Source organism: Centroberyx affinis, unplaced genomic scaffold (genome assembly GCF_046629955.1).
Source record: "Centroberyx affinis isolate AG114_WGS23_722 - 3 ecotype Tasmania unplaced genomic scaffold, CSIRO-AGI_Caff_v1 ptg002668l_1, whole genome shotgun sequence".
NCBI lineage: Eukaryota > Metazoa > Chordata > Actinopteri > Beryciformes > Berycidae > Centroberyx > Centroberyx affinis.
In genome coordinates, this window is record NW_027280854.1 from 1 (window position 1) to 72,089 (window position 72,089).

The window sequence follows — 72,089 nt, forward strand, 5'->3', positions numbered from 1 at the left end:
CTGATGATTGTGTCATTGTAATTAATATACAGTGATAAATGACAGTTAAAATTAAATATATTATTTTTGTTTGATATTGACAGCTGTTTGGGGGATTATTTTATGGGGACAAAATCCTTTTTTTTACTGTACTTAAAGTCTTAATAGGTACCCTAATGTCTACTTTATCTACTTTATCACTGTAACGGTTAAACAAATCAAGTGCAAAATATAAATAAATGTATAAATACTACATGATACAAATGTTGTATTATTTGACCAATTTTAAAGCTTTATTACATTTTTTTTTCCTGAAGTCCACCCTGAATCCACCCTTCTGCTGGGATCAGTATAATCCTGATTTTTTGGATCAAAGGTATCCCAATCCTACTAAAAAGTTTTGAACAACACATACTGAAGGTTTGATCCAGATCAAAACCAAGACTGGATTACGTGATCTAATCCGATTTCAGAATCCTTTTTTTCTTTTGAACAACCCATTTTGAAGATTTGATCCAATCCAAAATCCGATCAGATTACTTACAACTGGGCCCTGGTGTCATTGTGAGGTTCCAGTTCCATGGTTCCGGTTACAAGCCACAGAAGAAATATACCTCCATCTTCTCTTCCTCTAACAAATCAAAGACCTCAGCCTAGCAGACCCCGACTCATGTCACCTTGCTCCTCCCACAGCCCTTACGAAGCAATATCCCCCCTTTTCAGCCCCAGTACACACACCAGGGTATGTTGAATGGACTTCAGTCACCATATCAACAAGATCTGCCCATCATCTCACCATCAACTGGACAATGTGTAAAGCAGGGGCCACAGAGCAAACCTCAACCTACTTTTGGGAGTGTGAATGTGGAGTCTCCTCCTCTGGCTGGTGGTGCTGGATACACACCTAGCCACGTCTCCCCCTCCTCTCCTGTCCAACAGCAACCTCAGTGGACACTTCCACCACACTATAGGGGGAAGCTTTACCTGTAACACCTGCATGGCTCGCTGTCATGTTGCAGAGACACACATGGGAGGCTGAGTAGCGTATTCACTGCGATTAAGACACATGAACAAAATCATTTATGAATACACAGGATCTGGTGAACTAGGCCTGGCTGAACAGTACTGCTCAGTAGTTCAGAAATCATTAATAGCAACAGTTAGAGGGTAATGACACAGCTGACAACCAGGACTATCAGAGAAACCACAGCACCTTATCATCCACAAACAATACCCATTCTAATGCTCTATACAAAGCATCTCATGTTAGCCACGCCAACCACAGTGTATGCCCACACTGCTGATCAGAATACACCTCTCATTCTGTCAAACAAGTGGTGTAACCTGACTGAAAACAGACCTCTCAGCAGTTCAGACCACTCTGTAATAAGCTGACCTAGGATTTTACCTCCATCTTCCCCTCCGTTGTCTAAGTTCCCCGTCTTTTCCTCAGGAGCGATGTGAGTCTGTCCCTGATGCAGCTGCCCATCCTTACAAAGAGCCATCACAGGACGGGAGCATCATGCCGCTGGTGGGGAAAATAACAGCACCAAAACTCATTAAAGGCATTAGCCACTGTTTTAAGATGCTGTAAAGACTCAAGGCATTACTATAGAGAGAGTTATAATGAATGGAGACTGTCTCTCTAACCACTGGACCCTCTGTCCTCCTCTGACACCAGGCTTCACCTGATGATCTCTTGTTGAATGAACTCCCTCTTTGTCAGCTGGTTGAAATAATAAAGTTGTATAAAGGCTGGGTAGATGCTCTGAATCCTCTGGACAGTACTATACTTAACAATCAGTAATTTAGCTGACACTCTTATCTAAAGCAGCTTTAAAAACATTCACTCTCTTACATCTCTTGATTGTGTCTTTTTTCTTTTATTCTTTTCATGAATTCCTATACTTTTTTATTAATTATGGTCATGGGCTTTATTCATTTCTATTCCATATGAAGCACTTTGTCAACTCTGTTTTTGGAAGCTGAATCTGACACGTCTGAAGTAGCTCCAAATGAAAATGAAATACTTTTTTGCTCATTTTGTGTTAAAATATTTAAGGATATGTATTTATCCTTCTACTTTAATATTCTTTTCATTGAACATTTTTGTGTATGATGAAGCTGTAAAGATTCAGTGTTGTATTTTATTCTTAGTCTTTGTTTGCTGGCTTCTTTGTTTCTTTTGAGGAGAAATCTTTTCTTAAGCATTTTGGAGGTTTTATTTTCATTTCACCTACACAACCTGGATTGTTTCTCCTTCTGTGGTTTATCATTTTTATATGCACAATAAAGTTCATGTTCATTTTCTCTGTAGTTGGAGAATGCATTGATATTTATGATGACTTTCTGTTAAAATATTCCAAGAAACCTATAGACTTGTTTTAGGCCTAGGTATTTCTGTGGTGCAGCGAAAAAGACTGGAATCCTGTTTGTATCTTTTAATTTTCTGTTTTTGTCTTCAAAGAAAGGGGCCTGACCAGGGAAACTGTTCATATACAGAAACAAGGTAAATGGATAGAACACAGAGTTAAATGTTAAACTCTGTAAGGAACCACAGAAACAGCACCATCCACTGGTCACAAAATCACATGGCAGCATTATCCAGCATTACAAGTAAACTCATGACTAAGTGAAACTGAAAGTAGATTTTGACATTGTTGAACAGAGCGGAGACACCATTACAGGCTGTGAGATCTCTACTGAAAAACACATTTGGAGGATTGTAAGCAGCAAGTTGGAGTGAATGTGATCTGGTGAGTCTTGCTATTGAAAGATCATTCAGATACCGAAGCAAATGGCTGAGAAAACTGCTGTTGTTGAAAGTTTCCTGAATTGCCATGTGTGTTCAGAGACTTTCAGAGATCCTGTGTCTCTGAACTGCCACCACAGCTTCTGTTCCAGCTGCCTGAAACAATTCTGGGAACAAGCTGAAAACAAGAACTGTCCCATTTGTAAAAGAAAATCCTCGAAGGATAATCTAAATGTGAACTTTGCACTGAAGGAACTAGCTGACTCCTATGCTGGGAGACAGAAAGCTGGCTCATCTGAGACGGATAAAGGAGAGGAGGAAGTGCAGGTGGTGTGTAGTAAACATCCAGAAGTGCCTAAATGGTTCTGTAAGGAGGAACAGAAAGCTGTGTGTCCTGTCTGTGAGTTCTCTCTCCACCACGGTCACAAGGTGGTTCCTCTAGAAGAAGCAGTCAGTGACCTGAAGGAGCAGCTGAAATCTGACCTCAAGTCTCTACAGGACAAGAGGAACAAATACAAAGAGGTTGAGGAGAAATACAACAAAGTGGTTCAACACTCCAAGAAGCAGCTGGTGGCCACAGAGAGGCAGATCACAGCAGAGTTCCACAAGCTCCACCAGTTCCTGAAAGAGGAAGAGGAGGCCAGACTGGCGGCTCTGAGGGAGGAAGAGGAGCAGAGGGGGAAGACTGTCGCCAGAGAGATGAAGATCATTCAGGAGAAGATGTCCTCTCTCTCAGACAGTATCTCTGCTGTTGAAGAAGACCTGCAGAAACACAATGTGCCGTTCCTCACCAGTTATAAACCCACTCAGACCAGCTCCAGAGCCCAGTGCTCACTGCCGGATCCACAGCTGGTCTCAGGAGCGCTGGTAGATGTGGCCAAACACCTGGGCAACCTGTCCTTCAGAGTCTGGGAGAAGATGAAGGGGAAGGTCAAGTTCAGTCCTGTCATTCTGGACCCAAACACTGCACACTCCAGTCTCTCTCTGTCTGATGACCTGACCAGTGCGAGACTTGGAGACAGAGAGCAGCAGCTCCCTGAAAACCCAGAGAGACACACTAAGTATGCCACTGTTCTGGGATCTGAAGGCTTCAGCTCAGGGAAACACAGCTGGGAGGTGGAGGTGGGAGATCATCCTAACTGGAATGTGGGTTTGGCAAAAGAGTCAGTTGACAGGAAGGAGGAGTTATGTGCCTCACCAAAATATGGAATCTGGTGTTTACTGCATCGCAGTGGAAAATACACTAATGGACTTGGTGAGACCGTCAGAGTGAAGCAGAGTCTTCAGAGGATCAGAGTCCAGCTGGACTATGACAGGGGGAAGCTGTCCTTCTACAACTCTGAGAACAAGACTCACATCTGCACTCACAGAGACACTTTCACTGAGAAACTCTACCCACATTTTGAAGTTGGAAAGGCTGGTGATGCCAAGACCACTGATATCAAAGTCTGTCAAGCTGAGGCTTCTCTGTGATGTTAAGGGATGTTGGGGAGGTGTGTGTGTGTGTGTGTGTGTGTGTGTGTGTGTTATTAAGAGGGTTGTTGAGCCTGTGGGTAAGATGAACACATTTATTTTAAACCATAATAGCACAAATATAAAAAGTGTCTCAACTTTCTCTGTTCTCCCTTGTTCTAGAACATTTGCTCAGGTGAAATTGTTATTATTTGAGTCTTAAAAATAATCAGTTAAAAATGAACTTTCTGAAAATGTGGGTTTACATTAAGTGCACTCAGCTTTTAACTTTTACAGATATTTTCTTTCAGTAAAATGCCATATTTTACATGCAGGATGGACCAGACATGGCTTGTCAGTGTAATGATTTACTGAATGACTTTATATTTACCACTGTCATGAAGCATTGAGGTTTATCACTGACTGTGAAGCTCTAACTCATCATTGTAACTTGTATGATTGCTTTTCATTGGCCTGCCCTTTACACTCAGAGTCTCACTGGTTCACTGTAACCAACAAGGCCATTCTGGGTCTGCTTCCTTATTATTTCTGCTTTTATATCTTCTTCTTATATCTAGGGTCACAGAAATTATTTTTGCTAAAAACATTCAAAACTAAATAACTGTTTTCACTTGATCAGTTCAAAGTGATTTTTGAAGGATCTTTATGCTGTTTAGCTAAGATTTATTAGAAGTGATGACTTCTGACATGAGTGCTCATACAGCAAATTTTGACATTGCACTTCCAAATTAATGCAGTGCAAGTGTATATTTTCTCATGCAGTTTGCCCTATGTCATTTTTTATTTTTTTTATGTTGTTTTTTGTCATTTTTTTGTAACTGTTATGATTGCCATGATGCTGATTTCTTGGCAAGATTTATCTTGAAAAATCGATTTTGATTCTCAGTCGGACTACGTGGTGAAATAAAGGTTAAATGATGATGATGCTGATAAATGATGAAACCTCATTAAATCATCAGGTGATAGACTGTTCTTTAGATTATATCTTATTAGTCCAGAAAGCAACATTTTGGTTTCTAATTAGACAACAATATGGTATACATCAACTGTACAGAATAATTTGCTTGTTTTCATATTTGGGATTTTTTTTCATCAGTCATCAGTTTCAGTGTGTAATATTCCTGGATCTTCTGGTGAGGTTTTTCCGTTTGTGGGTCTGTTGTTTTACCGGAACCAAGTGATCTGATATGTTTTCTGATTCAGTCTTTCATTGTGTAACAACAAACAACCACCAATAAAGTTAGAAATAAATTATTATTCATTACTTTTGTCTGTTAATATATTTTCATACAATTTACATCAGATTGATGCTGCTTACTATGATGTATGTTTAAAATAGAAGGGATTTATATCAAAGATTGTTGGGCTAAAAAAAAACAGCTGAACTCTATTCCACAAATAAAAAGGTGAGTAAATTGAGTTTAGGTTGTTTTACCCCCCACTACTGTACATTCCTGTCTTTATATCATGAATATTGTGAAAAGGACATCAGGGTTAAAACACATTTATTTTAATTTAGTGCAGAATCCCCCTTACATATATCCTTTAATTTCATGCTGCTACATTTTTAATCAAAAAACATCAACAGGTTATCATGTCAATAAGGCTTTTATTTTGAAAGTTAAACCAAAAGTCTTATTGTTTTTTATTCTAGTTTTCAAGGTTTTACTTTGAAAGCCAAACCCAGAAGTCATTTTAGAAGATTTAAGTAAGTAAGTAATTGTCTGACTTCACACAAGCATGATTTTTTTTTTTTTCAACAATAAATCTTTCTTCACAATGACACTCATTCATTATAACATTGAAAAATTCCAGTACTGTTCAGTGCAGTGACAAAGACAAAATCACAAGTGGACATATAGTAAAATAAAATGGCATTATGACAAATGACACTAGAATAGGAAGGCAGTGTACTTTGTAACATCATGAAGCTAAAGATGTGCTACTTTATTATCATGGATGTTTGTTGTCACTTGACTCAAAGGCGAATAAAAACTGATTCACCTCATCAGCAGTGAAATCTTTTATGGACAGTCTCATGGAAGAAGGGGAAATGGAGACGATGATAAGAACAAGTGTGATACTGAGCAAAGCTCGCTGCTTCCAGTGAGGTCCAAAGGTAATGTGTTAATATTTTGCATTATCCACTGTTTTTTTAAATACTGTAAAGACTCATTGCATTACTACAGTTTACCCAGAGTGAGTTATAATGAAAGCAACAACTGAAGTGAAAAAAAATAAAAACCACACTGAAAACTAAAACAAAAGCAATAACCACAATAAAACCTAAAAAAAAATCTCAACTGAGGTCAAATTTAAATATTAAGCAAATATGCCAGTATTAGCAGGTATCTAAAACATTTCCAGAAATAAAGGCTCATATAGGCCTACTTTATATTCAATTTTCAATTGAACAAATTATTATTGTCAACATCCTGGTCTCAGTGGAGAGTTTTAGTTTCCCATGATGATCTAAATGTTTCAGATGCTTTTCCACTCTGACAAGAAGAATTCTGGAGGAAACACTGAATATTTACATGTTTGGGATTTTTTGACATGAAAATGGTCAAATTTAAAGAACAGTGGGACAAAATATCTGCTTCTGTTTGGAGGACGTCAGGTTGTGTGTGTGTGTGTGTGTGTGTGTGTGTGTGTGTGTGTGTGTGTGTGCTGCCGTGGTATCGGCTTCGTCCGAGACACCAAGTCACCAGGTATCAAACATTACAAACGAGGATTTTTAACCCTTCATGTACCAATGAAGCAGAAATAGCTGAGAGGCAGTGAGGTGTTGTCCAGTTGGTGAGATGAGATGAAACTTTATTGATCCCTGAGGAGGAAAATGGTCATTAAAGCTGCAAAGAATAGTGGGACAAAATATCAGCTGTGAGCTGCTTCTGCAGAGAATAAACCAGTGCGTGTGTGTGTGGTGTGTGTGTGTGTGTGTGTGTGTGGGGGGGGGGGGGTATATAGTGATGTAGTATATACTATGTTTGAGGAAATCTAACATGACAACATATGGGGTCCCTTAACAAAAGTTTAAAATTGTGAATTTGTGAACATGATCAAAGAGCATAACACCAAATCTGAGTGTATGTATGTATTATGGCATATGATGTTGTATATATGTAGTATCTATATGTATGATGCAGTATACTATATGGTATATAGTATATAGCGATGTAGTATATACCCTATATACGCCCTTCGAGATATGCTTGACTTGACCTATTTCAAAGGTAATGTCAATACTTTATTGTGTATGAATTTATTCAAATTTGTTATTATTAGTGTCATTATTGTGGTTGTTGCTGTTGTTGTTATACAAATAATCATCTTTTTGTATAGCATTTTATATTTCAGAAAAGTGCCTTAATCAAATAAACGCAAACATCATGCCCATAAAATATATAAAATCTAGTAAAAAAAAAAAAAAGTAAGTAAAAAAAAAGATAAACCACAAGATAAAATGAGGGTAAAACAACATAATACTAGGATAAAAAAAAAAAATCACATAAAACAAATGGGTTAAAATAAATTTTAAGAAGTGATTTAAAAGGTAATATTTTTAGTATCACTTTACTGTGAAGTGAATTGGACAATTAGAATTAATAATAACTTTAATTTTTATTCATCTTTATTTATCTCACATATTGAAGTAGTACAGTAATGTCTTTTTTTGCCAGAAGGCCCTGGCTTCAAAAGTTTGGCTAGTGTGATCTCTTCTGGACGTTTGCTGAACTACATGACATGAGTGCAATAACATGTTTTTGTAGACATAAAGTCATGTTCTGCCATCTGCTGGATTGGTAAAGGCTCTATCACCTGAATTTAGGCACTTAGGCTGCTGTATAACTCTGTGGAAACAAACTCAATCCAATATCATGTGAACAAAACCAGCTGTTGAATCTAACATTTCTTAACTCAAATGAACATTCGGCTAATAAAAAAACAAGAAACACTCGATCATTTAGTTCTTTTGCTTTGTTTTTTCCCTTTGGCATCCTTTTCCCTTCGCTGGTATTTACAGTAATCCAAGAACTGGACATTGATGCCAGACCTGATAGCGAAGCTGCTCTATTCATCGAACTGTGATAAAAATTTATGTGTCCTTTGTTTGCCCGGCATTAGGAAGTAAACACACCGTGCAACATGGCCCGCTGTGAGAAGAACAGCCGCAGCCATTCCCAGTCTGAAATTGTTTTTCTGCTGAATACTCTGCTGAGCAGCTTTCTATGCAAGTAATTGTTGGGTACCGAGGGGAAAGTCTTACAAAAGCAAGTGACCTTTAGGTGGACCCAGTCTAGTCTTACTGCCCCAGACAGGGTTTTCCCACCCTGTTATCTAAATATAGCAACCTTTCATGTCTTGATCCCAAAGTGGTTTCTGTGCTTATAATTTGGGACTTGCCTCCTGTTGATAAAATGCCGGGATATTAAGGTTCCAGAGGAGGAGGAGGAGATGGTTTCATTTCAGCTGTGATTAGCTGACACCAGAACACTCAAAACCATACTTTGGTCTATTTTGTAGGGTTTGTGCATTTCTCCATTAAATCAGATTAAGTCATTCTAACTTACATGAAGTATTATCATGAGGGATGGGACGATATATTGAAATTCAATATATCACAATACAAAAATGTGATAATACATATTGTGGGGCAGCAAAATGAATGGTGATATTAGCTCCATTTTATTCTGCTGTAGTAATCACAAATGAGATGCTTGACTATCACAATTTCACAAGCTCTCCATCCAAATTATATTATTGTCACTTTGTAATGACATTTTTAAATTGTTGTTTACATTCTAGCAAGCCAATGCCACTACTAGAAATATTTGTGGCTCAGAAATAAACAGAATTCGGCACAGTCATACTTTGTTGTCATTGAACTTTTATTTATCACATCGTATTGTGGTTGTATTGAATCGTAAGCTCCATATTGCGTATTGAATCGTAGCCTCAGATAAGCATATCATCTCATCCCTTATTATCATTGATGAAATTGACTCACATAAAACTTCACATTAATTGAATGAATGAATTTAAAGGTGCGTCCATAATGCCAGTGCATTTCAAATATTTAATTGGCATCTAAATAACAAATTCCAATCAAACTGAAATAATTGAGCAATACTTCATCTGCTTGCATGGATTTTTTTTTTTAATTACAGCCAGACACATGTTTCAGTCTAGCTGACATTAAACCAAACATTTTCGTGTTCGTTCTAAAATTACTTTCCTTGTGTTTATTAGGCTAAAATCCTTTTTCCTAATACCTAAGCGGGTCAACGGACCACAGCTGGTTTGAAATGTCTCTCTGCTATTTTTGTACATTTAATCAAGCTGGAGGAGTTATTCATTCATTCAACAAAGTGAACCATGAAAGGAGCAAACGTCTCTCTCTTTCCAACCAAGAGGAAACAGAAAGTCTCTCAAAGGAGATAGGCATAAACATTCAAAAGATGCTTATACCTATGATTAATTCTAATTAATCAATAATAAGGATTACAGCCATAAGGCATTATGTGTGCATTACAATTCCTTATATGTCCTTATAATGTACTATAAGAAATGCCAGTCATAGAAACTTGTTGCTTGGCTGAGTCCTAAAATTTTCCCCTCTTTCTAGTGTTTTTCCACAAGGCAGAGTCAATTTTATAATCCTGTGTACGTTTCCTCTTAAAAGAATCATTTTCCAATCAGCATTGCGATCTCATATGGAACTCCCTCAATCTTAAACTTAGAAACCGTGAACAAACAGAGGAAACCTGTGCCTCCGAACCCTAAAAGGACCAACTAAAAATATGCTTGATAGTCCAACCTTGTCACTGTGTACAGAATATACACAATACATGTACTGTTTGATTTGCTACGCCCACGTTCTTCAACTCTATAAATAGTCAGCGGGATTATATTACAGCTGTTGGTGTGTCTCTTTCGGGCATTTGTTTCCTGTGACTAATTCGGAAGCTATGATGACCATAAATGCCATAGATGAAGAAGAGGTGAAATGTGTCAGTGCGTAACTGTCCGCGTCACCCCGATACCTTGCAGAGTCCATCGATAGATAGATAGATACAGAGAGAGAGAGAGAGAGAGAGAGAGAGAGAGGGTTAAATTCACAGCTTCCAGGTGGTAATTAAACCTGTGTACATTCAGTTCAGCTCGGATAAACCAGGGCAGAAACATGGCCGCCCACAAAATTTTCTTCTCCCAACAAAAAACACTATACCACATGCAAAAGCTAATGTTATAGCAATGATATGGCAACCTTAGCTATCTAGTTATCATATGCTAGGTGTAGGCGTGCAACTTAACATTTCAGATTTATTAGCCTACCATGCAGGTGTTGGTGTGTTGGTGGAAACTCAAAATACACTTAAGTGTATTTACAATAAAATATAAATTGAAAACATAAAAGGTAATGACTTTTCATTTGTTTGTAATTATGGCATTCATGAGCAGGGTAGCTAACTAGCTTACTAGCTTAGTAAACTTGGTAAACTAGCTTAGTTTGAACTTGGAAGGTCAGCTAGGCTAACTAGCTAACATAGATAATTTGGCTTGATTATTGTATTTTGTTTTCAGTTAGTAGCAGAGCACTAGGCTTCATAATATTAGCCTCCTCTTCTCTTACCTCTTGTCTTTTTCACTGGGCTATAAGTCTAATGTTACTTAGCCAGAAAAACTGCGGTTCTTTGTTTGTATAACTAAAACTCCATCTGCTATATGTTAGCTTCTCAAGTCAGACCAAAATGTGCTGTGTCCAAAATGTGTCCATTAGTCAGCTAACAGTAGATTCAACAATTTGACTTTCAGCTCTTGGTTGGTCATGGAAGCGTCTACATCCATCCTCCATAGTGGTAACTAATGTTGCATAATGTTACTTTACCGCAGTAGGAGTAATGTCAGTGTGTAAACACTATTTTTGAGTTATTTTTTTAACAGATTTAATTCTACATTTTGGCCCCAGCTTCAGGTTTCATACACACTAAAACATAAACACTTGTAATTTACAGTATTCTGTAAATTACTGCACACTGGTAATATATTAGGGTGGGGTAACTTGGAAAAAGAGCCAAAACTTTCTCATTGCTGTCACATTGCCGAACAACATACGAGTATTAAAAATAGAATTGTGTGATGTGTAATTTACATTCTTCTATGAGAAAGTAGGCTACACACAGCTGGACCCCTTACATCCCTTACATGGGACTGTTTTCAGACCAGAGCTTCTCTCCTAGGTGAGGGATGACACTCTATCTGAGAATACGCATTCTTTCCCAATCTTTGCAAGAACAATTAAATGGCAAGCGGGCACGGGCAGGTTATATTTAGTACGGGTGAAAGCATTGTCCTGATGATAGGGCAGCCTACGCTTTCCTCTTGTCAGACAGGAAACAGACAGGAACACAATAAGCTCATCGTTGTGGACACAGAGACTGATTATATTTGAGCATATCACCGTTCCACTGAAACCTTAGATAAGCCATGCGCTCCTAAAAAAAAAAACAGATTGTGCATGACGCATGATTGTGACAACTGAGTGCCCTTCAGAAACCATGGCAATATCCTTCCATGGTAAAGGTTAGAGTGATGCTCCACACCGCTTCCCATTCAAAAACCTTACAGGTTCATAGTATTATCCAATAGAGCGGTCTTGCCTGACAAATCTGTTGACCGTTTCAGTGCAGATGATGGCACAATACACTGCTAATGTTAGCTCCTAAATGGGATATTCAAATATCTATATTGTCATAAGATTAGCAGCTGTAGTGGCAAGTGAAGCGGAACCTGATAAGACTAGATGCAACTGTAATTGCCCCCCAGGAGGATGGAGGGCCATTGCAGCAGCCAAATAATAAGATACAAGAAAGAAAATATAGTTTAAATATTAATATAGCAAATCAGGGTTTTAACACAATCGACAATTCCACTGTTTCAATAGTGGAAATGTATGAACGGTTATGAGGGTGTGCAAGATAACAGCAGTCGAACATGCAGAGATAAAGAAAATGTGTGATGTGCGATGAGAAAATGTACTAAAAGAGATATATATACAGTAATAAGTGAGAAATGACAAAAAAATATGAACATATATGCAAAAAGGGATATGTGAAAACTTATATAGATGATGTGCAAAATGTGGGTCACAGAGGCTATTATGAGAGATTATGAACCTAATCTTTTAGCGTCAGTTCAACAAAAACTTACAGTAAACAAGGTATTACTGGTCTGGTTTCACTACATCACTTGGAAAAAAAAAATCCTGCTCACTTTCTTGGAAGAATAAGCACCTGCATATTACCTTATTGCACAATGGAAGATGTGTGTGTGTGTGTGTGTGTGTGTGTGTTTGTCTGCTGTCCAGAGAGGGGATAAAGCACCATGTTTTATCCCCACTCTGTAGTAGGAGACAATGTGTAGATAGAGGACACATACATGCTGATAGAATGGTAGTCTTAGCAACACTGCAAGCATGTGCGATGGGCTCTCTTTCCACTCGATTCCTCACTTGCACTCAGCTCTTCTCCTTCTGCACCTCAGTCTTTGCCTTCTCTTGGAAGGCGTTCGAAAAGAGATGGGAACCGGACCCTCTAGTGGGCATTTTGGGCTCGACCGCCACTATTCAGCTAGCCTCTGCCTCTGGCAAGTGGGAAATTGTGCTGTTTACCGTTCCTTCATCTGAGATGTGGCTCCGAGAGTGGGGAGATGTCCTTCATGCTGAAAAACTGAAATTTCCAAAGGACAGGAAGATTGAAAAAGCTTGATAGAGCGTGGAGGCCGTAGTTACAAGGGATGACAAACCAATGACACATAATGTAGTCTGGTAATAACTGTGTCTTCTCACCGTTTTTCTTTTCGATTTTATCTATAGATTGTTTTTTTTGCTGTTGGCAAATAGGCTTAGTCATTTGTGTTTGTAACTTGTCATTGAAAAAGAAAATGTCCCACCTAAATGGGTTGAAAATGGAATAAAAACCTGTTAATGAAATGAATTGCTGAATAATGTAATGTCATCACATTATTACATTAGGGGCGGAACATATTTTTTTATTGATGATGTAATAATAATACCAGCTAATAATGACAAACAAATCATAAGAATAAGAAGAATGAAATAACTTGAGTTATTACATTTTTGTTATTATTACATCATCAGTTAGGTTACACTGCTTATGAAGTAATACACACCGATTAATGTAATAATGTCACTATTATAGTCTATTATCTGGAAATTTGTTACATTTACAGGTTTTATTACATCTAGACCCATTTAGGGGACAACTACATTTTGACAAGTTACTAAATTATTAGGGTTATTACATTATCAGTTGCTACCTGCTGATCTTTGATGCCAGGTGATGTCACCTAGAGCAGTGGTTCTCAACGTGGGGTCCGGGGACCACCAGGGGTCCTTGAGGGGGTTCCAGGGGGTCCCCAGCAAATTGATGAATTATTAAACTTCACCATTATTTCATTTACAATGAGTGAACACAATTAGAGAATGTAGAAAAATGACTGTTTTGATCATAGTTTCACTGTTTCACTGTCTACCTACGATACAGATAGTCATGGAATTCTGGACAAAATCATATCTAGCAATAAAAATATTCTCAGATTTGGGGCAGAGAGACAAAATCTCATCAAATAGGAGTCCGTGGCTCTAATGTGGACTAAATTAGGGATCCTTGATATGAATAAAGTTGAGAATCACATCACTGACCTAGAGTACAACAGGTGGTGACGTCACCTGGCACCAAAGATCAGCCAATAGCAGATGGCAAAACTATTAGATGTCAGGCTTTACACAGATTTTGGTTTGGGGTTTACTTACGCTTTAAAGAGGACTTAAAGATGACTTGTGTAACACCAGTCACACAATGACCATGTCAGACCATTAAACCAGGCTGCGCAGGTTTATTACCTGGCAGCTCAAACAGTGGACTGTCTGTAAGGAACGTTTCAGGGTGGACAGTCATTTTTTTTTTTTTTACAAATTTTTCCAAAACTTGTTAAAAAGGTGTAGGAAAAGTACAAAGCGATGGCGTCATCTGAACAAATTTAACATAAAGGTCACTTCAATCACACAGGGTTCGTCTTCCGCTGGCTCAGCACAGTTCGTCTGTCAGTTACCAGCAATTATGACACATCGTCTGTGCATGGACTTACAGACACAAGGCACAAGAGGCTGGAATGTGACTGCGCAGAACAGACAGTCTTATTACTGATGGCGAGACAGACGGGCCAAATATTTACACACCTTTGTTATTGACCTTATGTAGCATTACGGTGGCAGCGTCTGGGAGTAATAGCGTTACAGTAATAGTGTCTCTTCACATTCAGTATATTCAGTTCTGGAAAGGTTCACATCTTAGTGGTAAATAAGGAGCAGAGGAAACTTTGATCTCCAGCTGAAGATCATTCTAACGCAAATATCCACCCATATGTGTAAAAAAAATAATTAATTTATGCTTTTTTCACCTTCACAGACCCAATGTTCACACAACTTATATCAGTTTGATACTACTGATTACAACGTTCATTCATTCATTCATTCATTCATTCTTCGCACTTATGCACTGCTGCACTTCTTTTAAAATGCTGTATTTTACTTGATTTTATGCATTCTATGTACTCTATTTTTATTTTTTAACTTTATTTTTATTATTATTCTTCAGTGGGTTTTATTTTCCACCTTATGTTATGCATTCCTCATTTTTATCTTATTTTTACTGTTATTATCAAGTGGGTTTTATTCTCCATCTTATTTTACATTAATTATGGCATTCTATCCCTGCTTTTATGCTCATTCTATGTCTATTTTCATGTGAAGATGCATTCTATGTATTCTATTCTCATCTTTATCTTATTTTCATTATTATTATCAAGTTTTATGTGAAGCACTTGGTGCATGTAATTTCTTTGTTGTAAAGCACTTTGAGCTGCATTTCTTGTATGAAAGGTGCTATACCAATAAAGTTTATTATTATCATTATTATTGTCCTAATTGTCATAGGCCATGGCTGACACAGTCTTGCAGCACCCAGTTTGTGTTACAGTCCCTTGCTGAGGACATCTGAGGACGTTTTTACATCCTGCAAGCATCACACGTACTGAATTTTCTCCACCAACAACCTGGCAAAGCAAGATAGTTTTCCTCATTTGTGATAATGGAATGCTGTAGACCGCCTCTGCAGATAAGACCCAGTCAGCTCCGGATCGCTCACCTTATGAACAGACTACGGATCAACCAATATGGGTTTTTGAAAGCTGATACCGAAATTTTGGATCGATGGTACTGATAGCGGATATTTTGTGTCCATCTTCAGTATCTTTAAATTTCACCAAATGTCCAAAAATTCTTGTCAGGGTGGAAACGTCTCACTCTCAGAGTCACGGGACACTAAAACTCTCCACTGAAACACAGGATGATACTAATAATAATATATGTAATATATGATGATAATCATACTAGTGCAATAATTACATTTATTCTAGTGCAATAACTACAACTATTCTAGTGCAATAATTACATTCATACTAGTGCAATAATTACATGTATTCTAGTGCAATAATTACTTTCATACTAGTGCAATAATTACATTTATTTATTCTAGTGCAATAAGTACACTTATTCTAGTGCAAAATTATATTGTATTTATTAATTTTACTTATTATTTTAGAACCTGTGTTGTTGGCTATGAATGTTTGTTTGCTGAGGTTGTTTTGTTTTGTTTCTGTTTTGTTTCCCTGTGTCTTTTAAATTGCACTGATCAGGAGTAGCGCTCCTAATTTCGTTGTATTCTGTACAACGATAATAAAGGCTTTCCATTCTATTCTATATCCATCCGTTTTAATAAAAGCCCAATATTGGCCCCATATTTCAGTCTAACCCTAGCCCCCCTCTCATCCTGGGCTTCCCTCCTCGATAAAGCTGAGGACGGAGATGGAAACACATATGCAGAGGAGCCCGGAGCATCACGGAAACTTGATAAAGGACTTCTTCTTTGTGTTAAGGGGAGATTCCTGAGACTATAATTGGTCACCCAAAGATCTGCTGAGCGTCAGAAAATCCAAACAATGGTGTCTAAAGCTGTGGTATTTGTTGCCAGGGTGCGGATTGATAAGAACTGGCCAGTGTCTAACCAGGTCCTGGAATGTTTCTAAGAGGATAAACGTTCTCAAAAGGGCATCAGATCAGAATTCCCCTCATGTACAATGAGGGGAAACTACTATCTAGGTGTGAGGTGGAATTTACCCATTGATCAAGATCATTGGAATGGTTTACCACCCGTGAAATGTTAAAGCTGGAAAAATCCAATCAGAAGGCAAGGACTTAATCGGTGTGGTCCTTCGGCAACTCGGAAAAAGAAGCAGAGCCAAGGGGGAATCCAACCTACCCGGAGGCGGTGTAGATGTTCGAAGATTAGCTGCGTAATTAGGGCATAACACACTAGCTCCATGACATGGTGAAGGCCCGAGGGTGAGACTGAGGTAATGATTGTGGTTAGACGAGTTGAGATGCGGGTCAGGGTGTCCGTGCTGTGCCAAAACATAGGCGTGTTCGCGCTGCTGACGTCTCCAGAACAGGAAGAAATACCGCATATTCAGGTTCTAGATGAAAGATTTGGTGGATTTTGGTATTTTTTTGTCTGAGCTCCCTGCTTTTTTCTTCCCCAGCTCTTTCCCAGCAACTTTCACACTGGAAGCTGCCCAGGACAACAGCCTTCTACTGTCGGTCATTTGATGGGAATCCACAAATTTGAAAAAATGACTGGAATTTTATGGAACACCCCGTAGGAAGGCTCGTCTCTTCCTGCTTCATTCCTCCTCATTGGTGAAGGCTGTTTCTGGGAGGCAGTGGACTTCCATATATGAGGAGTTTTATCTCCTGCTTATCCTTAACTCTCGGACCCAAATCTGAGAATATTTTTATTGTTGGATATGATTTTGTCCAGAATTCCATGACTATGCATTGTAGGTAGAGAGATATCAGTGAAACTATGATGAAAACAGTCATTCTTCTGCATTCTCTAATTGTGTTCAACATTCAACAATTGTGAAGTTCAACAATTCATCATTTTGCTGGGGACCCCCTGGAACCGCCTCAAGGACCCCTGGTGGTCCCCAGACCCCACCTTGAGAACTGCTGCTCTAAGTGACAATACTGCACATTTCCATATTTGGCCTATAATAATTTAGAATAGAGTGATCCAGCGAAGGCGTTTTTTTGTAGGCCAACCTGGAAGTTAGCTCCACTATAACTTCAATGTGGTTTTTGAATGTGGTTTTGGACTGATGCCAAATATAAGCTCTGTGTTTAATGCAAGCTTGTGGTATTGAGATCATTTTGACAAATCAAGTGCATTTGCTGCTTTCATGAATTTTAAAGCATAATTCTAATCCATATTAGTACAAAGCTAATGCTAGCCTAACCTGACTAACCTTTTAATACAGTTAGCCATTTGTTAGCATAAGCAACCCACTTTAGTAGGGCGCAAACCTTCTAAATTCACAAATGGCATCTTTTCTTTCTGGTTGTTTGTTGGTTTGTTTTCTCTTTTTTGTTTTGTTTTGTTTTGTTCTGTTTTGATTATGTCTGATTATTTTGTGACTCTGTTACCTCTTCTGTCCTGTTTTCCAACACCATGTTTTGTATTGTTTTACACTTGTGTTGTTATCACTTAATTGCACAAATTTTCTTTTTCTAAAAATGGCATTTTCAATACGTGTGTACAATACATGTGTGTACATGTCTTGAAAAGAACTTCAAAAGTGAAACATCCTTGTAGACAGCAATGAAAATCAGAACTGTGTTACATTTGGTAATCAAAGTGTAAACAAGGTCAAAGAAAAAAAATCTGTTGATTGTTTTCTGCTTTCTACCATGAATGCTATAAACTGTTGATATTAAATAATAATGGACAGAAAAATAAAATAAAATAAAATAAAAAAAATTCACAAATGGCATCTTTAATCGTTTATTTTATCTCACAGAACGAAACATGAAAACTTCCACAAGCTTGTCTTAACAGATCTTATTTTCAGGATTTTAAACAAAGCCCCATTCAAATCGTAATCAGGGAACCCATGGCTTAAAAATGCTAACTCACTTCCAGGTTTTAGGACTCTGACTGCAGTGTGCAGTATAGATTTTTTTTTTTTTAATTTATTTATTTAGAAATTTGGCTCTCAGTTCAAGAGTAAGCCAGTGATTAATTAACAAAGCTTATTTGTCTCCATTCAGGTCTTGTGTTATGTTTGTGTCAGTTTGTGTAGAGCTCTTGTTTTTGGATTTCCTGTGTCACCTACTATCTGTTCAATTAAACACCCAGTCTTGGGGTTTGATCACAACCTGCCTCGCTGTCCTGCGTTTGGGTCCTCACCACACCTCCCTGTGACAGAATGATCCGACCAAGACTGGACCCAGCGGACAGCACCCAGCTACCACACAGCCTGCCTTCACCTGGTGAGCCCTGCTTGTCTGTTTGACCTGCGCTCTCAACCCTACCCTCTCGTCCCGGCAGTGGAAGAAAACTCCGGGGGGTTTCAGCCCCTTTCCCTGCCAGTTTGTCTGGATCCCCAGTGCTCTCAAGCCTACCCTCTCGTCCCGGCAGTGGAAGAAAGCTCCGGGGGGTTTCAGCCCCTTTCCCTGCCTGCTTCTGTCTTCCCAGCGTTCTCAAACCTACCCCATAACAGTACGAACTAGCCAACATGGACCCAGCAGACAGGTCTCCTCCCTCTGCAACTGGCGTTGAGATGATCTCCCTGTTCACATATTTTGCCCGGCAAGCAGCCTTGTCAGCTAGCCAGCAGCCTAGCTACCAGCCCAAGCCTAGGCCGCAGCAGCAGCCTAGCTACCAGCCCAAGCCCCAGCAGCAGCCGAACTACCAGCCCAAGCCTAGGCCGCAGCAGCAGCCTAGCTACCAGTCCAAGCTCCAGCAGCAGCCGAGCTACCAGCCCAAGTCCCAGTTTGCTAGCCTCCAGCCTGCTAGCCACCGGCCTGCACTCCAGTCGGTTAGGCTCGGGTTTTTGAGCCTAAAACCTGCCTGTCCTGACCCGGCTTTCTCAGAACCCCTGGTTTCTACCACAGATCATCTGGGGAGCCGCCCTGATGCCCAGCGGTCGGCCTTTGAGGGGACTCGCCTTGCCTTCTTCACGGGGACCCGTGGAGGCACCAAGAGGCGGCGAGGTCCCCGTGGCTCCCGACGCCACTGGCTCACTCAGCAGTCCTGCGCCACAGAGTCTCCGCTACCCAGCGCCACTACTGGGGTCCAGTCAGTCCCTGTTCCTGCTGAGCTGCGGCAATCTCCTGTTCCCGTTGGGCCGCAGCAATCTCTTGTTCCTGTTGGGCCGCAGCAGCCTCCTGTTCCTGTGCTGCAAAGGCCTCCTGTTCCAGTGCTGCAAAGGCCTCCTGTTCCAGTGCTGCAAAGGCCTCCTGTTCCTGTGCTGCAAGAGCCTTCTGTTCCTGTGCTGCAAAAGCCTTCTGTTCCTGTGCTATTAAAGCCTTCTGTTCCTGGGCTGCAGCTGTCTCCTGTTCCCATCTTGCAGCAATCCGCTGAGCCAGAGGTGCAGCAAATTTCTGTTCCTGTTCTGCTGCAGTCAGCTCTGGCTGTGTTTCAGCAACCCCCTGGTTTCCTGACTTCACCGGCTCACCTGCCAGGCTCCCAGCTGACACAGCTTGCTCTGCAGCCAGATCCCCAGTCGTCGGCCGCATCTGTCGACGTCCTGCCATTCCCCGTCGGCCGTCTCAGACAGCCGTTGCCGGACTCCGGTCCTGTACGCCAGTCTCCGGCCTCCGATCCTGTACGCCAGTCTCCGGCTTCCGGTCCTGTACTCCAGTCTCCGGCTTCCGGTCCTGCTTTCCTGTCCCCCGGCCTCTGATCCTGTACTCCAGTCTCCGGCCTCCGGTCCCGCACTCCCGCTGCCGGACTCCAGTCCTGTACTCCTGACGCCGGAAGCTGATCTCGCAGCCTGCCCCGACCTGCAGCCGAATCTTCTGGTGTCGGCTGCATTCCCTGACCTCCAGCTGCGTCGCCGACCTCCTGAGCGGTCCCGCCTTCGTCACCAGCCTCCTGAGCGGTCTTTTCCACATCGCCGTCCTCCAGAGCTGCTCCGCCACTCTGGTCGTCCTCCTGCCCGTCCTCCAGAGCTGTTCCGCCACTCTGGTCGTCCTCCTGCCCGTCCTCCAGAGCTGCTGCGCCTACGTGTCCAGCCTCCAGGCCGTCCGCCTGAGGTTTCCTGCTCCATCCTTCTGTTCCCAGGCCACTTGTCCCTTTAGTTTTCTGGGAGGGATGATGTCACCCTGGCACCCGGGTTTATCACCCTCGAAATAGCATTCCTTATTTCTATATTCATATATACTTGTATTTCTTTCAAATCTATTTCCAATGTATTTATATGTTTATCTGTTATAAAAGAGCATTATATCAATATACATGGATTCCTGTGAATTGCTCAAACAAAGAGAAATGAAAGAGATAGCATTCCTTACAGATAGCAGTCGTGACTTGTCATACCTCAGTTAACTGCAAGTATGACAAACATGGAAAATCCCCATCTTATTTTGGTTATACCTCCCTGAGTCTGTTTTTCTTTCACTCTGTGCACCGGGGATGATATGAATCAATACGCAAAACGGTTTGTCAAATGGAAAGGGAATTCCTGTAAAATGATCTTTGACAGTTGACCTTAAGTAGATATTCTGGGAAATGGTGAAAAGGTTAATCACTTCCGCTGGGCAAACAAACAAGGTGCCTTAAGATGAGGTACGAAGAGGGATTTCTTGTAGTTCTGCAGAAGTGTGACCCGTTCCCAGCAAATCAAACAAGCCCGGTAGATTGTGTGCCTGCAGCCTGTTTCAATATGATTAATGGACTGATACAGTAGGGCTACATTACATTCATCCAGTGCTCTCTCTCTCTCTCTCTGGGGGGTGGTGGTGGTTTGGGGGCACATAGAAGATTTATGGCCCACCTAATGGTTGTAATAGGTGAGGAAATACTTAATAAATGACTGAGTTGAGACCCCATGCAGAGAGTAGCGGCGGTCGAAAGGTATTATCACATAACTGCTGAGGAACTGTTGCAAACACAATCTGTGTGTACACCTGTGTGTGTGTGTGTGTGTGGGTATGACTTAAGTCACTTTCAGGGACACACACCAGACTTAAGACCGGTTGATTGGGGACGGCTTGTGCAATTGGGGACAAAAGCTGTGTCCCCAATTGGTAAAAAGCTGATTTTTGGGTCAGTGGTTCAGGTTAGGGTTATGGTTATGGTTAGGGTAAGTCTCCAGGAAATGAATGTAAGTCTATATAAATACCCCAAAAGTGACATAAGTAAGACTGTGTGTGTGTGTGTGTGTGTGTGTCAGTGTTAAACATTTTGGCTGAACTTTTAGACTGCTTTAGTTTCTAAAATGCTTATATGTTCACGTTTCCATCAATTTTAGTAGAAATGTGTTATAATGCTTGCTGTCTACCTGCTCATTTATACAGCAAGGGGATTTATCAATATCACGTAAAAGCTGGATCAGTAATCTACAAGTCTGCAGTCTGATTCAGAAATCTAACCACTGACTACTAGGCAACAACCAAAACGGAATGAAACTGGATACAAAGCAACAGCTTCAGCAAATTGAACGTTTAACAGTTTCTTAAAAGATACTGATTCAAGAAAAAACATTAATTAGAATATGCAAAATCAATTTAGTCTTGTGTTTGGTGTTAAGATTTCATTACTGACAAATGTCTTCAAATGTTCTCAACAAATGCTTCTTCTTAGAATTTCTGTTGATGATTCTAGCTTTGGTCACTCGTGTGTGTGTGTGTGTGTGTGTGTGTGTGTGTGTGTGTGTGTGTGTGTGTGTGTGTGCGTGTGTGTGTGTGCGTGTGTGTGCATGCATTATGGTAAGACGGAGAAAGCTACTTGTTCTCCATGGCACAAATGGGAAACAGCCATTTCCTGCAATGGAGCCTGTAAATGGCAAGACTTGTCTGGAAGGTCTTGAACTGGACACAGTATAATGATCACATGACCTCTGCAATACATAAAAAAATATCCATGCTACATTATATTGTTTTGCATTTCTAACGCAAAAGCACGCTGTCTTGCATTGGGTATAACACACTGAAACAGCTTCTGCTCATTGTTAATCCAGGCCTGCAGATCATGCCCGGGACTTGTAGCTCAGTTCCTGCCCTGCATTCAGAGTGGAGTTTAGTCCTCACAAAACAGGAAGACGGTCTCTCATGCCAGCCCTGCCTTCGTCTGAAGTCCCCTTTGGTCTGGCTGAAGACACGTGGCATGTGAAAACTGCTTGTAAACAGACATCATGGCCTTTGCGTGACTGTGGGCAGATTTTTCCCTGAGAGAATTCCGATGTTCTCTGAAGTTTTCCAAAGCAAGCAATAGCTGTTTCGCAGCCTTTCGTCACTGACTTGATGATAAAGGCTGCGGGGAAACCGCAAATCAATGGGAGCTGTCACAGCTTTCCAAAACTCACATACATTCCACGGTCATGCGTGGACTGGACTGACCCTCAGCTTAGGCCAGTGATGCTCACTACAGTCTGTACTGTGAGCTTCTCTCGCGCATATCATTAGTGTTGTCACTACTAACTGAAATTGCAATATACTGTTGCCAAACATTGAGTTCAAGATTGAATTTCATAAACATCTGCTGTGTTCTACAAGCTGAAATTGCATTTCAATGTCGCCTCCAGAGGGCGTACACATGCAGATTGGAATAGTAAAAAAGAAGAAGAAGAAGAACTAGAATAGAGTGAGCTTCAGTCTGGCTCTTGACAGTGGACTGCAACAGAAAACATGACAACAGCATCAAACCACCATGTCTTGAACTGGATCCCAGTTGACCTAAACTGGTTGACAAAACAGAAATATCCTGAACTATTTCACTGGAATCGTGGTAGTATCAAATGTTATACTTAGTATTGGTATCAATGCAGGTAGCGCAGAATAATGTTATCAGATACATGCTCAGTGCTCCTCCCAGGACACATATAGGACCTGTAGAAATGGAGGAAGTTGGATTATTACCTGTTGAAGATCGAGTTAAACAACTGAAACTTAACCATATGTTTGATATAATTCACAAAAGGGCCCCAGAATATATGAACTGTCAATATGGTTGGAAGCCAACATAAATGCAACACAAGAGCATTTTCTATACTGGGATCTCCTTATGGAACAACCTGCCCCTGCATAGTAAACAAAGCCAAACAAACACACATACATTTCCATACACTGTACATGCATACACTCAGACACTAAATTTTCATTCTTTTGTCTAGGGTTTTTGGTGATGTGTTGATTTGCTAAAGATGGATCCTATTTAGTTGATTAATGCATTAGCTGGATTTCAAGAGATGTTTCTGTTTGTGTGTTTCGGGTTTGTTTCTGATCATCCACTCTCTCTCTCTGAGGTTTACTTCCTGCTTCAGCATTGTCATGGAGGAGCTCCCATGAGAGTGTTGCTGACAAGGCCCTGGTGATTTCAGTCAGCCTTATTGGGGGGAGACCAAGTGGACTGAGGAGAGGGGGGGGGGGGGGGGGGGGGGGGGGGGTTGTAAGGGAGTTAAGTTGTGTGTTTGATTGTTTAGGGGTTAAATGTATAGTTTGGGTAAAATGTAAATGTTTATATGGTGTTTTGGGAAAAATTGTGTAAAGATAAAATGTTAAGTACTTAACATATGTATATATTTTTGCAGCTTTTCTTGTAAATATCACCCCTATTGTATTTGCAGTGGTTAGACTCAGGGCATTTATATACTGGGGGGTATTCAGTTGTCAGTTGGGCTGGTTGGGCTGGTAAAAAAGTGCAGTAAACGAGTTCTGATGAACTTGACCTCTGAGTGGATGCTGTGCTTCTTCCTCCTCATTGTACATCTCAGTAGCCGTTGCTATCCTGCAGTATGGGGGGACTCCACCACCCAAACCTTACAGCTATCCTCTGGGATTTTGTGTCATGATACTCTTTTGAGTTGTTGTGCTTTTATATTCCTAATAAAATCAATTCAATTCAATTCAATCAAAGTCAAAACTCTAGTATGGCTACAACACTAGAAGATATAGTAAGTTCATGCCACCGATATCAGCGGTCACAGTGACAAGCACGTACACGGTGTTCATCACTGTCCATCTGGACACAGTGGACGTGCACATTCCCACTGTCCCCTCGCTCTGCTGTACACTGATCCACCACCATGGCTACCTTTCCTGACGTCTGCAGCCAGTCCTGTGGTACGATAGCAGATGGACATCGTCAGGTGTTTCAATGGCAAATTAAGATACCCATCTGCAGAAGACAGTGGCTGTTTACAGAGTCGGACAGATTGTTTATACTGTGGCGACGCGAGCCGCCGACGCACCGCGAGCCGCTAATCGCCTCATCTGGCGTACGTGTGCCCAGACACAGGACAACCTCTGATGACAATCTAAACTATAATGTGAAGAATGCCATCCAGTACAGGCATGCCATCGAGGTTGCATAAAGGAATAAGGATGTGTTTACAGCAGAAGGAGGAATGTCTGGTAGGTGGTCTGGGTCATTTGGGTGAAGACGAATTGCTGTCTTCATAAGGGCGATTTCCCAATGGGACGATTCACCGGATATACTGTTTAACACTCATAAAACATTGATGTGGAGCGCTTGGAATGATTACACTGCCGCCGGTTGATGAGGCTCACCTTTGAACTTGGTGAGGAAGCATCCAGGAATGCATGCTATTCAAAACAGAAATGCCACTGTTTACTCGCCGCACTCAGTGAGCGCTGGAGTAATGGCCTAAACACTTCCTTCAGCATGGCTGGAGCGTTTTTTTTTAAACCAGAAAAACAACTTCACCTTTACTCCCTGACCCTTGGTCCTTGTTTCCTTCCTGCTGGTAGTGGGTATTTGGTTATGCCTAGACATCACGGTTTGGTATCAGCGGGTCTGGTTGGACCAGTGCTGATAGCCCAGTCTGTCCCCAGTCTGTCCCCAACAGCCAAGCAGCTCCAGTCCCAGCAAACAAAACCAGGAAGAGCAGGAATGTACCAACAACAGACTTTTACTGTAATCACAGTCGGCTTGGACTGGAACCACACAACAGCAAGCAAATGCAGAAAATGAACACATGGTTCACAATTCATTTAAAGGAATAGTTCACCCAAAAATGAAAATTCTGTCATCATCTACTCACCCTCATGCCAGTTGAAACACAGGTGAAGTTTGTCCATATAACACACAGGGAGGCTGCAGCACAACTCCATAGCAGCCTTCTCCAAAACAGCTGAAGTCAGTGGGGACCAGTTCTTCAGAGTTCCAAAAACACTTCCAGTATATTTACACCATCATTTCGTGCAAATCTTAACTACGGCTGATTGATTTGCAACAAATAATGGTGTATAGGTCTTTCTATTCACAGTGTGATTGTTTGGCTGTTTTTGTTTTGGAACTCTAAAGAACAGGTCCCCATTGACTTCAGTTGTTTTGGAGAAGGCTGCTACCAAGTTGTGCTGGCAACCCCCCTGTGTGTTATATGGACTAACAAATTTCACCTGTGTTTCATTTGGCATGAGGGTGAGTAGATGATGACAGAATTTGCATTTTTGGGTGAACTATTCCTTTAATATGCTGTATCTGCTGCAGTAATCAGAGTTGCACAAGCTCTAACCTTGGCTATGTGCACACCAAAATGAATTACAGTGATAAAAACAGTGATAAATGGTCACTTCTAAATGCATTATTGCATTACGGCATGTTTATTATAATGCTATATTGCATTACACGCCCTCAGCCTAACCTTTACATGCAAACACAACAGACAAGAGCACGGGGAGACTTTTACAAACAAAAGCTACAATCACGACCGGGCAATCGTGATTTACCATCAGCTAGAATGTCGAAATAAAAAAATAAAAAAACAATCAGGGTAACAACATGGGCAGCAAGAGGTAAAACAAAGCGGAACAATACAAGCAGTGTTATGACAACCGTGTGATTAAGCAGGCCGCAATCTCGATCGCCATCCATCCCATATCAGTTCCCTGCACGAGGAGGAGACGTGCTCCTGTTTTTCCTTTGTTGTTTTTCCTCTCCTGTGCTAAAGGAATGTGCGAGGAATGTGGGAAAAGCATCCTGTTTTCACTTTGTACACTTAGTCAGCTATTCACACTCTTTAGGGCATGCTTGGGGGGGGGGGGGGGGGGGTCTGTGGATTCTTACTGACGTCAGGGTAAATAACTAGGGACGTGACTTGACGAACTAATAGGGACCCAGGTGCCTCTTACCGTGCGGCCTACTGTCCTTTGTACACCACAATCCCCTCCTTATTCAGTCCTGGACACAACAAATATCGTGCCATTGTTTCAGTCCAGAACAGTTTGTGTACTGTTGTGTTTTTTTTCTTTTTCAGGATATGTCACATGAAGACAGGTGGAAAAACACCACGCAAAGTTGTGCTTGGCTTCAAATGGTGCTATTGCCGTACATATTGTTCTTATCTAGCATTCTTTCTACACCTGAACTGTAACATCCGATGTCCTTTCGATCAGTGGTTCTCAACCTTTTTCATATCAAGGACCCCTAATTTAGTCCACATTAGGGCCACGGACCCCCATTTGATGAGATTTTGTCTCTCAAATCCAAACCTGAGAATATTTTTTATTGTCAGATATGATTTTATATAGAATTCCATGACTATCTGTACTGTAGGTAGAGAGATAACTGTGAAACTATGATAAAAATAGTCATTCTAAAATGACAAAATAATGAAGTTTAACAATTGATCAGTTTGCTGGGGACCCCCAGGAATGCCCTCAAGGACCCCTGGTGGTCCCTGGACCCCACGTTGAGAACCACTGCTTTAGATAATTGGAAGCTAATAGTCGTGGCCTAGCAGTGGTTGAAGCCCAGGATTTGATGCAGAAATCCTCTCTTATAAATGCTATCTGATCTCATGTCCCTCTCTGAGAACAGCCTATCTAGAGCAAACATCAGTTCATGGAGCGACAAGGGAGTCAGACTACCCACCATGAAAAGATAACCGCTGGATGTTACACCATCGGCAAAGAAATCCCATGTTTAGTTTAACCACATACTTCTTTTTACTTTTTCCCTCCGCCTACAAGTAGGTTCACTATGTACCTGCTCAATGGTTAAATTAGGCATGACTTCAAAGCTGAAATACCTGCTCTCAAGGGACATTAAGGTACCTTAGGTAGCGCATAAGGTCAAGCTGAAATTACAGAGGCATGAAACGATTTTGTAAGTTCAACGTCAACCCAATCGAGCACAGCATTATCACAAAATGTCAAAATCATATTAAAACAGCTTTGAAACCTGTTATCAGAAAGATATTTAGGTCCCGCTTTCACAAAATGATGCAGGTAATGGAAGACTACGGACGCCGTCATCTATTCAATGACAACATTTATGCTGGAAATTGGAATGTTTTCATTGAACATCCAGTTCATTTAGTTCAGTGGTTCTCAACATGGGGTCCGGGGACCACCAGGGTTCCAGGGGGTCCCCATCAAATTGATGAATTTGAAACTTCAGCATTATTTCATTTACAAGAAGTTAACACAATTAGAGAATGTAGAAGAATGACTGTTTTGATCATAGTTTCACTGTTATCTCTCTACCTACAATACAGATAGTCATGGAATTCCGGACAAAATCATATCTAACAAAAAAACATAGGCTATTCTCAGATTTAGGTCCAAGAGACAAAATCTCATCAAATGGGGGTCCGTGGCCCTAATGTGGACTAAATTAGGGGTCCTTGATATGGAAAAGGTTGAGAATCACTGATTTAGTTCCCTGAAAAGCGTTGAACAGTTGCCCTAAGTGAAATAAAGAAATCACCAAGCTGAGCGAGAACGTCTTTTCTTGCATGTTTATTTCCTCACCCATAATTCAGTGTAGCATTCACACAAATATAAATACATTCCTGAATAAGTTACAGAAAATAAATTAATCTTTACATGTACAGTAATTGCTCTCAATCGGCATTTAATGGTAAACTTCCTAAGGTTGATCTTAGCTGGTAAACACAATAAGACAACAGCACAAAAACAACAGCCCAGCATTTGCTACACAGATTCATATGTAGCACAATTTACAGCATTCGGATATTGAAGATGAATATTATCTCAGTTACAATGAAGGTTTGTATTTGCATGTGTCCAATAGTTCCTGTTGACTGCAATCACACCAAATTGATGAATTGATTGATAAAGGAAAATTGCTTTTTAAGTATATAATACAAATACAGTGTAATAATTAACCACTGGGAAATTATTATACTGTATTTGTATTAAATACTTCAATCTATTCATCGAGACATTAACGTTTGTTAGGGGAGAAAAACAATTGCTGCATTTTTGGCAAGCTCCATGCCATTGAAACCCTCTGGCTTATATTCAATCAAAACATTAAACAGGAGTGATTCAATAAACACTTCAGCCAACACAATAGGCCGACTGTAGTTGTTGGTTTAGTAGAAAGTATATATGTGTGTGTGTGTGTGTGTGTGTGTGTGTGTGTAGAGGAGTAGAGGATGAACCTTGTAAAAATTTACTCCACTCATTGTTTTTTAGATAAGGCCTAAAGAGATGTCCTTCATTCTATTGAGGCAATGTGTGCCAAGAGAAAATAAGCTGCCATTTTCAAGTATTGCCTGATAATTAAAAAGCTATTTGCTAATTTGCCCCTAAATGTTAGGACAACATATTTCAGCTCTGATACAGAGGAATTTTAAATTGAAAACACATAAGTAAACTAAGAATAGCAAGTAATAATCAGCTCAACAATTATACAATAGGTTCCAGGCTATTTGAGTAAACATGGACAAACATCACCCAAACTAATTATCACACATTCATATATGAGTATGCAGTAAATCATCCTATATTCTTCAATGTTGGTGAACGGTGGATCAAAGAAATATGTAAAGTCTGATTGTCTTCTGTATGGACACAAGTCCAAAGCAGTGTTTTGTCCATAAAATAAAAGAAACAAGTCCAGAGAGTGACAGGTCAGTCACTGATGACACATTGAACTTCCTTTAAAATCAGGTTGACAAGTAGTCCAGACCTGTGTCCATCTTTATTCCACCTTGAGGACCCCTTCTTTGGCAGACTGTTGCAAAGGTCAGGAAAGTTCTAGAAATGACTCTCAGTTCCTCCACCCATCATTCCTCCCATTTACCCCTTTGACCTGCCAGGCTTCAGAAGGAAAGAAGCTCCATTTTTTTTTGCTCCAATGCTTGATCAACTGCCTCTTTCGCCTTTGATCTTTCCATCTCCATCCCCAACGTTGGCAGCAGACTTGACTAGGTCGTCCCTAGGGCCCGCTGCGCGACTACTGACTTCTCTCTGTGGCAACTCATGTTTCAGAACCCTGGTGCTGCCATAAAATGCCGCTGAAGGAGTCTCACCTCAAAAACTTCCGATCCATGGAGGTTTACTGTTGGTGCTTGCTTTCAATGTTTGGGGATCCGGGAATTCCGCTGTTTTACTTGTTATAAGTCACGCTGAATCAGAGCATCAGCTAATATCTTGAAATGCCAAATGTAATGTCGTCCTTCTTCTGCTCCTCTACCTCCTCTTTCTACCCTTCAGCCTGTTGGCGTCTTCCTGGAGAACAAAACTTCTCGCGCGGACGCCGTGTTGGATCTGACCACAGATCTGTAGCAAAACCAAAAGAAAATAGAGAAGAGTCAGTTCAGATGTCTTTTTCGAATGCCCTTCAAACACAGCAGAATAAGGAATAGTAGCTGTTATAAGAGGCTGATCTTTTTTGTTCTTTTACCTTAGAGAGGCCAACAGCTTGTTGCCGTTTGTGTGGGAGAGGCTGCCAGTCTCTATCAACGGGCCCACGACAGCAATTCTCGGATTCTCTGAGCTGTGGATAGACACAACAACGGTTGTTAAAACAAGGACAAAACACCCTCCAACATTTCTGGGAACTTCCTAAACTTCCTACAAGACGGGGGGGTTTTGTCCTGCATAATTATGCTACCTGAGGCAAAAACAGTTCAAGATCGACTAACCAGTTTCCTAGGAATTGCAACCCAACATGTTTTTAGATGTCCTTTTAGCAGGGATTAAGGGTGGGACTACCTGGGATAACATTTAGAGACAGTGACTAATCCTCACCGTCGGTTTCATAACCGCAATAAGTCAGAGACGCAACAAACATTCCCTTTAGCCAAGGGCAGAAAAGAAACTGTCTAAAAATAGCAGCGTGGCTAATAAACCTGTGTGATAACTTTCAAGGCCTCCCAGAAAATGCGGGCCTTTCTACCCTCATACTGCGGTAACATTATCACAGACACAATCATTTCGCCTCCTCTCTGACTCATCTCGCCTTCGCCAGTGCCCCGATGCAGACGCTTCACACATGACCGACCGCCGGAACGACAGACAGCTACTTTGATACCATCTACCACCCAAAAGGAGGATACATGATGGGAAGGGAAAGCCTTCGATCTAGCAAGGAGCTCACCTTTTCTGGCAGAAGCTGGAGCAGGTTTCGTCGGCTCGGTTGGCGCACTCGCAGCGGTCGGTCGAACGGCGGCGGCGGGACAGGGCGCTTCCCAGGCCGTAGGGGAGGATTTTACTGTAAAGGAAAGCGAAACGTCTTAGAATAATCTCGCTTAGTGCATGCGGGCATCTCCGGTGTGGTAGGGTTAGGCCGAGATATTGAAACCTGCAATGAAACCTGCCTCACCCTGCTTTAAGGAGCTGCTAACCCCCCTAAGAGAATTTCATTAGTATTCTAGCTTTCAATGGGGAGTTTTAGTGTCCCATCCTGGTCCAAATGCTGTTTCAGAGGCTTTTCTACCCCTGACAAGAAATATAATAGAAAACACATATTGAATACCAGCATAAAAAATATCAGCAAATCCAAATATCGGTCTAACCTTAATCTATGTACAGGTAAACTCCCAATCCATGAATGTGTTTGTGCTCTCTGTGTGTATGTCAGCCCGCAGCCTCACCTTGGGGTGTTGACCCAGATAATATCCAGGTGGCAGAAGTAGATGCATTCTTTGTCCAGCCAGCTGTTACAGGAGCAGCGTTTGGTCCTGATGCGATGCGGATGTGGCGACTGAGTTGGCAGGTCAGTCGGGCCTGATAAGGGAAGTCCACAGCCTAGAAAAGCACAAAGGATCAGAGATTAAAAAGTGCCAACTAATCCCTCGGCTGGTTAAAAAAGTGCCAACTAATACCATGTCATGACTGTGCAGTTAGTGATTATCGCATGCAAATATAAACAAATCCCATTGGCCGGGCTAACACCCACTGGTGTGGTTCATCAAATGCGATCTTGATTAATAATCGGACAGATATGCTTTAGCCAAGTCAAACAACTGTGCGAGCTGCCTCATCAGATTGTATCAATAATGCGGCGATAACCTGGGCTGCTTATCAGAGGAAAACACTCTCTTTCAGGAGGATTCTGCCACTCTGAGAGGCTGAACCCAGGTTTGCATTGTATTTAAAGCTTTGACTGAGATTAAGTGAGAGGCTGCAGCGTCAAATCATTGCTAGCTCCCAGCATCTTAATTCACTTGCTGCTACAGAAAGTATAAGTGAGCCATCACTTTTAGAGCGAATACTGATGATGGCCACTGCTAGCAGCAGGTGTTTTACTATTTTACAACCAGTGGTGGAAAGTAACTAAGTGCATTTACTCAAGTACTGTACTTAAGTACAATTTAGAGGTACTTGTACTTTACTTGAGTATTTCCATTTCATGCTACTTTATACTTCCACTCCACTACATTTCAGAGGGAAATATTGTACTTTTTACTCCACTACATTTATTTGACAGCTTTAGTTACTAGTTACTTTGCAGATTTAGATTATTAATACAAATTATAAATCAACTAATAAATTATGATATATTTTTATAGGTTAAGCTACCCAGCAGTATATAAAGTCATTAAAATTAGCTCCACCTTTACCAGCTGCAACATTAAAGTGATGAACACATTAATGCATCAATAATTATAGTCCAATAACATGATACATATGATTCTGAAATGGGCCATTCTGCATAATGACTATTTTTACTTTTGCTACTTTAAGTATATTTTGATGCTAATACTTTTGTACTTTTACTTAGGTAAGATTTTGAATGCAGGACCTTTACTTGTAACAAAGTATTTTTACACTGTGGTATTGCTACTTTTACTTAAGTCAAAGATCTGAATACTTCTTCCACCACAGTTTACAACATTGAATTTCACTCCAATCTACCACAGTAATCCTCAAACATACTGTTAATGCAAACACCTAAAAGTCTTGAAAAACAAAAAAAAACAATGCAGATAAAGTAACTCACCCTCTTGCAGAACCACACAGAAGAGGAGAAATAAAGCCAGGATCTTGCTCATGGAGGGAGCCATCATCATCATCGTCGTCGTCATCATCATCTGTGGATGGAGTGTGAAGTTTTGATGTGGTGAAATCCACTCAGAGAGGTGCAGACAGGTCTGTTGAGTCTAGTCTGTAGCTGGAGAGCAGCAGCAGGTGCTTTGTGTTCAACTCCCCTGCCAGGCCCTCTACTTATACCTCCTATGGGTGATGTCATGAAGGCCCCTCCCACTACTGCATACTTCCTCCTTACACAACACACTTGCTCCGGCAGCTGCCCTCCGCGACATTCCAGCGGTGCCCGTCCCTTCCTCTTAGCGCCCCCACCAGGCCAAGGCTGCATGGGGAGGAAAGGAGGAAGAGAGGGGAGAGAGGCTATGCAGAAGTGGCAGTGACTGGGGGTTCCACTGATGTGGGCTTTTGGAGAGCAAAAAATGACAAGTATTCAGTGTTTCTCACCCAAGTTCAAGTTCAAGTTCAAGTTTATTTATATAGCACATTTCATAAGACAGGCGTAGACTCAATGTGCTTCAAAATAAAAAGCAAAAAATAGGCAAAGATCATACAATACCCAGAGTTGTATTATTATCAGGGTGGAAAAGCCTCTGAAACAGCATTCAGACCATCATGGGACACTAAACCTCTCCATTGAAAGCTTGCAATACACAGCTACTTAGTTAATTATTGACACTATGAATATTGATTTCAAATTACTTTATTACAAGATAAAGTAACATATAAGTTTCTGCCAACAAAAAAAAAAATCTATTCACTAGCTGTGGTCAGGGAGGAACCTCCATCATATCAGAGGTGGACGACACTGACTGGCTGATATCTGAAATTTAATAAAAGGTATATTATATTATTAAAGGTATATATGATATATTGGTTTGTTGATGACTAATATTTTTTTTTGGGGTTTCATTACACTATATTGTAATTATGTATGATTGTTATTAAGGGAGACACTCCATAAGCACCTCTGGGGTTTCTTTGGTCTTCCTTGCACATGCTCTTTATGATGTTGGTATGCATTATGGATATTGTGTTTGAATTACTCTTTTGTGCTAAAAAAAAAAAAAAAAAAAAAAAAAAAAAAAAAGATCAACCTAACCCCAGCCTGTGACCGTCCTTGTATGGCAGCAAGTCACTGTCGCACAAAGAGGCGGGAAGTCATGTGAGGCCGTGGAATGCTTTTGATTTTTTTTTGCTTTTGTTTTGTTTTCCAGAGGCGCTTGGCATGTGGATAAACCTGGAGGCAGCGGAGGAAGAGATGAGTAGTGAGCCAGCAGAGATAAAAGAGGGGTTTGCCATGTGCCCCCCCCCCACCCCCCCCCACACACACACACACACGGCCCCCGCAGGAAGCTGAGGTCAGGGCCGCGACCCCCACACGCTCGCACAAAATCATATCTCAACACGTTAAAGGCGGTTTGACCTTTGCATGTGGATCCAAAACACACACACACACACACACACACACACTACCCGTCTCTCCTCATTTGCATATCTCCTACCGGTGTGGTCAAACAGGCATCTCTTTCCAACTGGAAATCTTGACCGGCCCGCCCACACACAGTCAATCAGGATTGGACAGTTGTGTCATGCAAATGCCCGCGGGTATTCCTCCTTCTCATCCGCTGCCTGGATGGATGAGATGATCCTGTGGCCAAATCCACAGTCAGAAAAAGAAACTCCCTGCTGCAGTGCGTGCATCTGATAAACCGCAGGGTGGAATATGTAAAATAATGGATTAGTGTCAGGTCAAAAGTTAGGAAACTTAGACACAACATGAGGCCGTAGGCTAGGAAATGAGCAGATAATTCAACATGGACTGTCATAGTTTTCTATTACTGGCTTCCATAAATATCCATCAGTCACATCAGTCAGGCTCCAACAGACATTACAGTATGTGCATATTGTATAGAAAAGAGACCAATTTCCAATTTTTTTTGTTTTATATACTTCTTATATAATATCTTTTTATATACTACTTCTAAAAGAGACCTATTTCTTAAATTTCTATTTTATATATACTTCTTATAGATTTTTTTTTATTTACTATACTTCTAAAAGAGATCTATTTCCTAAATTTGTATTCTTATATACTTCTTATATAATACTTTTTTATATACTGCTTCTAAAAGAGACCTATTTCTTCAATTTCTATTTTTTTTATATACTTCTTATAGAATATTTTTTTATTCACTATACTTCTAAAAGAGATCTATTTCCTAAATTTGTATTCTTATATACTTCTTATATAATACTTTTTTATATATTGCTTTAAAAGAGACCTATTTCTTAAATTTCTATTTTTTTATATACTTCTTATACAATATTTTTTTTATTTACTATACTTCTAAAAGAGATCTATTTCCTAAATTTGTATTCTTATATACTTCTTATATAATACTTTTTATATACTGCTTCTAAAAGAGACCTACAGTATTTCCTAAATTTTTTATACACTAGCCTACTACGTTTTTGAATACTACTTTTAAAAAAAAAACTATTCCCTAAACTTCTACTTTTCATTTTGTATATACTACTTTTATAATTTTGCATTAGCTTTATGTTTAATGTGACCTACATAAGCACAACACTGAGTCAAATTCCTTAATATGCCAAATTTTTCTGCCAATAAAACAGATTCTAATTTAATTTGTTCCGTGCTGACCAATGGCATTAAAATTGAGGAACCGTCCTCTCAAAATTGTCAATGGAAGCAGTTTCTGTGAAACGCTGTTTCATCATCTGCCAAGGAAAGTCGGGGAATTTGAGTTATGAGGGAATTTTACAAATGGGTCACTTCACAGGAATATACCAATGTATTTTCCAACTCGTTTCACACATTCATTGCTGTAGATCAGTGGTTCTCAACGTGGGGTCCGGGGACCACCAGGGGTCAACCAGGGGTCCTTGAGGGCATTCCAGGGGTCCCCAGCAAATTGATGAATTGTTAAACTTCAGTATTTTGTCATTTTAGAATGACTATTTTGATCATAGTTTCACTGTTATGTCTCTACCTACGGTACAGATAGTCATGGAATTCTGGACAAAATCATATCTGACAATTAAAATATTCTCAGATTTGTGTCCGAGAGACAAAATCTCATCAAATGGGGGTCCGTGGCCCTAATGTGGACTAAATTAAGGGGTCCTTGATATGAAAAAGGTTGAGAACCATTGCTGTAGATGGTGCCTTTCAGACCAAGCGGAGTTGGAAACCAGACTAGAAAAACAACATTAACAAACCAGGAAGGAATAAAACTCTTAAGGTCATGGAAGTTAGTTATGGAAAGTCATGGAAAAAGTCTGCAGGAAAACACAGCATTTTTCAACAAGAGAAGGGAAAAAAAAAACCCTGCCTGGACATTAGCTTGTATGGGGGATAAAGAGCGTTGAGGAAATGCCAAAGAGATGTCACAATGCATGAGAAAAAAAAAAAAAAAATGGCATTTCACCAACCATTTGTTCCAATAGAGAAACAACAAAAAAAAAACTCATCTAGAGCAAATATTTGTCCAATCGGTGCAGACTTAGAGGAATGGGCCCAGTCTAAAGGAACCCCACCCCTCCTCTGCTCACACACACACACAAAAAAAATGTGCCCTTATCCATTTCCACTTCCGGGCCTGACTGGAGGAATGCGGGGACGGTGACAAAAACACAAACAGCGGAGCCGTGCGATGCGGGATTCCTCCGAATTCCTATCGGCTGAACTTTGAAACAATGACACACGACTGGTGCGAGAGCGAGAGCTGAACAGTGAGGGATTAAAACTAGGTGGGGTCTATATATCGGGGAATGATTAAACCTTCGCTGTTCAAAGGCCGTTATGCAGAAACTCAAGACTTCCAAGTTTCAGTCTTTTGTCGTGGAGTTAGACGGATATATGGGGCCGATATCGGTCTTTTATTAAAAATCAGATGTCAGTCAGTTAGTGTCGCCCGCCTCTGATGTGATGGATGTGATTCAGTTTGATTGATTACATATTTATTGTAGAATTGAGCAATACTGCACTGGTTGTCTATGGGAAGAACTTAACCTGAAACCTAATGAGACATTTTGATCAGATTCCACACAAGTATGCATGAATCTTCTTCTTCTTCTTCTTCTTCTTCTTCTTCTTCTTCTTCTTCTTCTTCTTCTTCTTCTTCTTCTTCTTCTTCTTCTTCTAGTTCTTCTTCTTCTTCTTCTTCTCGTGTCCCTTTATCTAAATGCTGTTTCAGAGGCTTTTCCACCATGAGGGGAAAAAACTGACTACAGGTAATTTCTTAGAACTTTTGGGCAGGTCAAGTGAAATTCAGTCAACTTTCAAGACAGTATCGGCCTTCAAAGCCCATATCAGTCAAACCTCACTGTACTAAAAACATCAGCATCTTTTGGCAGCGCAGCGCTTTACCTTCAGACACTTCCAATGAGATCAACAGGCCCTTGCTCATCTTGGCGTGGAGATACAGCGGCTCCTGCGTTAATGACATCAGTGGCACTGTCAGGAATGTGACACCACATCAGAGAAAAATGTCGACCGAGAGCGTCGGGGTCATGAGCGATGTCATCTAGGAAAAGGTGGCTGCAAAACAGGAAGCACACTTGGCATCAGTTTCTGTGTTGGGGGGGGAGGGGGGGGGGTAATGACAATGCATACCACACACACACACACACACACACACCGGACACGCTGTAAAACTCGGATGAGTGTGCAGAAATGAGACAGGATCCTGACATCATTAGAATACGGGTGAAACACGGAGTAGATGGAGGCTTTGATAGCAGCGTCTCATGTGACCCGCACACTTAAAAACTGACTCAAAGTTTCAAATGGACACCCGACATGTTCAAGGTGTCTGCAGGTTTCACAAAGCCAACATTTAAGGCTTTTTAAGGCCTTTTTAATGCTGCCTGGAATTGAATTTAACAGCAATTTAACAACCAAAAAATAAAGAAACAAAGCCTGTTTCTGACTGAATATAGCTAATGAAAGTTCTGGAACTATCAATAGGCAGAATAAGAAAAAGGAAACCAGGGACTTCATCATTTCATTATGATGTCCAACTGTGTTTAGTAAGGCATGATATTGCTCTACGCACCAGCAATCCCTTAAAATAACCTTATATTTACATTAATTCACCCCTTGATTCATGTGAAACCCCCTTAAAACGAATTAAGGGGGTTATTAATGGAGGAGACCCCCTCAAAACCTCCTTAAACACCCCTTCGTTTTTGGCTCCTTACTTTCTAAGGCAGTGATTCTCAACCGTTTTCATATCAAGGACCATTAATTTAGTCCACATTAGAGCCACGGACCCCCATTTAATGAGATTTTGTCTCTCGGACCCAAATCTGGGTATATTTTTTATTGTTCGATATGATTTTGTCCAGAATTCCATCACTATCTGTATTGTAGGTAGAGAGATAACAGAGAAACTATGATCAAAACAGTCATTAATGAAATAATGGTGAAGTTTAACAATTCATTTGCTGGAGACCCCCTGGAACCACCTCAAGGACCCCTGGTGGTCCCCGGACCCCACGTTGAGAACCACTGTTCTAAGGAACTTTTCCATTAATTTCCACTTAATAACCCTGTAAACCTGCACAAAGGCATGAAAAATCCCTTAATTTCTTGTGTCTCCACGAATAAATCCCTTAAAAACCCATGATACTAACCTTACTTTTTTAAAGTTATGTTACTTTTAATGGATAATTAATGTTTATATAATGAGAAACTAAGGACATTTCAGGGATCAAATTAAGGGGTTTGGTTGCTGTATTAACCCTGTCCTGTATTAATCTAAGGGTGGACATGCATGTGGGTCAAACTTAATTAATTAATGAATTAATCAACTGCTGTAATGTAATACAACATAAGGAAATGAAACCAACACTACTGCCGGTCCCATTCACAGCTTTCAGTGAAACTACAGTGTATTTGTCTCATTTTGTTTGCCTTACTTGTTCACTAGATATCACCAAATGTAAAGAATCTGTCAATCCCTCTATCTAATTTTCCATTTTGCATCAAAATGAAACTTAATTACAGAAGTAAATCTGTCATCACAGGGCCTTAACTTTAGACAATCCAAGACACCCTGGTGTTTGATTTCTTTGGAGTTGCCATAGTCACAGACGTTCAGATTCAAGGGCAATGAGCTGGCATTAAAAAAACAAAAAAAATACAGCACAGTTCAAAGCTGATAACCTTATCACCCATCCCTCCAAAAACAATCAGGTCATAAATATTTGGTTGCTATTCCGTTGTAATCTTATTATGCGGTGTATCTCGGGGAGTTTCACTTCGAGGAAGCAGTTGTTGAAAGAGCCCTTGTTATTTTTGGTATGTGGGTCCATAAAAAAAAAAAAAAAAAACTCTCCTGGGATCCTACGCATTTAATTACTTTCATTGCCTCCCTCGGGTCCGACAAGGGTTTTTTTCTTTAGACTGGTGAGAAGTGGATGGATGCAGTCACACAGGACCAAGTGACCCATGTTCTTTCCTTTCTTTTTCCTATATTATTCTTGGTTTCAGACCACTTGCTCAGTGATTTTAAAGCAGTGATATTTCACACTTTCTATGACGTTTGCTTTTTATAATGTATGTCCCTGTATATTGCTGGGAAGTGTGAGTATTGTCTTTGTCATCCATCCTATTTTTCTTTGAGATCTCACCACATGATGTAAGACAAATTGCCCTAATTACATCCACACTCTTAGTCCTATACTCTGTAGGACGGTGGTTCTCAACGTGGGGTCCGGGGACCACCAGGGGTCCTTGAGGGGGTTCCAGGGGGTCCCCAGCAAACTGATGAATTGTTAAACTTCAGCATTATTTCATTTACAAGAAGTTAATACAATTAGAGAATCTAGAAGAAAAGACTTTTTTCACTGTTATCTCTCTACCTACAGTACAGATAGTCATGGGAATCTGGAGAAAATCATATCAAACAATAAAAATATTCTCAGACTTGGGTCTGAGAGACAAAATCTCATCAAATGGGGGTCCGTGTCCCTAATGTGGACTAAATTAGGGGTCCTTGATTTGAAAAAGGTTGAGAATCACTGCTCTAGGATAATAAGCAATAACTATTTTGCATTTCCATGTACAGCATAATCTCCAGTGACAGACAAATATTACTGGAGAGGTTTTCTTTATGTGGATGTGAGGCAGAAAAATGGACAGATACCTTTACCGGGTGACGTCATCCTTTTCAGTAAATCTGCAGTGTGAGCCGGGGGAAAGCATTTGAGTTGCTTTCTTCTGCCACCCAGTGGAGACACGGGACACCTTCAGCGCTGGGAGACAAAGGAAGAGAGGCTGCCTGGACGGGCCCTACCAGCACAGCAGAGGACAGGGACATCGATGAGAAATAACCTAGAATGGGAATTATGAATGGGAACGGGAACTTAAGCAGAAGTGAGTGCTGCCAGGTCAGTAAACTGTCATTTCAGCGTATCCAGCAGGCCCACTCCAGAAACTATTCACTGTGTTTGAGCCACAGGGTGGAGCCCTGTTCATCAACATGGTATCTGTTTGCATTGAATTTGAGCCAAATGTGAGCTTTCTATCTTTTAAACCTACCTGGAATTATGTTTCAGACCAATTCAAAAACCAAAATAAAGAAAAAAAAAAGCCTATTTATGATGGAATATAGGTAATGAAAGATCTGAAACTGCAGAATAAGAAAAAGGACAACAGAAAAATTAACTGTAAAGAGATATATTGTCTAACTAAGGGAGCTAGGGTCTAACGAAAGGAGCTAGGGTCTAACTAAGGGATCTAGGGTCTAACTAAGGGATCTAGGGTCTAAGGGATCTAGGGTCTAACTAAGGGATCTAGGGTATAACTAAGGGATGTAGGGTCTAACTAAGGGATCTAGGGTCTAAGGGATCTAGGGTCTAACTAAGGGATCTAGGGTCTAAGGGATCTAGGGTCTAACTAAGGAATCTAGGGTCTAACTAAGTGATCTAGGGTCTAACTGAGGGATCTAGGGTTTAAGGGATCTAGGGTCTAACTAAGGGATCTAGGGTCTAACTGAGGGATCTAGGGTCTAACTAAGGGACCTAGGGTCTAAGGGATCTAGGGTCTATCTAAGGGTCTAACTATGTTTAGCAATACAGATAGGATGCAGATTGTACTACTAACCCTGTTTTGTATTAGAACAGTGGACATTACATTCATTACGTGGTAAAAAATAAGTAAACTAATAAACTAAATTCAAGATATTTTAATACTTTCAAGGCCATAAATGTAGATCATTTTAAAAGTTTTTCACACGCACCCTAATCAATATAGAGCAAGCAATATGGCTGAGTAAGGGATGTATTAAAAAAAAACACACAGTAACACAGTTTTATTATAAATCTGTAAAAATGAGAAGTTTAATGGCAAACATGAAAATGGCAATTAGAGTGATTGTATCATTTATAAAAGCAACAACACAAAAATACATGTATCTGTTTATGAAAAAAATTGTACCGTAGCTACCATGTATGTGAAACAGGTTTTCCTCGTGATATCAAATCATTTGTCAGTGCACTCCGAACGTCTTGATCAGAAACTTTCTCAAGATATTAGAAAAAGGAGGTGATCCTAACCCTGCTTCTTCAAACGCAAAAAGAGGACAACAACAACAAAACAAAAAATAATAATAATAAAAATAAAATAAAAAAAGAAGTCACAGCCTTTAAGAATGACATTTCAAACCACAATCTTGACAGAAATTGCACTTCAAAATACTGGTCAGGGTGAATAAATATTTGTAGTACCTTTCTATATCAATTTTGGTCATACAGTACATTAACACAGCAATAGTATATTATAGCTGTCAAAGGGGTTAATAGGGAAAAGATGAACTGAATAAAACCTTTATTGTCTATTTTCATTCCAGCTGCTTTTGCTTATAGTACAGAATTGCATAATAGCACATAAATAAATTAACACCAATGACATCAAACAAGAGGGTAAAAAAAGATTTACAAAACATACTGCATATCTAACATAGTGTCTATATATTATTCATGTAATTACATAATAGCGTCATTCAGAAGCGGTGCTGAAGTGCTCTTTCCTTTTGTCCTCAGTCTCCAAACCAGAGTGCCATTGGGTATTTTCTACCTCCAGCCTCTAGTTCTCAGACTGAAGTCTTTTGCACTGTCCCGTAAGGATCTCCCTCCTATCAGAGTTGTGTCTGGGAGGAAGGAGCCTTTTGGCCTTGGGCGGTCTCGGGGTGAACACGCCTCTTTGTAACATGTGCATCCGTCGCCTCCTGGTACAAAGTGCTCGCCTTGGCGTCCGCGGGCGCCGCTCTCGTCTCTTCCCCGGGGCTCGAGCGTCCCGGGCCCGAACCCTCCCCGTCCCCGCGGTCCCGCCGGCCGCTCGGCCCGGTCTCTTTGAGAGTATCCGGCGGGGGCGGCGGCGGCGGCGGGGACCTGCCTACCGGTCGGTCCGGGTCGGCCGGGGGCGGGACCGCGGGGCTGCTCACCAGGCTGTACACGGGGAGGGTGGACCTGGGCTGGATCATGTGAATCCCCCCGATGGGGATCATGAGGCTCGGGGCCCTGGTCGGCTGCTGGGAGTGGAGGGGGAGGTGGCTCAGGACTCTGTGGGCTCCTCGAGGCTGACCGGGATGGGGGGTGAAGTGGGTCGGACCGGCCTCATCCGCACACTAAGATGACATGAGATAAAACGCAGCTTTAATGGTCCCTCTGGGGGAATTAGGTCATTGCACCAGCAAAAGTAATCAGATTCAGCAAATAGAAACAGAATATAAATAGGAACATAGCCAGTGGGGTGGGGTTAAAGAGGCAATAAGCAAGATTTTTACTGTCCCATGCCACAAAATGACCATAACATATCTGCGGGCGGGATTTCAAAACACATATATCAATGTACTAATATCAAAATATATACAATATATAAAAAAATTAGAAAAAATATGAGGATATAAAGAAAAATATGTGAATTTACATCTTATAATAGATGCAAAATGTGCATTGTGTTCACAGTTGCAGGAAGACCATACATATGCCCATGAAGTGTTTGGGCATGTAAAAAACTATTCACCTCATCAAAGCTATTCAATTTACAGATGTAGGTAACATATGTGTGAACACGTGTGAAAAACTATTCTATACACAATGTGCAGACTGGATATGTGCCTTACTGGCTGGCTGGAGGAAGCGGTGGAGGGTTTGCACCGTAACACAGCCACAGGGTGTGAGCGGACATGTTTTTTGTTTTATTAGGGCGAACTGAGATATTCGCCGGCGTTGTTTTTTGTCACCGACATGTGGTTCCAATCTCTGGTGTTTAATGATCGGACCCGGTGCTCGTTTTATCACCGGCCGCCCAGGGAAAACATGCCGTGTCTATTTGGGACCTACCTCTCCCCTGCAATATTTTAAGGCTCCGGGGGCTGCAGGCTCGGTCGGAGCGACAGAAAACAAGAGAGTTGCCTTTCCTTCCTTTTCCAATAAAGGTGTGACTTTAAAATAACCTCATATGTACCAGCCTATCTATATTTGTTCTAAATGTTGACTTACTGGGATTCGACTGCGGCCAACACAAGATTAGCTTTGTGAGCGAAAAGCGGACTTATTTAAAACTCTAGACTAAACCAACAGAGACGGATCAGGTCGCAGGTGAGCGAACGCGGCGGTTTTCGACAAAACCCACAATTTGACCAGCGTTAATTATACACACAACAAAAACACAGAACCGTGACGGATTGGGACCGGAATGCGCGCAAAGGATAATACCCGAGTGGCATTTCGTGGGGGAAAACAAATCAAACAATGGGTAGATGTTTTTGAAGCGAGGGATGAAGTAACTCACCAGCCTCGCCGCGGCAGGTCGGTCCCGTGGGTGGAGACAGGCTCGATACTGAGCCGAGGCGCCCGCCAGGGAGCCCGGGGGCCCCGAGGACCCCGAGGACCCCGAGGACCCCGAGCTGCGGAGCCGGACTCCGGTAGGCGAAAGGCCTCGCGCGGGGGAGATCGGTCTCAGCGGGGAGGCGGAGACATGACAACCGGACGGGGAAAGGGGAGAAGGCGGGGAGCGGCGGCAGGGAGCGGGGGACCCGGGGGACGCCGACGGGCCGCTCGGAGACGAGGAGGCCCCCGAGGGCTCGAGGTGCCGCCGGGCGAAGAGGGCCCTCCTGGCGCTGGCGGAGCCCGCCGCGCACTTCTGGGCGGGGTCCTTGGGGGTGAGCGCGAGGGAGCGGCTGGGTTCGGGCTCCCGGACCTGGCCCCCCGGATGAGCGGGCTTCTCGCGGCGAGAGGAGGAGGAGGGGGCGGTGCGGCGGCCGTCAGCGGGACTGGACTCTTGGTCTCGGTCGTGTTTACCCTCCTCGTCGTCCGCAGCGCCTTCGCTTTCCTCCACATCGGACGACTGGTGGTCTTTTTGTTCATCTGGGTGAACGGAGCAGTCCTCACACACTCCTAGAAGGGGAAAGATCCTCTCTTATACACAATTTTACTGTTTTTTGTTTTTTTTTCACTTTCTCTCCGTCTGTCCCAATCTCCATTACCCCACCACGCACCACCGCTCTAAGCTTAGACCTAGGGACGGGACGATATATGGAAATTCAATATATCGCAATATAAAAATGTGACAATACGTATGGTGGGTCAGAAAAAATGAATCGTGATATTCGCTCCATGTTATTCTGATGTAGTAATCACAAATGAGACACTTGACCATCACAATTTCACAAGCTCTCCATCCAAATTATATTATTTACACTCTGTAATGACGTTTTTAAATTGTTGTTTACATTCTAGCGAGCCAATGCCATCGCTAGAAAGATTTGTGGCTCAGAAATAGGGAATTCTGCTCAGACTTTGTTATGTCTGTGACTGTGATACTTTTATTTATTACATCATATTGTGGTTGTATCGAATCATGAACCCCATATCGCGTATCGTATCGTATCGTGAGATAAGCCTATCGTCCCATCCCTAGTTAGACCAATATATAAGTTCAGTATCAAATATATGGGGCCGATATTGGCCTTTTATTAAAAATCAGATATTGGGCCAGTAAGTTTTGTCCACCGCTGATATGGCAGCGGTTCTTTGCTAACATGAGCTGCTTCAGAGGATCCTGCCAAGAATAAAACTCTGGGGGAAACACTGAATATATGGAATTAAAAAAAAAAAAAATTGGTATAAAAATTTAAAGATATCAAATATTGGCATTAAATATCAGCAATTGGCAACTTAAATCCAAAAATCACTGATATTGGCATTGGCCTTCAAAAACACTATATTGGTCAAACCATACACCGGACACACACACACACACACGCATACAAATACATAAGTAAACAACAAAGCCTGCCTTCATCGGTGTCATCTGGGGAACAACAGGTTTCCTCTCCATGTGCCTTCGACCTCGTGTGCTTGTTGAGGTTTCCTGTAAGACACAAAAACAGAAAGTCGTCCCATCCTCAGTGTGTTACGGTGAACCAACGGCTTTCGACGTGCCAGACGCGGAATTGTCATTAGCCCACCCCTCTACCTTTGGCTTTGAAAGCGAAGTTGCAGTGTTTGCAGACACAAGGCGTGGACTCTCGGTGGAGGCGGGTGTGTTCCGGCAGCCCGCTGGGGTCCTTACGGTGGAGTCCGCAATCCTCGCAGTCGTCCTTCCCTCCGCCTGATCTGTAAAGTGGGAGGGAGAGCGAGAGGTTTTCGGTATCGTCCTCGGAGCGGATGATACCAGAATGATAGCCGCGATCAATATGAGTGTAATTGGACCTGACAGACTGTGCAGTGCAGGCCCCCCCCCCCCCCCCCCCGTAGCACCTGTAAGCCGCTTTTTTTTTTTTTTTTTTTTAGCTTCTTTTATTTATCCAGTGCGAGTACACTATCTGTTTGGCAAACGCCTTTACTACACAGTGAGCTCACACTGTGGCAGCTGGGCCGGGGGGTGGGGGGGGTGGGGGGGCCGGGGTCCGCCCCTCGCCGCACACTGAGGGTCCCTCAGCGAAGGCCCCCCACTTTAGCTTCAACAGAGCAGCTTTCATAAGCCAAAACCAGAGACCCCCCTCGCCGCCTTATAACCCCATCACGGCTCACACTCACCACCCAGTCCAAACAAGGGGGGGGGGGGGGGGAGCCTTGCGATGTGGCCCGAGGTCCGGGGTCTGCCGCGGCCCGGGCCAATAAAAACAGCCCAGAGAGGGAGGGAAACCCAGGCCCAGACCAGCTGCTGCTCCAAATAAGCATGAAAAAACACAAGATAAATGAAAACACATTCCTATGACAAACAATCATTCCGATTATTAATCGGCTGTTTTGTTTGTTTTTTTCTTCTATTTTCACGACAGGCGTCACGGGCTGGATAAACTCGGCGGGTATCATAAACGGTGGCGAAAAACCTTTCATGTGAATGTCGCTTATATGGATACCGGGGGGGGGGGGTGGAGGGGGGGGAAGAAAAACACTTTGCTGTCAGAACAACATATGCAGATACAGTGTACTCCTGGTCAAAAGAAAGCAGCTGCATTCACAGGCTTGAACGCGAGTCAAGATCTGACTCCCCCCCCCCCCCCGGTGCCAACTCCCGATGAAAAAGGGCAGCGTTTCGAACCACCTCGCCTCGCAGCAGCCCCCCTCAAACGGGCCAGAACAGACGGAGACGGCGAGCGCGCGAGGCAGGCGTGAGGATGACTCACTCTTTTTGGGAAGGCTTTGATGAGCGTCAACATGAGTCACAACAGGGATTTGTTCACAGACGCACACTCCCGCACCAAAAACGAAAACACACAGATGGCACCTCTCGGCGCTCTCCCCGACGCCGCGTTGTGCTTTATGTCTGATGGGTATCGAATAAAAGGACAGAGTGCGCCCCGGTTTGACCTTTGCTGCTGGAGTGAGTCTCGCCAAGCTAGCCCCGTGTGGTCGAGTTAAGACCGATAAATCAAAAGCGCTATCTCCGACCCGACTCCGCACCTTACGTCTTATCTTAGCACACTGCGACATCAATCACGGCTATTCTTATGATCTAATCTGGTTTTCCGTCCGCTGACATTTCTCGTGAACGGAACCCACGACTGCCTAATGCGTTAGTAATGTGTTAGTAGGTACACTAGGGTTTGACTGATGTGGGTTTCTGAAGGCCGATACTGATATTTTAGGATTGAAGCTGTCAATGGTGGATATTCCGTATCATTAAATTTGACCATTTTCACGCCAAAATATTCCAAAAAAAAAACTATGTATAGTATTAAGAATTCTGAATTTTATTCTTGGGGGAGTGGAAAAAGCCTCTAAAAACAACATTCAGATGACACTAAAGGGACACTAAACTCTCCATTCGGGACACTCTCCATTCAAACCCATAATAATAATGATAGTAAACAATTTATGCATACTTGTCGAATCCAATCAAAATGTTGCATTAGTATTAATTCATGGAATCCCACAGAAAACCAGTGAAGTATGATCAATTATTCGTAATCAGTCAAATTGCATCATATCCATTGTATCAGAGTTGGACGTTATCAATATTGGCCTGATATACTGATTATAAGTATACTGTCCGAACACTACTCACAGCTTCTATTAGCATATTCTAAGCTATAACACTATCCTTTTAATCCAATCTGATTTTCTACCCACTAGCATTTCTCATGGCAGACCCCTCTAATCAACATCGACATCTACACAAACATAGATTTCCCCACTCATTCCATCAGTCTCGGTGTAAAAGAGAATGAAATGTGCTGCCGCTAGATGTGAATGGCTGCGATGGCTGGTGTAAATGAGTCTCTGCAGGGGTAGAGGAAGCTAGGTAGTTTCCTGGCTTCAACCCCTCAACAGACGGGCTCTGTTGGTGCAGACAGCCAACCCTTGGCCTCTCCCACATGGTGGAAAGACAACAGTTTCCACAACATACCACCGCTCGCAGACGCAAGCCTAGCACACTGTAGGTAATGGGGTACATTCGATTTAACGCTGAGTAAATGCAGCATATAGAGTATGTCTGAACCACAAAACTAATGGAATGAATGAATGTCATATTATGAAGTGTTTTAGTGTCATAATGTCATACTCACCCTCCCTCACAGATCCAAACTTGTGGAGGTTGTTTATATCTGGAGGATGACTGGACCTCCTCCTCCTCCTCCTCCTCCCGCCTTTTTTCCCCCTCCTCCTCCTCCCCCTCCTCCTCCTCCTCTCCTTTATTTGACCTGTCGTCTTTCGCCGACTGCTGTCCCGCCCTTGTTCCCTCACGATCTTTGCGGTGGGACGGGCTGTCGTGGACCTACACTCGAAAGAGACATGGGCAAATTCACCAACTCTGCTCCAACATGCCCAGGGAGACAGAAATTGGGGAATTCTCATTGAACCGTGTGTTCCATAGCATTTCTTCAAGTACATTGCTATTTTTTTTCATCTGCATATCAAATTCATGCTGCTCTGTTGCAGCCCCACTTAGTGATTTAGATTGACAAGACAGGTTTATTTTTTTTTTTTACATAAAAAATGTTGCCTAGTGTAGCTTTAACAACGATGGGTAAATGTCATCAATTTCATATACCATTATATACATTTTCAGGCAACTTATGCAAAGGTCAGTGCTGTAATTACCTCAGTAGAGCATGGTCTTTTGTTGTCCTCTGGCTCCATTGTCTCAGTAGTGCTGACTGACATGGGAGACATGGTGTAGATGGAGGGACTGAGCCTCTGCTTGCAGTGCAGCAGGGATAGAGCTGTCTTGCTGGAGAGGCCAGGAGGGTTGGGGTCATAGCCACTGGTGGACCAGGATGAATACACAGAGGGCTTCTGCTCATCCAGAGTAGAGGGGTTTGGCTTAATGTAGTTCAGGTAGCACCAACTATTACAGGTGCTGGACAGCAGACTGGGGAAAGAAGGTCCAGTATGTCTGATGGGAGAACAGACACTGGGTAGACACGACTGATTCTCCCGTTTGTCTTCCTCGTTGGATGTGTCCACCGATGCCTTGTCCACACACCTCTCCTCCCTCTCCTCTTCTTCCTTCACTCGTTTCTGCTGCTGTTGTGACTCGGGGCTGAGCTCTATACTGTTCGAGGGGGAGAGCATCCGCTTGTTGCCCCCTGAGCCCGACGACCTCAGGCCATCCTCAGACCACCCCTGAAGGTCTGGACTTGTGTCCCTGTGGCTTCTGTATTCAGATGTTGTGATAATTGTATTGTGTGAAACCGCAACCACAGGCTCCTGAGACCTAGGTGGGGTTGTTTGAGACAATGTGGTGTATATGGCACAGGCTGGGGTGAGGGTGTCTGTCTGGAGATGCACGGCTACTGCTGCAGATGTGGGGGGCCTCAGTAGCTCTGGGCTGGAAGTGATATTAGGGAGAGAGTGTTGAATATGAGAGGGAGTCACTCGAACCCCAGAATATTCATCATGTCGTTGTGAGGGGATCTCTAGCTTCAGCCCTGTGGACATGGGGAGGTAGTGAGCCCTGGCTGCCCCTGATGGGCCCTGTGTAGGATAGGGCTGAGAGAGGTGGAGAGAGATGCCCGGGGGCTGCCCTGTAAGGATGTGTGAGGCCTCTTCTTTTAAAGGGTCAACACTTGGACCGTGAGACAGAGGGAGTTCTGTACTGCCTGTTAGCTGAATATTTTGACTGAGTTTCCACTGAGAAAAGATCTCTTTGCATGGGGATCGTGTTGGATTACATAACACGGTGTCACCTGATAAAGGAGAACTAGGGGACCTGGTGCAGTGCACAGCACTTGGGCTTACTTGGGATGATGTGCCAGTCCTGACAGGGTCAGGACTAGGGCTGGGTTTGGTAGACTTCTCCTCCTCCTCCTCCTCTGGATCTCTGACAGCACTGTGTCTCATAAGGAGACATTTTCTCCTCTCTCTCCAGCCAACTGCAGAACGCTCAGGGGACAGACAGCTGTAATCGAAGGATTTGCTGCGGGTCTCTGCCATTAAGATACCCTGCTGTGGGTCATGAGGGGCCTGCTCAGAGGCTGAACGCCTCATCTCTCTGTGCTGATGCACCCCAGGGACAGTCAGCATGTGAGGAGCTCTTGATCTCCTCAATGGTGTTGTTGACGTTGCCATCTCCATGTCTAGTCTATTTGATTCTTCAAAGGATGTGGAACGACTAGATGCATAAGATGCACTACTGTCCTGACTGGGGCTGCGGGGCAGGGATATAGAGTCAAAACTGGACTCCCCTGAGGACTGGGCTGCCTCAGCTAGGCGTAAACGCTTTTTCTTAGGAGGCAGCTTTTCAATTGGTAGCTGGGCCAGAGAGGGGCTTCTCTGTGGCCACTGAAATTCATCAAGTTTCTCTGACGGTTTTGATGTGGAAATTGGCTCTGTCAAGGACTCTGTATTCATGTTTGAATCCTCTGTCACCAGTATTTCTGGAACCTGCACATTGTGCTGGCGGACCAGCTTTCGGGGTGTTGGTTTTGTTGACTGCTGTTGGGGTTGTTTCTGAGGCATTGACTGATATTCCTCATGAGGCGGAGAGTTTTTTGCTGCCTCTGTGCCTTGGTTCTCAGTGCACAACGTCTCCTGTTTTTCAAATGAACTAGTATGTTGAATAACTGAACAGGTTTGCAATGTAGGTCGTCTGGGGCCCTCATAAGCTACACTGCTTTCTTCTCTACACTGTCCTGATGAGAAGGCAGGAGAGGGTGAAGAAGATGCAACAGGAGAGGAGGGGTCATCAAATTCAAAACTCTCCTCTTTCCTTCTCTTGCGCATTGCTGAAGCTCCTGGTCTGACTGGATGGCTAATTAGTTGAGGGCGCTCCATTTGGCTAATTGCTACCTCGCTTGCATTTACGGGATGATGTGATAAACATAGGCTTTGCTTGTGTGTTTTATAACCTTCCCAATCTTTGCATCCAGTGCCACAGGCCTCACACTCATATGGCTGTGGTTGACTTTGTTTGTGGTCAGGCACGGTGGTTATGCTGTCGTGGTAAAATGAGTGAGAACTCTGATGTTCCTCCTTTGGAAGTTCGGCACCAAGTGGAATTTCAATAGCTGGCTGGCGTCTTAGCATCCCATAGCGACGGGATGCCTGCATTTCAGAAGGCTGTCGCTCATCAAATGATTGACTTAGGCGGAATTTACTCGGGTTGCCACTGGAGGCATCAAATGAACTAGCAGCAGATGGCATGGAGTGACTTCTCAACAGAGGGGCAGTGGACGTTTGGCCAGCCAGCGGTTCCACGTTCAGAGACTGGTGATGAAATTTCTCACATGGAACCCCCATGGTGATGGAGCCACTGTTTTTATAGCCTAAATCCCCAGCTTTGGGACTGTGGATAACAGGTTCTTTCATAGAGGAACCCTTTTGAGACTCTGTACTACTCTTTCTAGAGAGGGAGAATCTCCTTGGTTTCACACTGTCAATCTTACTGGTGTCCACCACTGCCTCGTTGATGGTGATGAGCTTGGTGATATGGTCAATGACCTGCTTCTTGGGCACTGTGAATGGGATGCTTTTCTCCTCCTGACCTGAGGGCTGCTGGTTATGTTGACGAGACATCCTCTGCAGTTGTCCAAGACGTCCATATTTGCCGAGGATGATCTCTGCATAGCTTTTGGCACTTGCATTGGGTGGGCTGTCCTGTGACTGCTCAGTGCTTTCAGAGCGAGAGAAATAGCCAGACTCTGTACTGCCTCTACTCCCTAGAATTAATGATGAGGACTTTTCATCAGATGAGTCTAGGGGACCATGTTTGCCTCTACTTAGACGCATGGCCAGTCTCTTTTTTACTGCATAGGAGTCATCCATCCCTCCAGAGCGCTCTTTGGGCCTGTCTGTGTCATGGCTCTTAAGGGAGGCTACACTGCCTTGTCTTTCCATATTGGAAGATGCTGATGATAGCTGTCTGGTTTCATCCTCTGACTCTGTGACTTGCTCCTCTAAAGATCTCGGCTCCCCAAACGCCAGACCAGCCTTCACCCTGTGGGTATGTGATTTGCGGTGTTTGTACAGGTTACTCTTGGTCTTAAAAGAGAAGCCGCATGGGGCACAGGGATAGGGCCGTTCTCCAGTGTGGGAGCGAATATGTTTCTGAAGGACACTGGGCTTTGCACATGCACGGCCACAGTAAGTGCAGACATATTTGCCAGGCCTCTGGGGCTTACGCTCCCGCTTCTGTTTTGGGGTGCCCTCCTGGGTTTCCTGTTTAGACTGGGTGGGACCAGCTGCTGAGGAAGCTGGGCCTCCCGGTGATAAACAGGGAACCCTGGTTGTTTTTGTCGTTGTTGTTGCATCAGCATGTTTACCTTCCAGCGCTGCATCTGAGTCAATGCTCTGTCGCTGGTGCCTGAGACGTTTGCGTTCAGGATGCTGTCTTCGGGACTGTTTGGGTTGCTGTAAGGTGTCATGGGGCTTCTGGGAGCCAGTTTGCTGTTGCTGACGGTGCTGGGAGGGAGACTTGGGCTGAGGGCCTCGTTCAGGAGACTCTGGTTGAGAATGTTCTTGACCTCCGGACTGCTCCCCAGTCGTCAGGCGACTATGCAAGGCCTCCATAAAATGGAAGGACAGCCTCAGGTAGACACGTGGGATGCGTCTGCCTGTGCCAGGCTACAGAGTTCAAGCCAATTCATTAACTGAGTAATGGGTTTAATGTGGGTAAATTGTATCTAATTATATCCACTTTGGATGACTGTCTGGGTTTATAGTTTTCACTTGTGTTATTATAAGTTTATTGCTTGACAGCAGAATGACACCATCAAATAAAGATTGGAGGCATCAAAGAAGGCAATTGTGATATGTCATGCGCTGTGGAGGAAGTCCTCTCCCATCCTGACCCAAAGCATCCCATCATGTAGCGCTCAGCCAGTCCTGCTGCCACACACTTTGATGTTCAGTTGAATACCTGATTCTTCTATCTTCTCAACATGAGGATCTGTGAAGACAAACAGACTAATGAGATTATATAATACATACAATTGAACAAAGAGGCACAGATAACCCTTAAGCCCTGTGCTTGCCAGATATGGATATTTACATTTCATGAGTTATATATGGTATGTGTCATAACACTTTCACTTGGCTGTTGAATATTTTAAAATCAGAATGTTTTACGTAATATTTTTTGTATAGAAATCAGTAAAAAAAAATGATGATTCTGGTAACATTCCCTAAGACAGAGTATTTTGTATCCAACAATTGTGACAGGAACATTCCAATTAAAGGCATAGTTTTGAATTGTCGGGGTCTTCAGTGACTCCTAATCAACCCTCTCATTTCAAAGCCGTGAACCACAATATCTTTCTGTGGGACTGCGCCCACATACAAGTGAAGCAGATTTTTCATCTTCAATGCCCAACTTATGTGTCTTTGTTGCAGCCAGGACAGTCATCAGCTTTTTTCAGCCAAGTCAAGCTTTCCTGCTGCTAGACTGAGCAAAAAAATTAGGCTAGATGATTTTGTAGTCTGCAGATGGAAACACCAGAGCCTCCTGATTTAGGAGGGCGTTATATCATTCAGCGGTGAAAAATGAACTGTGTGTGTGTGGTGTTTCAGTAAACGAATAAGCATCTCTATTCAATCCATATTCCTCTTCGCTTACATTATTGCCTATTGTCACAAAAGCCCCTCTTTCTAATGATGTGACATTAGTGAAATTCCTTGGCTTGAGGTTCTTAGGCTTCCTTTGCATAATTAATTACACTAGGATTAACTAAGGCACTGTGGCAAAATGTGACGTGTGAACCTGGCAGAGCGCCTCAACATGTGCTAATTAATACTGGGAATATTTGACATGTTGTGTCATCTGATATCAGTACATGCTTCTCTCAACATGATGTATAATGTTGCACATGACTACAGCACAACACCGCAGTGTTTAGAGCACATTCAGCACTATCTGAATGATTCTACCTGCTTCATACCTTTATACAGTATGGGTCGTTTCATCTGGTTAACCGCGGTTTTAGATACTTAAAAAGGCAAATGAAGGCACTTTATTTGATAGAAGATGACTGTTAGCTGTTTGTGCATACACAAGGTGACTCGGTGCAGATACAGGAGAAAACTCCCAACGTTTTTCGTGCCAGCATACTGTAGCAGTAAACAAGGCATCCCACGCACTGACCAGCTGGTTTCTGCACCCACGTCCTGGTGGAAGACGGCGAAGCTGCTGGAAAACATCCAAGTTAACTGATAACAGGTTGATAACCGGCTTTAATAGAACTTGTCGGAGTAGTGTACATACCAACCTGCGCCGAATGTGAAATCAACATTACTTTTTGTTAAGAGCAGAAAACAGGCATATACAGGCTTTTTGGCGGTTCGCGGGCCACTATCGAGATATCGTAGGCCTACATCTCTCGCATTGAGGACTAGTACATGGCAAATGTAGGTCAGACAGGTAGTGTAACCAGACCAAGAGCTTTTAGAGGAGAGTCGGACTCAGCCGTCTTACTGAAAATAACACCTTGTTGTGAGAGCCCGGGCTGCGAGACGTTCGGAGAGCGACCACGGCTGGAGTGGAATGAATTTAGACGAAACCCGAAACCCCCCAAAACCACATCTTTAAAAAAAATCTGCTAATTTACACTCGGATGTGTCAGTCGCACCGGTTCCAGAGTTAACTAAAGATTGCACCTCTCGGAGTGCAAATGAACCAATTTTTTTTTTTTTTTCTCTCCACACCTATCCTGTTTTCCCTCATCCTCAGCTCTGTCTTTTGGGCCTCTGCTCGCGTCTTTGGGTGAACTGCTGCGGGGCCTGCTAGAAAATTCCGCGTATTGTAGGTGTAATGTTCTCAGTCTCAAAGCCAGAGAGCTATTTACTATCATAGGGATAACTGATTAGACATTTGGCAAGAACTGGATATCCCCTTATCCCCAACAATCAGTCTAAAATCAATACATATCCCCTTTCCACATGCTCATGACTGCCTTTCCAAAACGCATTAGGAGCACAGTGGTGAAAAAAAAAACAGTTGGAGTGGTGCTCATTAAGCATTTTGAGGCATCATAAGTATAAGCACATTATGAGAGAATGATGATTATGCTGTATGGGGTTGAATACTTTATGGGGCTACTGTATAGTATGACTTGATATTAAATTGAATGTAATTTTCCGATATTTGTTGGACGGTTATTTTGAAAGAAAAGTTTATCTATGCATCTGGTGGGCTTTTCAATGCAACAAGGCACTTCAAGTTAAGTTTTACCAAAAAAAAAAAAAAACCTCTGAAAATATCAGTCTCATATATGAATTAGTGAAATGTTGCACCCATTCACACACACAAAAAAAAAAAAAAAAAAAAAAAAAGAATATTGTATAAATGGCTTTTTAAAAATCTTGTCAATTTCCTCTTCTCACACTAATGGGCACCCAGCGGTGGTTCCTATGGTAACGGCCCTAAACCATGTGGTAGCAGATGGAAGGAGAGCTGGAGGGCTAAATTTATCTTCCCAGCATCCTCACCGACTACAGAGAGAGGGAGAGAGAGATAGAGAGACACAGAGAGAGGGAGAGAGAGAGAGAGAGAGAGAGAGAGAGAGAGAGGGAGGCAGCTAAGGTGCCTCCCTCCCTAGAAGCTCGGGCTTTTTGGAAAGAGAATGGTACACGTCTAAAAAAAAAAAAAAAAAAAAATCAATACTTGGGGAGTCTTGAATTCATACTCCGCGGATATGCATCTCTTCTTTCAGCAGGAACCAGAAGGGGGAAAGGCGTACATGGGGATGACAAAGAACACTGGACCAGCCTAACATGAAAAACCTATTTTAACTGTTTTCCACCTATTAAAACGCTACTTTGTTTATATACCAGCTTTTTTTTTTCCCAGCTAGATACATAACCTAAAAAAGTCAAAATGTTACTGTACTCCAAAAGTGGATTACAACAGCTTGATAATGTAAAAATGTGAAAAAATGTATTTTGTCTCGTAGAAATAGTGTTTTCTCAAATCTAGTTCCAACTGAAAAACTCACAGTGGAAACATCTGGCTGTCACCTCGGTAGGAAAACAGGAATTTCATTAGTAATCTTGTGAAGAAACGCACTAATGTGAACTCACTCCCCCCGTCATCCTATATCACCGTTTTCCCCATCGTGATGTCAGCTGAGCCGTTGAGCGAGGAACCCATCGGGGGTCCAGAGGAGCGCGGCTTCATCAGCGGCCTGATAGAGGCTGCTCCCCGGGGACCGAGGAGAACCCCCTCTGGGCATCAGTGCGCACACAGCCATTCCTATGCGTGTGTGTGTGTGTGTGTGTGTGTGTGTGTGTGTGTGTGTGTTGTGTGTGTGTCTTGGGAACGCTCCCCGGTCCACAGGAGGACATGCCAAGCACAGGAGGCTTGGATGCACAACACAGGGAGCTCATTCACTCCCCGGTTTGAGCAGTAAGCTTCGAATACATACACAGCCCACACGGACCACTATTGCACTAGTCTTCTCTCTCTCTCTCTCTCCCTCTCTCTCTCTCCCTTCATTCACACACATCACACACACACACGCTTGCAACGAGCTGCACTGTCTGCATATGTTTAAAAAAAAAAAAAAAAAACGGCAAAAAATATTCAACTCACTTCTCGGAGCGTGTGTCGCTTGAAACACGATTCCACAATTTCTCTCTCTCTCTTTTTTCTTTTTTCTTTTTTTTTCTTACACTACTCGCAAGCCCTCAATGATGTAGCAGCCCCGGCAATAACAAAGAGCTGAATGGAGAAAATCCCACAAGATCCTCGCAGCCGCGTCACATCACATCGCCAGGCATCGAGAATCGCGGCAGATGACAACATCAATGGCTTTTTTTTTTTTCTTTTCTTTTTTTTTTTTTACCTGGTAGCAGGGTGGTGTCGTCCTCCAGATTGGTGAGTGAATGACTGAGACGGGGGGGGGGGGGGGGAGAGAGAGAGAGAGAGAGAGAGGAGGGAGAGAGCGCCGGTGGAGGTGAAGCGAGCGAGGGAGAGAGAGAGAGAGAGAGAAAGGATGAATGAGAGTGACGGCGAGGAGAGGGGTAATCGAGTCTCCGCTCTACGTGCACTGGGCTGACAAACAGGTAGCTGAGTATATTATGCCTATGAATGAGGAGGAGGAGGAGGGGACTCTCTCTCTCTCTCTCTCTCTCTCACTCTGTCTCTCCACCTCTTTCTTACCCCCCCCCTAGACTCTCTCTTTCAGGTCAAAGTGAAGTAGCAGCTCCTTATTTGGAAGTCGACGTAAGACCGTGTTGCTTTTGGCAGCGGTCTCTCCGGCTGCACAGCTGGCAGAGAGAGAGAGAGAGGGAGAGAGAGTGAGAGGGGGGGGGAAAAAGGTAGAGAGGGCAGGGTGTGCGGTGGGCTTTTTTAATTTGACTGGGAATTGGGTGGTGGGGGGGGTGGGGGGGGGAGGTGTAGGGGAGGGGAGGTTACTTTATATTTTTAAAACACAGTTTCCCCATTCAGTTCTCATTTTTCCAGCATATAAGGGGCGTGAGCGATCGGAGGAAATTCGGAGGGAAAAAAAAAACCCCACCTGGAAAAAAAAAAAAAAAAGTCGAAAACGTATATATATATATATATATATGGCGACCCACGTGGAAAAGTAAAAAAAAAAAAAAAAGAGAGTGAGAGAGGCACAGGGGGTCTGGAGAATGTTCATGTATGTCCTGCCAGGGGGGTCCGGCTGGAAATGAGTCGAGGCAAAACTCTGACATCACTCTCCGCTCTTTTATGCCGTGTTTTTTTTTTTTTTTTTTTCTTCTCCCCCCCCTCACCTCCTCCTCCTCCTCCTCCTCCGCCAAACCGACTTCTTCGAGAGGCCGAGAAAAAAAAGCTTGCGAGACACGTGCGAGTATTGAGGGGAAGACCAGACGGACGGTCCGGGTCTGGCCGGGTGTGAAAGAGGAGGGGGAAAAAGGCTGCGGAGTGGAGTGGGGAGGCGGCCCCAGGATGCCCGCGCAACACAGGGTCCTTGTCAGTAGGGGTCGACCGATATGAGGCCGATACTGGTGTTTTTAGATTGAAGCAGGCCAAAAAAAAAAATGTCAAAAAAAAAAAAAAATACAAGTATTCTGCGTTTCCCCCCAGATTCCTATTCCTGTCAGAGTGAAACAGCATCTAGACCATCATGGGACACTAAAACGAGTTTAAGGTCTCCTCACTGCTTCCTTGTCTCTGTGACTGTCTCTCCGCTGGGTCAGATGTCTTATGTGCTTTAACTCATAGTTGTATTGTTTTTAGAATGTCTTTAACTGTTTTGTTTCCTTTTTTATTGTCTTTTATAACGTTTCATTCTTGGCCAGGTCTCCCTCGCAAAAGAGATTCTGAATCTCAAGTCAGGGCTGAACGATTTTGAAAAAATAGCTAATTACGATTATTTTGACTGATATTGCAATTGCGATATGATTTGCGATATTAGAGGGAATGATCATTTTTACATCGTTATTCTCATTTTCATTGAAAAACGTATTAAAATGATTATGGTGTGATTTTTGCGGGGATCTGTACCAAACAAAGATGTTTTCTTAAGTGTGTAGAATATGATGTGTAGGCCAAGACATCTCTGCAGCACCACAATATTTCATTTAAAATGCTATTTTGACACAAATTTCGCCTTTAACAAATATTGCGCCTCCTGTGATTTGAAAATTGCAGTAGGCCATATTGCGATTTCGATAAAATTTCGATGAATTGTTCAGCCCTAATCTCACGTGGACTTCCTGGTTAAATAAAGAAACACCAACAAAGTCCAAACACATTTCAAAAAGCAGATAAAACACACCAGTCACAGTGATGTTCAAAAATGGCAACGGATTCGGACCATTTGACCATGCCCCCCAAATTCCCCCCAAAAAATTCCAAGTATCCAGTGTTTCCCCCCAGATTTGTATTCTTATCAGGGTTCAAAAGCCTCTGAAACAGCATTTAGACCATCATGGGACACTAAAACTCTCCACTGAAAGCCAGACTAATGAAATTCTTTAAGGTGGGTCAGCAGCTCCTTAAGGCAGTGTGAGGCAGGTTTCGTTACAGGTATTCCAGATAGCAGCGGGCAGGGGTATCGGAGGGGGGTGGGGGGCACTCGCTATGGGTCTTACTTGTCAGCATCCCGGCCCGTGTCGGGGAGGTTTGCCTCTCTGCAGCCTTGGGGCTCGTCTGGATGGCCTTTGTCACGGCACGAGCATCACGCTAACAAAAAAAAAAGAAAGGAAAGTTTTCGCATTGTTCCCATCGTGGAGCGAAAAGCGGATGGCGACAAAAAGATAAGGTCTCATCATACTGTCTTCTCCCCACCCCCCCACCCCGAACCAAACACTCAGCGTATTCATTTGGTACCTCCGGCTATACAATACATTAACATTTACCAGTGGTCGAATGGAAATAAAGTTGGGCTATTTTTAGGGATGTAGAGGAGGGTAAACTCAGTTTCTCCACCCTTTCATTTGCAGAATAGCGTTTGCCCCTCTGGTAAGGCTGACATAAATCTTTATTATTGAGTTACAATTGATAGTATTGACTATAGTAAGTAGTATCAAACTGATTTAAGATATGTGAAGAGAGAATATAAATTAGGGCTGAACGATTTTGAAAAAATATCTAATTGCGATTATTTTGACTGATATTGCAATTATGATATGATTTGCGATATTAGAGGGAATGCTAATTTTTACATCATTATTCTCATTTTCATTGAAAAACGTGTTAAAATGATTATGGTGTGATTTTTGCGGGGATCTGCACCAAACAAAGATGTTTTCTTAAGTCTGTAGAATGTGATGTGTAGGCCAGGACATCTCTGCAGCACCACAATATTTCATTTAAAATGGTATTTTAACAAATATTGCGCCTCCTGCGATTTGAAAATTGCAGTAGGCCGTATTGCGATTTCGATAACATTTTGATTAATTGTTCAGCTCTAATATGAATGCATTAATTCATGCTGTACTGAAAATATCATTGATTTTAGTTTCTATTGGTGATGGTTTGCCTTTTATTTACCACCACATCACTGACTATTCTGTGAACTACTGGCATATTTATGACATAAAAAAAGACATTTACGCAAGGCTGTACATAGAGAGGTCAAGCACTTCGCCACCAACGCTTTACCCTAACACCTTTGTGTTTCCACTTCCCACTGTCCATCTCATCAATCGGTTAATCTCTAATAGTGATCCACATCAAAACAGATGCAGCCAGGCCGCTGCACAGATAACCTTCAACCCAGTAGAGCACGGGACACAAGGGAAAGCTGTGTGTGTATCAGGCTTCTCGATGCCCCATATGTCATAAGTCACTCTGGATGAAAGTGTCAGCTAAATGCCTGACGTGCAAAACGTAAATGGTGAAGACAAACACACTAACAGACAAGTTACACACAGTGTTGAGACTCCACAGCACCAGTGTCGCATCTAGTTTACCAAACTGCCTGCTTCCTTGCCTTTGCTAGTACTGTCATGCCACCACCATCTCCACAGTCCTCTCCTGAGTTTGGGGTGTGTGTGAGTGTGTGGTGGGGGGGGGAAGGAGGGCGATTCTTATGTGTGTCTCCTCCTCTCCAGTGATTCCTATCCCGGCTGTTCTCACTGCCTGACACAGCCCGAAAAAGTTTCTTTCAATTCATCTCAAAGTATCTCCTGGTTAAGTTACAAGTGGAGGGTAGCGTTCGACCAATATGGGTTTTTGAAGGCCGATACCACTATACTGGTACCACTATTTTTGGATTTGAAACTGCCGACTACTGCTATTCAGTATCTTCAATTTGGACCACTTCACGCCATACCCGATGTGACCTAAAAGGCCGATATCGGCAGAGCGAGATATATATATATATATATATATATCGGTCTAACCCTTGGTGGAGCGTCTCAGCAGTCGTCCTCCAGGCTTAGGGCTGGGCCGGCTCTGTCCTGCAGCGCCACAGAGGGAGTTTCTGGGCACGGTGCCACCTGTCAGGAGGAGAGAAAACACAGCCAGTGTCCTCCTCGGCGTCCCGGCGGTCCGGGGCTTCACATATGGCCCTTTAAACAGCACCGGGACAGCAGAATCTGTCACCGCCGCCGCGCGAGGTGCAGGGTGGTCTTTGGGGGGAGGGGGGGGGGGGCTTTTTCTTAATGTGTTTCCATAGGGTGTACCGTACCTGTCTGCGAAAATAACGTGCCTGTCTGGGTGAAGATGTGTACCTGTTTGCATGTGCGGGATGTGCATATTATGTGTGTAAAGCCAGCCCGATCCCAACATATACTCATAACCACAGCCCCCCCCCCCCCCCCCCGCCCTACCCTGACATCCTGACCTTAGACCATGTTGACAGATGCTGTACAGAACAGGCCCGTGGTGAGAGGCACTGGTCTGAAACCTACTATCAAATGCTCCAATAACACGCTAAATACATGTGTGTACAAATGTACCTTTATGCAACAAAGAGGCCTTTTCATGCATTGAAGGTGCAATAATTAAGATTTTTCTTGCCCCATAGCATAAGATGACCATAATATATCTTGAGGGGGGGGGGTTGAGATTTCTGGCTTTCAAAACTAACTACTCTTTCTTTTGGAACACAAACTCCACAAAAAAAATCCACAAAAAAATCCACAAATTGGATTTTCAAGACACTTCCAAAATCTGATCAGATCATATATTGTTCTTGACTTAATGTGTTCCCAAGAATGTGTCTAAACGTATACAGATGCCACTATGAAGACATAACGTCCCGCACACCATGTACCATAGTGGAGGCACATGAGCAAATGACAAAGCACTTTTGTTATTCCGGTATTTCGCATGGTGACACATCACCTCTTCACTAGACGTTTTCTGCTGGATCTCTGCTCCAATGGCTAGCTTACTCCACTCTATTGTGAAAGTGTGACTTTATTATTTATGCCACTCACAGGCCACCGTAAGCTGTGCCAGAAACTTGGTCACCAACCCGAGGTTCATAAAACTCATAGACTACTTTACTGGAAAAGTGTCGGAATAACCAGCCACGCCACACATCCTTGTGCCTTCTAAACAGTGACATACTCTACAAAAATAATTCTACTCATTATAAAACTGCTATTAATTGTATGCCATTCATACAAGCCACTTCTGCTCTTCAACTTTCACCGAACGCGAATTTATATCCTACAGCTAAGCCGAGGCTAATCGCTCTATAAATAAAGACACTGTTATACTGATGTTTAGAGACATGGATGGAGGCGCGCTGACAAAAGGTTCATTTACAGAAAAAGAGGGGAGATGCATAAATTTAGAACAGCAGCCAGCCAAGCCAGGAACAAGGGACGGGGCACAAAGAAGCGTAGAATGGCTGGCATTGTGCGGGGGGAAGAGAAAACAAGTTGGAAATGGAGAGAGGAAACGCTAAAGATAGGAAGAATGACCAGCCGCTCGCTATATTTTGACCCCCGCGGCTAACTTAGGCCGTTTCCGAGAGAGCGTGTGTGTGTGTGTGTGTGTGTGTGTGTGTGTGTGTGGTTTCAGGGTGTGAACGCTGGGTTTCCGGTAAAGGCCACTGACTGTGATACTGTTTGCACACACTCATCATCGCCGTGACGACAAAGGCCTACTGCTGAAGTCTTGCCGTTACGGTCAGAAGGAAGACGTCTCCGTTTGAGAATTTATAAATGTTATTCCTGCGGTCTAGGCCGGCGCGATTATTATTTCTGAACATGAGCAATCTTTCTCTCTCGGAGCCAGAAACCAAACGGCGAAGATTCATATGTTATGTCATCAGATATGGCGTCTGGAGCTGCTCCACATATATCTGAGTCATATGGGATACTCACTCTGTGGACCCACACAATGCTTGTCTGAGGTTTTTATGCCTGTATGATATCAGTGCTGAACCACAAAATGAACTCTTATCCCCAGAAAAAAAAAAAACCTTGATAGTCTCTCCATAACCTTTATCATCGTTTCCCAATTCATAAAGTCTTGGAGCAGCTCCAGACTTTATACCGATGACATCAGAAGTTTCATTCTTAGTTGTGTGGTTTCTGGCTCTGCTGGAGAGTTGCTCATTCTAACAAAAATCGCTTGGACTCTCCGTGACCATATGCATAAAATACAGGAATTCTGAAATTGGACGGTGTTCCCCTTTAACACTAACAAGACCAATGGGGTCTAAGAGAAGGCCAAGAAGCCTTCAAACAAAGGAGGTAAATTATAAGTACTGTTTCTTTGCATGATTGTGAAAAACACTGGTTTGTACAGAAAGTGTGTCTAGGCAGGGACTCAAGCTGAGATATTTCAGCTGTAAAATGTTCCGAGCCACAAACAGCCAAGGCTCACAGTTCGTTTTGACTGTTAAGGGGAAGAGGTCAGAGGTCATCCCGCTTTGGGGTCGAGAACGAATACCCATCTAAACACAATGAGCTTCTTTTTTTTTTCTCGAGCCGGACCGCAAATGCAAAACCAATCCGCTCGGATCTCAAGGTGATGTAATGCAGTGAGGGAGCAGCCATATGTTCTCTTATTTCACCAACAGTGAATCAACAGACAGGGATGAGGCAATCTGCCAAGTAACCCGCCTGTCCAGGAATCTATATCGGCCACAGAGAGGGAGAGAGCGAGGGAGGGAGGGAGGGAGGGAGGGAGCGAGGGAGGGAGGGAGGGAGGGAGGGGGGGAAAGCTAGTGTTACTGTAGGCAACACTGACAGTAATATTTTGACAAACACTCATGATGCAAGATGATAATTGCCACTGAGATCTACCTGTAGATAACAGCTCAGTTTGAATCTGGCTGTTTACCAATGCCACAGGATTCACAATCGCAGCATTGTGGACAAAAGATCCACTGTTGGACTGATCCAGATAAGTAAAGTAACACAGATACAACTTGCTATTACATAAGACAATAGCCCATGGTCTAGCATATAGTCCTCTCTCTCTCTCTCTCTCAGTTCGGAGAAAACATGACCTCGATCTACAATGACAATGTTAAAAGGAGTAAGCAGTGGAGAGGAGCCGACACAGTGCAGCGTGGATGTCGATGAGCTAAACCGGTGGTTCTCAACGTGGGGTCCGGGGACCACCAGGGGGTCCTTGAGGGGGTTCCAGGGGGGTCCCCAGCAAATTGACGAATTGTTAAACTTCAGCATTCATTGACAAGAAGTGAACACAATTAGAGAATGTAGAAGAATGGCTGGTTTGATCATAGTTTCTCTGTTATCTCTCTACCTACAATACAGATAGTCATGGAATTCTGGACAAAATCATATCTAACGATAAAAAATATCCTCAGATTTGGGTCCGAGAGACAAAATCTCATCAAATGGGGGACTAAATTAGGGTCCTCGATATGAAAAAGGTTGAGAATCACTGAGCTAAACTATGGTCAGTTTCCTTCTTACACTGCAATCCAGAGAAAGTGTACTTCATCACTGTACATGCATCTGCTCTACAGACAAGTTAACTGACAGCATAATGACTGAAACCTTCATGTGTGGAACAAGTGATCAGCAGTGTAGTGTGGGATGTGAATTAGGGTTTGACTGATATGGGTTTTTGACGGTCGATATCATTCAGTATCTTTAAATTTGACCATTTTCATGCCCAAGAATTCACCCAAAATTCCAAGTCATCAGTGTTTCCCTCAGAATCATATTATTATCAGGGTGGAAAAACCTCTGAAACAGCATTTAGACCATCATGGGACACTAAAACTCTCCACTGAAACCCAGGATAATACTATTACTACTGCTACTGCTTCTTCTACTTCTACTACTACTACTACTACTCAGTGTTGTAGTACTCAAGTCCTGGACTCAGTCCCATGTCCCAGTTCTGATGACCCATGACTCGACTCTGACTTGAATTTTGCTGACATGGACTTGGACTCAGATTCGATCATCCAGGACTTGGGACTCGACTTGGACTCGAGGTTTGGTGACCCATCTACAACAGTGATTCTCAACCTTTTTCATATCAAGGACCCCTAATTTAGTCCACATTAGAACCACGGACCCCCATTTGATGAGATTTTGTCTCTCGGACCCAAATCTGAGAATATTTTTATTGCCAGATATGATTTTGTCCAGAATCCCAAGACTATCTGTACTGTAGGTAGAGAGATAACAGAGAAACTATGATCAAAACAGTCATTCTTCTACATTCTCTAATTGTGTTCACTTCTTGTAAGGGAAATAACGGTGAAGTTTAACAATTCATCACTTTGCTTGGGACCCCCCTGGAACCCCCTCAAGGACCACAGGTGGTCCCCGGACCCCATGTTGAGAACCACTGCTTCTTCTACCACTACTACCGCTAATAATAACAATAGCAATAACAAACCATATTCATGTGTATTTGCGTCCAATCTGCCTATATCATGCCTACTTTTTAATGAAGGGATTAACCGATATCAGATAGAAACATGTCAAAAAGAGCGGATGTGAATGTGGGTTCAGTGTACGGCTTGTGTGTGTGTGTGTGTGTGTGTGTGTGTGTGTGCGGTAGGTGACTTGTGAATGAGCGGTGCAGCTGACGGGGCCTTCTGCCCGACAGGCTGCTCTCTCCGCGGGGGGGGTCGGAGGAGAGGCTGGGAAAGCAGAGGCCCCTCCGCCTCGCCGAGAGACCCAAGCTGGGGCCCATACGCTCGCCTCCGGGGTCACTGACGCCATCCAGCCCCCTTCCAGCAGAGGGGGTTGCCGCTCGGCCAAGGGCCTAACAACTCACAGTGAGCGCACACATGCTCTAATTCCCATACAACCTCCACACACACACACACACACACACACACACACACACACACACACACAGTGCATGTATAAACACTTAACACCCGAGCATAAGGTGTTCCACGGAGCGCACGTGCGAGCTTTCCTGCCAACACGTTTGCCTACGCGCAAAGGGCGTACACACACACACACACACACACACACACACACACACACACACACACACACACACGCATATATATAAGCGAGCGCATCCTTTCATTAACGAGGATGAGAATCAATTTCCGCTCCCGCCGTTTTTAAGCCGGTCGCCGGGCGGGCGGGGGGGGAGGGGGGGGAGGAAATCTGTTTCGCTTACGGCGCTTTTGACATTTCAGCTTCTGTCTCCGCGGCTTTGTGGGGAAGTCCTCCCGATTGATGTTACCGAGGGGCCCCCACCCTTGGGTTACCCCCCCCGGGGACGCTAACATCCTACATCCGGCCGGTTTTACGCGACACGTCTTAAATCATAAACGCGAGGTTTTCTATGTACGGATAGATGATTTATTACCGCCGTAGTCCCCCACCCCCCCCCAGTGTTAAGGAGGCCTGGTGTTTTCCAGGTTCCCGAGACAATGACATGTAGTTTTCATGATATATTGCGATGGGAAGAGATTTGTATTCCGATATGAGTAACGCGAGCTCAGCGTTATGTGCTGGAACTATTTTGGTCAATGGTCGGAAGCGCTATTTTCCTAGTTCCCGTGGCTATTTGCGCTGACTAAGAACCCGACAGGAACGGTTATAATTGATGTTGTGATTCGCTTAAAACTTTACGACTGTGAGGATGCCTTTATTTACTGAAATAAGACTGTTCGTGGGGGTACAATAAAAGTTCGAAGCGTATCTTGTGTGTGTGTGGTACCTTCACCGGCGCCTCTTCGTGAATTTTAGGCATCTTAAACCATTGGTTCGTAACGTGGGGTCCGGGGACCACCGGGGGTCCTTGAGGGGGTTCCAGCAAACTGATGAATTATTAAACTTCACCATTATTTCATTTACAAGAAGTTAACGCAATGACTGTTTTGGTCATAGTTTCTCTGTTATCTCTCTACCTACAATACAGATAGTCATGGGATTCTGGACAAAATCATATCTAACGATAAAAATATTCTCAGATTTGGGTCCGAGAGACAAAATCTCATCAAATGGGGGTCCGTGGCTCTAATGTGGACTAAATTAGGGGTCCTTGATATGAAAAAGGTTGAGAATCACAGATCTAAACTGCCGCAGACAAATAGAGCGATGTGAAAATATATTTAGACTTTGTTGACCGGGATCCTCTGCGTACATGTTTCACATTTTTGAATAAACAAAGAGTCTTCTTTTCAATGTGGGACGGTCCCGCGTATTCTCTCTCTTGGGGGGTAAAACACGTTTCCGCTCCCTCACCCGGAAGAAGACCTGTTCTTCCTGATGTTTCAATCAGGTTCATGCCCATCCCCCCCCCCCCCCCCCCACCTCACATTTCACCTGCTCCCAAGGACGGCGCGATGACTGACACTTGAGGGATGAGACGCCCCGCCGGTGACTCCGTTAAGCACGAGCCGCATGAATATCAATGTTGTCCTCTCTCCGGCTGTGCTTGCCCTTGGCCCGAAACAGAGGGACCTTTGACGGGGGGGGGGGCCGCGGCGAAACCCCCCCCCCCCCCCCCCCCGAGGAGAGAGCGCTATGCCGTTTCCATAATGCGGGCACGCTCCGAGATGTTTACCATACCACCAACCAACGTGTGCGCTTTGAGCCGTGGGGGTGGGGGGGGGGGGTGGGGGGGGTGGGGGGCCGGGTTACCTGCGAGACTAAGCCGCGCTGCTCATTGTCCAAGTGTCCAAGAAACCACACACCGTTCTGGCTCCGGGCGGCAAACGCGAGAGCGAAAAGCCATTTGGGCTCCGGGCCTATCGGTGCCACAATAAGGCCATTATGCTCCCGCTTTTGGCACCCGTGAGACATCAGGGGGTCGAGAGAGGTAAGTCTACACCTAGAAAGGAGGAGCGAGAGGGATTACAGTGGCGTTGTGGTCGGAAACGATGATGACGGTGTTGTTTACGCTTCACATAAGTCACACAACGATTATTTTTCATTGTCGATTAATCTGTCGGTTATTTTCTCGATTAATCGATTCGTTGTTTGGTCTATAAAATGTCAGAAAACGGTGAAAAATGTGGATCAGTGTTTCCCAAAGCCCAAGATGACGTCCTCAAATGTCTTGTTTTGGTCCACAACCCAAAGATATTCAGTTTACTGTCATAGAGGAGGAAAGAAACCAGAAAATATTCACATTTAAGAAGCTGGAATCAGAGAATTCTGACTTATTTTTCTTTAAAAAAATTACTCAAACTGATTAATCGATTATCAAAATAGTTGGCGATTAATTTCATAGTTGACAACTAATCGATTAATCGTTGCAGCTCTAGTCACATCAAGAGCTTAGTATGTCACACCGGATAAAAGCGTTGGCGAAATGCCATATAGTAATAATCCGCAATATTTTCATGTAATTACATTTCCGTTTTGGACTGATATAAGTCAATAGTAATTCAACCTGTAGCCAGTTCATGAAAGCTGGGGAAAAAAAATCCACAGTAAGTGATGCATTTTAACCCTACAGACACTCAAACTTCAACAGAAAATCCAAGGAGGAAGACGTCACAGTGCTGGACACACTGTTTGATTGACGGGTGAAGATGGAGGCTGAACCGACAAAACAAAGAGCTTGTGGATCACCGCTTTAAATGTAAACGGTGCGACAGGCAGCTGTGGCATTTGGGGGGATCGATTCTGGTCCAGATATGCTCTCTGAACAACTCTCCCAGAACAACAAAACTACGGGAGCTGCCTGTATGTGCTCATCATCTACTGGGGCCCGGGCCGGTTGATGCAGCTGCAGAGCGTCAAACCTGACCGCTGGATCATACCGGACTGTCATGTCCCCCCCCCACCCCCCCCACCCCCCACCCCACTGTACATACCCGCCTGAAGATGAAGAAGGACAACGCCGGGGGTGAAAAAGACAAATGGTAATAAATAAAACACAACACTCGGGAGAAATTCCCTGTCGAGGGCACGGAGAATGCCAAAACATCTGCACCCCCCCACCCCATCCCCTTCGCAGCGACGGGACAAGGCGGCGAGGATTCAATATGTCAGGATTGATTGGTTTGGGTGGACAGGATTAGCGGGCCTGCGGGTGTCGGGCTCTAAATGCCGGGGCACAACCAGCCGAGGGACTTGTGCTGGAAACACCAAACCACTGGAAAGGCAGCGATAGGGAGTTCACTTGTTAGGTGAGAAGGAATGGCTTTACTATGTAGCACTCATAGGTGTCAATCGGGTACACTAAGGTGTGGCACTCACTATACCTCAAGGCCTGAGTGAGACCAAAATTTGATCTTGTAGTTTTTTTTTTTTATCAGTATAATGGAGGAAAGATCTATTCGGAAGCCATATCCTAAAAGAAAATTCACGCCAAGGGAGCGTTCAGGAACCAATGTTCCCTCTAAAGCTGATAGCTCGGTGACCTACATTTTTTTTTTTTTTTTATCACACTGACCAAATAATAATATCTTGTCAGTCATGTCCCCAGAAGTGTAGCGGTAAGTTCGGGGGACGTAAATGCCACACCTTAGGGTTTTAGTGAGCTGTCATATTTCCAGGAAGGAAATGAAAATGGGCCAGTTGTATCAAAGTGGTTTTTTGTTTTTTTTGCAGCAGCAAAGTAATGTTGCGGCCCACAGTTGTCCTCAGATGCCCTCTAATCCAGTGGTCTGATTGCACTGAGGAGTGTTAGAGCTGCAGCTTTGATTTGCACAATGAGTCATTTGCTTGCTATTGCTCTTTGTGGGTGCATCCAGCCTTTATATTGTTATTTATATTAACCAAGAAGAAATAGTGAACCATCAAAGTGGCTGAAATCCACTGTAACATAGGACATTAAAGCTTATCCACTAGGCTAATATACTGACATCCAAATCAACCCACAATTTAAGCTCAGTTGTGATTATGTAATGTTATTGGCGATTTGATCCTTCCGCTACAAAAAAAATAAATAAATAAATAAAATCCGTCCAAAACAGGACTGTTTCTCATGCATGATGTCATGTTGAATCCTTTGCAAGCAGGTTATGCTTAAATGCCCGAGCAGCAGGACGGCAGAACGTAGTGCCCGATGAGTTTCGTTTTCTTGTATGGAGACAACAGCAACGCAAAACTCCATTCAAAAATCTGGCAATTTAAGGCAACCCTGCTTATCACCAAAAGTACTTACCACATAGAACATGACTTAAGAGGTTTCCCGAATTACTAGGTTGCGTTGGTGCATTCGGCATACATATAATCCACCAAGCAGTCCTTATTTAAATAAAAATCGATCCTTTGGCACTGGTTCTGCTGTTATTCGCACGGTCGTGTTCCATCAAAATACATTGTGGTGGGCGGTAGCGAGCAGTACGAGCCAATTTTCAAAGTTCAGATTTCATTGAAACCAAGTGCTGCTTGGTGGATAATGTGTTTGCCGAATATACCAGAAAAACCCAACGATTTGTAATAGGTCTTAAGTCATGTTCTACCTGGTATGTACGCCTGCCGACAAACAATGCAACATTAAACTGTCAGATTTTTAATTGGAATTCGGCGTACCGTTGTCTCGAACGGCACGCATCGGGGCTGAGGTGGTATAACAAATCGATGCTTATTAAACTAGCCAACAACGACGAGCCAAGACCAAATAGGATATACATCTGTATAAAACAGCCTCATTTGGGATTTTAAAATGGAGTAGCTGCATTAAGAATAACAGGCAGTGGTGTTGTGGTTCTGGGGACAGACAATGCCTGCTCCCTGTATTTTCAAGCAATAACACAAGCAATACTGTGCAATATCGACTGACAAAACACATGGGCAGCGTGAAGGCAGACTACTCCAGTTTTCAGTCTGCATAATGCCTGCAACTGAACCATCAGTGTCAAGTTAGCTAGAACAACAAACAAAAGTTCCGGCCAAACTGTTTTCAAAATAAAACTCCTCCTGAGCTCCAAATACTGTGCATCATAGTACTATATATATCTATTTTTCAGCTACAGTTCCACTACATAAGGAATATCATGTTTCTATTGAGTCTATAAACACGACAGTCTCTGTTGTGTCCACGCAATTATTTACATATCTCTATTTTTTTCCCGAAAGTGGCACATTTAAAGCTCTTATTTTGAAGGAGAAATCACCACACTTCCGGTCTTACTTTGGCGAACTCTGTCTGACTTGCCGCAGCTCTCATCCTCCTCCTGCCTCTCACAGACAATGAATGAAGCCCAGTTTTGGAAAAAAGGCTAGCCCAGGATCAGTTCAGGTAAATATTCTTCTAATAGGTTAGCCAACAATATCATACAAACAACACAACACTGTCTCTCGTCTGACGTTACGCTATCCACATTACATTTTATCACACCATTCTTATCAAATAGCGACACAAACGGAATTTAAAAAATCGTCCTACACCCTGTGAAATGTCACAGTGAAGCAAAACCTACAGAATATATGCTAATATTTGGAACAACGCCACACTGACACCATGTATGAGCCTACATTACCTGCAGGATGCTCAACTTCACTTCTCTGCGGTGCGGCCGCGTCTTCAGAAGCTGCGTCAAGTCAGCGAAGGTTAGCCAAGACAAGACCGGAAGAGTACTGACTTCAAAATAAAAGCGAAAATTTGTCTGGGGAAAGTTGCAACTAACAGTTGGGGTGTGCAGTGCACAGAAACAGTATCAATAATACTCAGTGGAATCATTAGTTTACATATGGAGTGAAGCAATAGCTGTAAATATATACTATTTGTCTTAAAGTGCTCCTTGCAAGCTTCTATCTCCGACTTCAGAAATCATAAATACAACCTGTCACACTGCTTTGTGCTGCATCACTAGAGCAAAAGGGAGAAAATGAGCATCTGGCATGTAATTGACATTTTAATGTATTTATTAGCTAAAATGTATTTATAATACGTCACTTTTACCGTTAGCTGTTGACATGGCTTTCATGCTCCCTGCCCACTGTTACATCTCAGCAACTTGGCTAGTACAGAAAATTCCCACTTTACCAGTCATATTTACCACTCTGTTGGATCGTTCATGTGCGGCTACCTTGCACTTAGTTCAAACCGTACATAAAGGTAATAACTTTTGTAGTGTAGTTCTGGTATTTTCATGTTATATTTTGAAAAATCTGACCGGAAATCCTATTTTTCAGTCTGGCCAACTTGACACTGGCGTCTTCAGCAACACCTCCCGAGATAATAGTTAATATGCTAATTTAACGTCACACCGCCAGCTGCTAAAATGTAAATTGGCTACCTACCTGTCAGCACAGGCCTCCTGCTCTAGCGGTGTTGTTCATATTGTAGCCTGAGGCAGACGGGGTTATTACCGGGAAAAACCGTTCGTGGTCCAGAGATGCTCCCTCGGTAGCGGGACGGAACGGGAACGGATCCTCCACCTTGGAAAGTTGATGCTGCAGTTTCCCACCGCGCCAGCAGCACCACTGTCAAGTTACCCGGATTTAAAAACGGCACTTCTGGACACAACTTTCAAAATAAAACCTCGTGTTGTACTAAACACTTTTTTTGTGTAACACCAGTACAAGGGAATCTGTTCTTTTTTTCTTTTCTTTTTTTTTTTTTTAACATAATCCTTTACACACCGTATAGGGCTGCCAAAAATACAGAAACAAAGAAAAAATCTTTTAAGAAAACTTTTAAGTAGAATTAGAAGGAAGGGGAAATCAACAGCACTGTAAGGGTTTGTGAAATAACAGCAGTAGAACATACTGAGATAAATGAAAAATGAATAAAAGGAT

General features: G+C 43.0%; 3 protein-coding genes across 3 annotated transcripts; 1 reads left to right on the top strand and 2 right to left on the bottom strand.

Annotated features, from left to right (window-relative positions):
* The first annotated feature begins 2,730 nt into the window (after positions 1–2,730).
* On the top strand, positions 2,731–5,430 carry LOC139657340 (nuclear factor 7, ovary-like). The gene has a single exon (XM_071535135.1). The coding sequence runs from the start codon at positions 2,777–2,779 to the stop codon at positions 4,202–4,204; it is 1,428 nt and encodes a 475-aa protein (XP_071391236.1). The 5' UTR covers positions 2,731–2,776; the 3' UTR covers positions 4,205–5,430.
* Positions 5,431–28,097: 22,667 nt separating this feature from the next.
* LOC139657339 (endothelin-2-like) lies at positions 28,098–32,737 on the bottom strand. The gene is made up of 5 exons (XM_071535134.1): positions 32,569–32,737; positions 31,220–31,373; positions 30,724–30,837; positions 30,028–30,120; positions 28,098–29,903 (listed from the first exon to the last, which is right to left on the bottom strand). The coding sequence occupies exons 1-5, from the start codon at positions 32,657–32,659 to the stop codon at positions 29,834–29,836; spliced, it is 522 nt and encodes a 173-aa protein (XP_071391235.1). The 5' UTR covers positions 32,660–32,737; the 3' UTR covers positions 28,098–29,833.
* A 9,045-nt stretch (positions 32,738–41,782) lies between these two features.
* Positions 41,783–52,109, bottom strand: hivep3a (HIVEP zinc finger 3a). The gene is made up of 7 exons (XM_071535136.1): positions 48,201–52,109; positions 47,666–47,874; positions 45,127–45,266; positions 44,947–45,021; positions 43,441–44,045; positions 42,990–43,070; positions 41,783–42,271 (listed from the first exon to the last, which is right to left on the bottom strand). The coding sequence occupies exons 1-7, from the start codon at positions 52,107–52,109 to the stop codon at positions 41,783–41,785; spliced, it is 5,508 nt and encodes a 1,835-aa protein (XP_071391237.1).
* Between the last annotated feature and the right edge of the window lie 19,980 nt (positions 52,110–72,089).

Bases quoted from the DNA above. Each gene is read 5' to 3' on its own strand.
- LOC139657339 (XM_071535134.1), bottom strand. From the start codon at position 32,659: ATGATGATGACGACGACGATGATGATGATGGCTCCCTCCATGAGCAAG. The intron at 31,374-32,568 runs GTGAGTTACTTT...GTGCTTTTCTAG, and splicing joins CTGTGTGGTTCTGCAAGAGG to GCTGTGGACTTCCCTTATCA. The intron at 30,121-30,723 runs GTGAGCTCCTTG...GTCTATCCACAG, and splicing joins TCCAGCTTCTGCCAGAAAAG to CTCAGAGAATCCGAGAATTG.
- hivep3a (XM_071535136.1), bottom strand. From the start codon at position 52,109: ATGGAGGCCTTGCATAGTCGCCTGACGACTGGGGAGCAGTCCGGAGGT. The intron at 45,022-45,126 runs GTAGAGGGGTGG...TGTGTCTTACAG, and splicing joins CTTCGCTTTCAAAGCCAAAG to GAAACCTCAACAAGCACACG. The intron at 42,272-42,989 runs GTAGGTCCCAAA...ATGTCATCTTAG, and splicing joins TAAAATATTGCAGGGGAGAG to TGTGCGGATGAGGCCGGTCC.
- LOC139657340 (XM_071535135.1), top strand. From the start codon at position 2,777: ATGGCTGAGAAAACTGCTGTTGTTGAAAGTTTCCTGAATTGCCATGTG.